Source organism: Rhipicephalus microplus, chromosome 1, assembly GCF_043290135.1.
Source record: "Rhipicephalus microplus isolate Deutch F79 chromosome 1, USDA_Rmic, whole genome shotgun sequence".
Lineage (NCBI taxonomy): Eukaryota > Metazoa > Arthropoda > Arachnida > Ixodida > Ixodidae > Rhipicephalus > Rhipicephalus microplus.
This window is the reverse complement of record NC_134700.1, coordinates 165,595,577-165,667,665: the sequence shown is the minus strand read 5'-3', so window position 1 is coordinate 165,667,665 and position 72,089 is coordinate 165,595,577. Positions and strand designations below refer to the sequence as shown.

Below are 72,089 nucleotides of genomic sequence, written 5' to 3'. Positions count from 1 at the left end.
GGTTGGAACTTGGCCGAGAGGATGGCGTGGCGCTGATACCTCAGCAGAACAACTACAGGTCCGGCATGCTATTGCAGATTGCGTCACTGACACTGGTGCCTCCTTGAGCGTCATGCACAAACTTCGCTACGGGAAGTGGGAAGTGGCTTACGCCGCAGAAACCACGTGATCACCCATCGCTCCGAAGAGCGTCACCCAGGACGCAGAAGAGCGTACTTTAGCGGTCACTTCTGACACTTCGACGATAGGCATGCAGTCCAACTTTGATAAGACAAACTGGTAGACGTATATGGATCAGACGCCTTCGTATCCAAGAGAACTGAGCCTAGCATGTGCCTGCTGGAGACAGTACATGGAACTACTTTTTTTCTAACTTGTCGACAGAGAATTCTGTCAAACTTGTGCCTGCCTCGTGCGTCAGAGATCCTATGGAAGGTGGACGAGGACCGGAAGAAGGTGAGGATGGTCTGTGCGAGGGAGTCAGGCCTCACAATGTCAACGTACGCTACTGTTGAGGACCCGCTTGTGCGAGAACGATGGTAAATCTCCCAAAATATAACCTTCAAGCCTCCGCGATAACATTATATTATCGGATGCATGGTTCTGAAATTATGGGCCCTTGACCAATCACGCCTAAGTAGCTTTACAGCGAAGGCTGTTATGAGGTCACGGGTCACGTGCGGCGCCGTAGTTGGCCGCAGCCGCCATCGGTGTACGTAACCGCAATCGCGAAAAATAAGCAACAACTCAGTAAATAAAAAGTCACAGCTTTGCCGCAAAGGCGAATCAATGCACGCTTTAGCAACAAATTGGAAGGTCACGCACGCGCAGAATGGCAAGCAGATCGAAACGTGCCCTGTGTTGCTCACGCACAAATCACGCACGAAACGTACTCACAGGTAGAGATGAACACGAGTAAGTGCCTTAGTTGTTACTTCGTGGAGTCTGAAAAAAAATGGCAGCATATCCACGGAGTGAATGATGGAGAGTGGGGCGAAGCATTCGTCCGTCCATGCGTCCGTCTGTGTGACCGTCCATGCGCCTGTTTGTGCGCCCGTTCCTGCGTTCTTTCATGCATCCGCCCCTGCGTCCGTTCATGCGTCCATCCATGCATCTGTTTGTGTGTCCGTTCGTTCATCTATTCAACACTCCAAGTCCCACCATCTCGCATCTTTTTATCATATATTCCCCATATAGAAGCACCGCCATCCAGCGGACATTCCAAGGACTAAACGAGAGGTGGCACACGCACACTTTCTTACGGCCTGCGCTTTGGGTCCACTTCCCATCTTTAACCACCTCGAGTTCATGGTATATTCTAGTTCACTGTATTCATGGCACTGCGACCAAACGCTCGCTAAACCTTTCGAAAACCAAGGAGGTTACGCCCAGCGAGTATAACGTAGCAACCTTTCCCTGTCAGATAGGGCTCAATTTACATGCCAATGGCTGCTAATGAGAAATGAGAGACAGGAGAATTCGGCTTTTAATTTCTTACGGCTTGCGCTTCGTATCTACTTCTCATTTTTAACCACCTTGAGTTCATTCATGGTATATACAAGTTCATTGTATTCATCTCACTGCGGCTCAACGCTCGCTAAACCTTTCTAAAGCTAAGGAGGTTATACCCAGCGAGTATAATGTAGCATCCCTTTCTTGTCCGATAGTGCTCAATGTACATGCCAATGGCTGCTAATGGGGATCGCAGCGTGCGCGTTGACTAAAAGCCGAATGCTCATATCTCTCCTTCTCCATTAGCAGCCATTGGCATGTACATTGAGCACTATTTTTTATTGTTAAACAACGCACAGAAGAAATCTCTCACTGGCACCACCTTGGAGGTCAAGTGCTATACCTATTTCGGGTATGTGCCACTGGTGGTTACATACGAGGGACGCCCAAGCAACATCACCTAAATGAGTTCAGGCCTCTTCACTCCAGCGCGCCTTCGTGTGACGTCATTCAACTTTGCCCGAGCCTCTCACGCCAACACCACCTAGCTCACGCCGTACCAGCAGCGTTTCGGCGTGTCCGGGCATGTTGACAGGCAAGGAGGAGGGCGACCTCTCTCGAGAGAGCGAGCACCGTGGTAGCCCGTAGCTTTGCGGCAGAGCCGTAAGTTGTCCGAGTCTCCGACAGGTGGCGGCAGCCGTGACAATTATTTCACTCTGTCGTTGAACGAGACCACGCGGCCACGCCGTGCGCGCTGTTCCGTGTTGCAGTTACCGCTTCCGCCGAATTTATTTTGTTGACGAATGTATCCTGAGACATGGGGTGGTGTTGTGTACCCAACTGTCGAGGGAACTATGACAATGGTCCGAAAGTCCGCTTGTTTTCTTTTCCGAGAGACGCTAAGCGAAGAGCGGAATGGCAGCGGGCTGTGCGACGGAGCGACGTCGACGTGAGGCTGTTGAAGGACCCCAAGGTAAGCTGCATCGAGCGTACCCCTTCAGAATTAACGAGATTTCTCGTAATTATCCCAGGAGATTCTAATTGGTGTTTTTTTTGTTCCGGTCACGCGCAGGTTTGCGAGCGTCACTTCAAGTCGGAACACCTGCGCACAACGTCAACTTATACGGACTGCGATGGACGAACCATTGAAGCTCCTATGAAGTTGACACGGCTGACTCCAGACGCCTTCCCAGCCATTTTTCCAGACTGCCCTTCGTATATCTCGGATTCGCGCACGTCGCGAGAAGAGCCTGAACTGAAAAGGAAGCGGACTGAAAATGAGCTACTCCAGAAAGCCATACACGAGTCCCAAGCAGCGTTTGAAAAAGAAGAAAAACAGTACAAAGTTTGTAATCTGGGTGAACTGATTTCTCGGGTTAACGAGCGTCCAAATAAGAAGTTTTGGTGTACAACAGCCTGCGAGACGTGCCTCATCGTCGCCCACATCGAGCCGGCGTTGCAAGCTCCGGAGATGCTTGTATCTGTGGTGGTTACAGAGGATCTGTCCGTTTCCGTGTATTTTAAGTGCGCTCCGTTGGTGTCGGATGATGTGTGCATTCCTGACGAAGTCCGTGATGTCCGTGTGCTGGACAACCTTCTAGACAGCGTGGAGCGATATTGTGAAAAGAAGGCCCATCACCAGGAGGACAAGGTGGGGGGAGTGCTTAGGCTTGTTTTATCTTTGCTGGATGACATTTGTGATGATGAGCTGCATGATGATGAGAGGGCTGATGCACTAATCTTCCTGAAGGAGCAGTGCAAGCTGCTGACAAAGAAGAGTAATGGCGTGCGGTATTCTGCAGTGCTTTTAGTTTTTAGCAGTATATTGCACACAATTTCTCCACATGCTTACAAGTTTTTTCGCCACAGCAACAAGCTTGTCTTGCCGCATGACACTACCATCAAGCGAGTTTGTGCTGCACATGATGTGAGCTCATCGAAAGAGCAGTGCGAAGAAGGTTTTCTGAGGTACATTAAGCGCAGAGCAACCATTCTGAAGCCTCATGAAAAAAATGTGACTGTCATGCTTGATGAAATACACCTGCAACAGTTTTTTGAATATAAAGGTGGCTGCCTAACAGGGTTTGCTGCGCATTGTGCGGAACCAGCAAAGACAGCGCACGTGTTCATGGTACAGTCTTTGCTTTCATCTTATAAAGATGTTGCTCATATCCTTCCGGTAACTCGTATCACAGCAACGGAGCTGCATGATGTTCTAAAGACACTAATCATGAGGCTTGAAAGTGCTGGTCTGCATGTTGTTGCGGTCGTAACAGACAACAATGCCATAAACAGGAAAATGATGTCTCTGTTTAGCGAGCAAAATGAGCCAGGGATTGTTTTTCCTCATCCTGCCAACCCGCAGCAGCCATTGTTTCATGTTGTGGACACTGTTCACTTGCTCAAGTGTATACGCAACAATTGGCTCAATCAGAAGGATGATGACAAGTCGTTTTTGTATCCTCATTTTGAAAGCTGTGGAAGTGGTGAGGACCAAAAAGCTTCGTTTACTTTTTTGAGGAAGCTGTACCAGAGTGAACAAAGCAAGCTTGCAAAGGTTGCCTATGGTCTGAGCTATAAAGCACTTTATCCAAGCCACCTAGAGCGTCAAAATGTGAAATTGGTGTTGAAAGTTTTTAACAGCTTTGTGTCATCAGCTTTGTCACTTGAAGCGCAGAAATTGCATTTGGCTGCACTGCAGGAAACGGCCACCTTTATTGATTTGATTGTCAGGTGGTGGAGCATTGTAAATGTTAAGACTCCAGAAAAGGGGCACAGACTACGTGATGTTTATCAGCAGCCTGTGAAGGATATATCTTGTTTGCAAGTTCAGTACCTTGATCAGTTCATTACCTGGCTTGACAGGTGGAGCCGGAGGGGAACCACGGCTGGAGGTTCGACAACGGAGACCCACTTTGCTCTCCGGCTAAGCACGTATTCATTGATTGAGCTGTCATGGTATTGCCTTGATGAGCTGGGCTTTAGGTACGTCCTTTTGGGGAAGTTTCAAACAGATTGCCTTGAGGCCAGGTTCGGGAAGTACCGCCAAATGTGTGGATCTCACTACAATGTGTCAATCACAGAAGTATTCGAAGCGGAGACAAAGATTCGCTTGCAGGACACTTTAAAGCTGGAAGACATGCCGCTGTCATTGGCACCTAAGGAACAGGAGCTTGATGCCGAGATGCTAATAGCAAAGTATGCCATCAAACTCACCCAAAGTGACCTGAAGGCATCACAAACTGACGTGCCTGCGTTGACATACATTGCAGGCTATTGTGCGCATGCTGCAATTAAACGTCAGCCATGTGAGGATTGTCAGTCACAGCTCATGATCACTGACCGAGAGCTGCAGCAAAGTGAGCACGTACTCATTGACAGCATGAGCAGAGGCGGCTTGAAGTTTCCGCAGCCTTTTGTTGTTAATGTTGTTCTTGGCACTAAGATAGTATTAGAGCACCTTGTCAGTAAGGAACAGGAGCAGCGGTTTCATGCAGAAGCCAACCAAAGGATGGTCCTCTTGAGCATCATGCAGTTCCTACTAAGCGACGGCGAGGAGTTGGACATGTGTGCAAGTGGCCACCATCCAGATACCGTACTCAAGAACATTCTAAAACCAGCTGTCAACACGCTTCTAAAAAACTATGTCGCTTGCAGGAATGGCAGTGTCATGAAAGAAAAAGCCTGTACAAAGCAAAGAAAGTTGCTAACGCTACAGTAAACTTTGCTAGTGGCCCCTTCGCTAAAATATTAAGCAAGCTTTACTAATGGCTAGTTTTTTTTAAGCTGGCCGGTTCGTATTTTCTTTTTGTCCCACAATGTGAATATGGCTTCGAATATGACTGTTCCAAATGCTAAATGTTTGTTCCTTGTGATACACTTTATACATTGTAATAAATACTCCAGTAGCTAGTTTCTTTCGTTCTAAGAGCAGTTGTGTTTTTCTGTTTGCCCCATAATGTGATTACGGCTGTGAATATGACTGTACCAGATGCTAAAAGTTTTTCACTGTGATAAATTTTGAAACATTATAACGAATAATCTAGTGCCTTGTTTTTTTTTGCTCAATCTTGTCAGTTTCGGTTTTTGTGTTGCACAATGTAGTCATAGATGTCAATATGGCTGCTAAAAGCTGGAAGTTCGTATGTTCCTTGTGATACATGGTACACACATTGTAATAAATATTTTGCCAGGTGCCCGGGACTTGTGTACGTTTCTTTTAAGTGCAATCTGAAGCAGTTACGTCCGCCAAGATGGAGCGGAACAGCACTATTTCATCTTGATGTGAAATAACGTTCGTTCAGAAATTTTATATTCTGTGCCTATATCGCAGCAATGCAGAAATTAATGTTTTACTCATCTGTAGTGGCCGCCGCGCGGGAAGCGTCCGCGCCGCAGCGGCTCGCGCGCGCGCGCGTCGACGGGCCAGGTGCGTGACGTCACGGCGGCAGTGAAGACGCCTGCTTATCTAGGTGGTGTTGGCCCAAGCCACGCCATAAGCGTCTTAGCGTCTCACGTCGTTGTTAGCGTCTCACGGCGTCTCTGGGCTGGCGGACGCCCGTCATGGCAAGCCAGCCCCCGAAGAAGGCGCTAGCCTTCGACGTAGTCGTCCCCGAGGGGACTAGTCCCGAAGACGTCGTTGACGCGACGTCTTCAATAGTAGGAATCGAAGAAGTGTACTGCGTTCAGCACTTTGGAGGCCGGAACTACCAAGTTACCGTCAACAGTGAGGCCGCACTGGCCCAAATCGTAGACGCGTCGCACCTCATCATCCGAGGAGAGCGCGTCGCCATCGTACCCCTGGGACCCCAAGTGACCCAAGTGACCGTCCTGTTCCTGCCGTGCCGCGTACCCAGCGAAGTCCTCGCACAAGTACTCTCTCCCTACGGGAAGGTGCTGCACATCACCAGAGGACTCATGGGATCGCGCCCAACCGTGACCACTGGGACGCGATACGTCCGCATGGAAATGAAGGCTTCGTCACCGGTGCCCAACTACCTCAAGGTCGCGGGCCATCGAGTGACTTGTGACTATAAAGGCATCCAGCGAGTGTGTCGTCGATGTGGAGACAGTGGGCACTTCCGCATGAACTGCACAGCTCCGTTTTGTGGAAGGTGCGGCGTTTATGGCCACGACGGGAAAGGCTGCTCGCTGCCGTGTCGCCGTTGTGGGGACCCGCATGCCACCGTGGCCTGCACCATCAGGCCATCGTATTCCGAGGCGGCATCCAAGGATTTCCCTCCACTTCATCCAGGAACGCCATCTAAGAACAAGTGAGACGATTCGTCGGCGCGAGCCGTGGTGGCCGACCACGACCAAGGTGTGCCAATCGCGGCGCTGCACCAGACGCCCACTGCGTTCCCAACGATTCCGGGCCTGGTAATCCCTCCAGGTACTGAAAACTTAAGTTCCCCGCGTCCCGTGGCCATTTCTGAGGAATCGCAGGCCAAGCCCTCGTCAGACGAAGCGCCTCGTGAGGACGGCGTCTCGGATGGGAATATTGCATCTGAGGCTCCTCGCGTTGCTGCTCTGTCGACAACAAGTTCAGGTGTCATCGAGGAGTCTACATCTCAAGACGACGACGCCTGCATCTACGAGGACTCCAACAGCGCCGCGAGTGAGGCGCCCCTACAAATTGACGAAGACACCAGCCCCAGTGACATAAGCCAGGACAGTGGAGACGTCTTTGTACCATCCTCGCTCAAACACCCGGACACCAAACGCCCCCGGATCACTACTCGTGACTTAGAAGCCCCCATCAGAGACAGAAGTCCCCTGCGGACTTCGACGCGATGCCGGAAGCCCCGAGCCTAGGGTGGATCGCCTGGCCGGAAAAAATGACTCAGCCACTTGCGGGGCATTGGCTCCCGCACCTGATAAAGGTACCCCTGCATTTGCGTGATCCGATAGTATGTTTTCATTTTCCCCATGGCTCTTACTCTAAAAGTTATTACTTTTAACGTTCAAGGTTTCCGAAATCCACAAAAACAGGATGAGGTATTGGCTTTTGCACGTTCAGTGCACTGTGATTTGCTGTTCGTGCAAGAAACAAATTTTTTTCAAGCTTTCTGATGTACTCGCTTTCAAGCGCGCGTTCAATTTTGATTGTTTCTTTTCGTACGCCAGCACGTATTTGACTGGCGTCGGAGTCGTTATTTTTAACCGAGGTCTTTTACGTGACCATCATGTTTACTTCGATGCCTTCGGACGCGTGCTGGCGTTCGACTGCACCTTTTTTTCGTTAAGAATAAGATTTGTTGCCGTGTATGCCCCAGCGGCACGCGAGAACTCAAACGCGTTCTTCCAATCTCTTGATGCGTTCCTTTTAAATTCCCGACATGTGGTACTTTTAGGGGATTTCAATTGTGTCTTAGACTCACACGCAGATGTTCGAGGTCCGGGTCGCGGCCGGTCAAACTGGAATGCCAGAGAACTCGAACGTCTAGTGCAGCAATTGGCATTGAGTGACATTCATCAAATTGTGCATGGCAGTAATTATGCCTATACTTGGCGTCGAGCAGCGTCGAGCAGCCGAATTGATCGCGTGTATGCATCCCCCAGTCTCATTACCTACGTTCACGACACCGGGGTAATGTCATTGCCATCGACACTGGTGTACATTAGCGACCATCGGCCGGTTATGTTATCTCTCCGCCTGCCAGCGGGGACGCCAACGGTTCACAGACCATGGCGTCTCGATTGCCGCGCCCTCCAGGACTCTCAGGCTACAGAGAAATTATCCCGAGCGTTACGCGCATCGCTTGTTGGGGCCGATGTAGCTGATTGGGATCGCCTCAAAGAACAGTGGCGGCATCATTGCAGTGCGTCGGGCAGAGGACTTTGCACCCGTATATCGAAAGATGCGTCATTGTTAATCCAGAAGATACGCATTGCCAATCGAGATCCCAGTCCTTCCACTGTAATGCGGGCATGGCAAGAGGAGCTCGTTGAACGGTACCAGCGTATTATGCGCGCTTCTTCACTATCGGCTGCAGCTTGGCGCTGTAGACGTGCACCCTGTGCGCACCCTGAGGTGCTAAGGTATGCACGCAGAGCTCTGCTTTGTCCACCAGGCTCGCCTGCCCACTCGCTGAACTCTATCACCCCAGCTTCTGCGGGTACGCGCGACTTTCAGGAATTCACCCAACACTTTGAGTCAATAGCTAAATCTGGTACTAATGTCTGTTACCCAGGATCCGTTTCTTCGCATCCTCTACTAACAGATTTACCTCATGATTCCAACATGTCAAATGACGTCCTCCTATCACCGCCATCCGATGACGAAATCAAAGGCGCATTAGACGCAATGAAAAAGGGATCGGCCCCAGGGCCTGACGGACTTCCTGCAGAGTTTTATGTACAGTTCTGGCCTATCATTGGTCCAACTATGTCACGCGTCATTCGCAAGTGTTTCCGAAATATTACACTTCCAACTTCTTTCCACAAAGGCCGTATAACACTAGTTCCCAAGAAAGACCCAATGTCCACGCGACCAGAAGATTGGCGCCCTATTACCCTGCTCAATGTAGATTACAAGCTCTTGGCTAACATTTTGGTGCGCCGAATCAGTCCATTTCTTGCAACATTAACCGCTCCCCACCAGGTCTGTTCTGTTCCGGGCAGAGAAATACACACCCATACGTGGTTAACGCGTGACATCATTCAATACACCATTAGCCGATGTGCGCAAGGACTGTTGGTTTCATTAGATCAAGAGAAAGCTTTCGATTTCATAGAACATGGCTACATACTAAATGTTTTACATGCATATGGATTCCCGGATAAGTTCATTGACCTTATCAACGCGATGTACACTAATTTAGAAAGTACCCTTTACTTAGATTCCCGTGAGAGTCACGCATTTAGAGCCACGCGTGGGGTCCGTCAAGGGTGTCCCCTCTCCCCAGTGTTATTTATCCTTGCATTAGAGCCCTTCTTAAGGGCCGTTGAACATCACCCGCAGATTCGTGGCTTACCTCTACCCGGTAACACTCAAGTAAAAGTCGCTGCATATGCAGATGATATCACTCTATATGTACATAATGAACAGTCGCTGCAGCATGCTCTTGATACATTCCATGATTTCGGTATTATCTCCGGTGCAAGGTTAAACTTTTCTAAAAGCCAGTATTTTTTCATTGGCAACCCCAGCGGTCGTATCAACATCACGTCGCCTTTACAGTGGTCTCCTGAGATTTCAATGCTCGGAGTTACTTTCACTGTATTTGGTATACAGGATAGCATCTGGTCATCCGTTGTACAAACTCTTCTAAATGATATCAAAGCAGCCAGGTACTTCGAATTCCCCCTCTTGGAACGCCGATACTTAACACAAACGGTGTACCTAGGAAAATTTTGGTACCTTTGCCATTCTGTTAAACCACCGCTCCACGTCTGCAGGAAAGTGCAAAGCTGCATCAGTTCATTTTTTTGGTCTGGTGGCACAGAATTGTTATCGCGTCCAGCGTTAGCTCAACCGCGAGATCAAGGCGGTTTTGCATTCCCCGACGTTTCCGTCACGGCTTCTACATTGTGCCTCCGCACTCTATTGCGAATACTAAGCAATGATGACGTGCCCACTCAGACACTGGCTCGTTACCATCTGGGGCCATCACTACGTGTCTTCTTGCCGGATAGCCAAATAAACAAAGGTCCCCAATCAACTCAATTACCATCTTTGTATCGAGCCCTTCTGGCATTTCACCGACGTTTGGAAGCTACGTGCCCAGAGATAGAGGTGGCCGATTCTAAAGTTGTGGACACAATGGCCGCCCTTCTACGGCCCTTGGTGCCCCAGCATCGTCTATCTGTATTGAACCGTGCTTGGAAACCAATAACTGCCGCAGTGTTGCCAGGGCATCTCAGAGACTTTGTCTGGAGGTTGGGCTGGGGCCTGCTCCCCACGCGAGATCGGTTGCAGCGATGGCAGGTGGTTCGCACTTCCACTTGCCCCAACTGCGCCATGGTAGAGACCAATCGACATGCGACATTTGAATGTGTGGTTTCCCGCCTTTTTGGCGTGTAGTTAATGCTGGTTTTCGGGGACAGAGTGTGCGAACTTTCGTGTCCAACGGCCGATTTCCGCGTAGCCGCTTCTCCGCTCTCTTAATAGTTGCGGGGCTGTTCAGCCTTTGGAGAAACCGATGTGAGGCCGTAGCTGCCAATTGCCGCCGGCGTGCCTTGTGGCCGATACTGGGGAGATTGAGACGAGAGATCCTCGCGTTCCTCTCCGAAGAGCTTTTCTTCCTCGGGGAGCAAGAGTTTCTGTGGCATTGGTCGTGCCCTTTCGTCAAAGTGGAACACGAAAGGATACAACTCATTTTTCGACCAACTTGGTGCTAAGCAGCGCCCGTTGAGTTGTATATGTTTTCATTTGTTACAAATTGTGTTTCATTTGGATCTATTGTATCGTTATACCCTTGTATCGTTATATCACATTGAATTTTTGTGTAAATGTATGCCAACATAATCATGTATATTAGAGCAAATGTCTTCACTGTAACGTAGTGATGTTAGTCGTGAAATATAGATGTGCAGAAGTGTATGTGCCCTGTTACTGGAGTGGTATGAAGCCTTTGTGTTCTGTACATGCTGTAAATAAACTTTTTCTAAACAAGGAGCTTCTTAGCGTCTCCCGTTGTCGTTAGCGTCGCACGGCGTCTCTGGGCTGGCGGACGCCCGTCATGGCAAGCCAGCCCCCGAAGAAAGCGCTAGCCTTCGACGTAGTCGTCCCCGAGGGGACTAGTCGCGAAGACGTCGTTGACGCGACGTCTTCAATAGTAGGAATCGAAGAAGTATACTGCGTTCAGCACTTTGGAGGCCGGAACTACCAAGTTACCGTCAACAGTGAGGCCGCACTGGCCCAAATCGTAGACGCGTCGCACCTCATCATCCGAGGAGAGCGCGTCGCCATCGTACCCCTGGGACCCCAAGTGACCCAAGTGACCGTCCTGTTCCTGCCATGCCGCGTACCCAGCGAAGTCCTCGCACAAGCACTCTCTCCCTACGGGAAGGTGCTGCACATCACCAGAGGACTCATGGGATCGCGCCCAACCGTGACCACTGGGACGCGATACGTCCGCATGGAAATGAAGGCTTCGTCACCGGTGCCCAACTACCTCAAGGTCGCGGGCCATCGAGTAACCTGTGACTATAAAGGCATCCAGCGAGTGTGTCGTCGATGTGGAGACAGTGGGCACTTCCGCATGAACTGCACAGCTCCGTTTTGTGGAAGGTGCGGCGTTTATGGCCACGACGGGAAAGGCTGCTCGCTGCCGTGTCGCCTTTGTGGGGACCCGCATGCCACCGTGGCCTGCACCATCAGGCCATCGTATTCCGAGGCGGCATCAAAGGATTTCCCCCCACTTCAACCAGGAACGCCATCTAAGAACAAGTGCGACGATTCGTCAACGCGAGCCGTGGTAACCGACCACGACCAAGGCGTGCCAATCGCGACGCTGCACCAGACGCCCACTGCGTTTCCAACGATTCCGGGCCTGGTAATCCCTCCAGGTACTGAAAACTTAAGTTCCCCGCGTCCCGTGGCCATTTCTGAGGAATCACAGGCCAAGCCCTCGTCAGACGAAGCGCCTCGTGAGGACGGCGTCTCGGATGGGAATATTGCATCTGAGGCTCCTCGCGTTGCTGCTCTGTCGACAACAATTTCAGGCGTCATCGAGGAGTCTACATCTCAAGACGACGACGCCTGCATCTACGAGGACTCCAACAGCACCACGAGTGAGGCGCCCCTACAAATTGACGAAGACACCAGCTCCAGTGACATAAGCCAGGACAGTGGAGACGTCTTTGTACCATCCTCGCTCAAAAACCCGGACACCAAATGCCACCGGACAACTACTCGTGACTTAGAAGCCCCCACCAGAGACAGAAGTCCCCTGCGGACTTCGACGCGATCCCATAAGCCCCGAGCCTCCGGTGGATCGCCTGGCCGGTAAAAATGACTCAGCCACTTGCGGGGCATTGGCTCCCACACCTGATAAAGGTACCCTTGCATTTGCGTGATCCTATAGTATGTTTTCATTTTCCCCATGGCTCTTACTCTAAAAGTTATTACTTTTAACGTTCAAGGTTTCCGAAATACACAAAAACAGGCATAGGTATTGGCTTTTTTTGCACGTTCAGTGCACTGTGATTTGCTGTTCGTGCAAGAAACAAATTTTTTCAAGCTTTCTGATGTACTCGCTTTCAAGCGCGCGTTCAACATTGATTGTTTCTTTTCGTACGCCAGCACGCATTCGACTGGCGTTGGAGTCGTTATTTTTAACCGAGGTCTTTTACGTGACCATCATGTTTCCTTCGATGCCTTCGGACGCGTGCTGGCGTTCGACTGCACCTTTTTCTCGTTAAGAATAAGATTTGTTGCCGTGTATGCCCCAGCGGCACGCGAGAAATCAAACGCGTTCTTCCAATCTCTTGATGCGTTTCTTTTAAATTCCCGACATGTGGTACTTTTAGGGGATTTCAATTGTGTCTTAGACTCACACGCAGACGTTCGAGGTCCGGGTCGTGGCCGGTCAAACTGGAATGCTAGAGAACTCGAACGTCTAGTGCAGCAATTGGCATTGAGTGACATTCATCAAAGTGTGCATGGCAGTAATTATGCCTATACTTGGCGTCGAGCAGCGTCGAGCAGCCGAATTGATCGCGTGTATGCATCCCCCAGTCTCATTACCTACGTTCACGACACCGGGGTAATGTCATGCCACCGACACCGGTGTACATTAGCGACCATCGGCCGGTTATGTTATCTCTCCGCCTGCCAGCGGGGACGCCAACGGTTCACAGACCATGGCGTCTCGATTGCCGCGTCCTCCAGGACTCTCAGGCTACGGAGAAATTATCCCGAGCGTTACGCACATCGCTCATTGGGGCGGATGTAGCTGATTGGGATCGCCTCAAAGAACAGTGGCGGCATCATTGCAGTGCATCGGGTAGAGGACTTTGCACCCGTATGTCAAAAGATGCGTCATTGTTAATCCAGAAGATACGCATTGCCAATCGAGATCCCAGTCCTTCCACTGTAATGCGGGCATGGCAAGAGGAGCTCGTTGAACGGTACCAGCGTATTATGCGCGTTTCTTCACTCTCGGCGGCAGCTTGCCGCTGTAGACGTGCACCCTGTGCGCACCCTGAGGTGCTAAGGTATGCACGCAGAGCTCTGCTTTGTCCACCAGGCTCGCCTGCCCACTCGCTGAACTCTATCACCCCAGCTGCTGCGGGTACGCGCGACTTTCAGGAATTCACTCAACACATTAAGTCAATGGCTAAATCTGGTGCTAATGTCTGTTACCCAGGATCCGTTTCTTCGCATCCTCTGCTAACAGATTTACCTCACGATTTCAACATGTCAAATGACGTCCTCCTATCACCGCCATCCGATGACGAAATCAAAGGCGCATTAGACGCAATGAAAAAGGGATCGGCCCCAGGGCCTGACGGACTTCCTGCAGAGTTTTATCTACAGTTCTGGCCTATCATTGGTCCAACTATGTCACGCGTCATTCGCAAGTGTTTTCAAGATAATACACTTCCAACTTCTTTCCACAAAGGCCGTATAACACTAGTTCCCAAGAAAGACCCAATGTCCACGCGACCAGAAGATTGGCGCCCTATTACCCTGCTCAATGTAGATTACAAGCTCTTGGCTAACATTTTGGTGCGCCGAATCAGTCCATTTCTTGCAACATTAATCGCTCCCCACCAGGTCTGTTCTGTTCCGGGCCGAGAAATACACACCCATAGGTGGTTAACGCGGGACATCATTCAATACACTATTAGCCGATGTGCGCAAGGACTGTTGGTTTCATTAGATAAAGAGAAAGCTTTTGATTTCATAGAACATGGCTACATACTAAATGTTTTACATGCATACGGATTCCCGGATAAGTTCATTGACCTTATCAGCGCGATGTACACTAATTTAGAAAGTACCCTTTACGTAGATTCCCGTGAGAGTCACGCATTTAGAGTCACGCGTGGGGTCCGTCAAGGGTGTCCCCTCTCCCCAGTGTTATTTATCCTTGCATTAGAGCCCTTCTTAAGGGCCGTTGAACATCACCCGCAGATTCGTGGCTTACCTCTACCCGGTAACACTCAAGTGAAGGTCGCTGCATATGCAGATGATATCACTGTATATGTACATAATGAACAGTCGCTGCAGCATGCTCTTGATACATTCCATGATTTTGGTATTATCTCCGGTGCAAAGTTAAACTTTTCTAACAGCCAGAATTTTTTCATTGGCAACCCCAGCGGTCGTATCAACATCACGTCGCCTTTACAGTGGTCTCCTGAGATTTCAATACTCGGAGTTACTTTCACTGTATTTGGTATACAGGATAGCATGTGGTCATCCGTTGTACAAACTCTTCTAAATGATATCAAAGCAGCCAGGCACTTCGAATTCCCCCTCTTGGAACGCCGATACTTAACTCAAACGGTGTACCTAGGAAAATTTTGATACCTTTGCCATTCTGTTAAACCACCGCTCCACGTCTGCAGGAAAGTCCAAAGCTGCATCAGTTCATTTTTTTGGTCTGGTGGTACAGAATTGTTATCGCGTCCAGCGTTAGCTCAGCCGCGAGATCAAGGCGGTTTTGCATTCCTTGACGTTTCCGTCGCGGCTTCTACATTGTGCCTCCGCACTCTATTGCGAATACTAAGCAATGATGACATGCCCGTTCAGACACTGGCTCGCTACCATCTGGGGCCATCACTACGTGTCTTCTTGCCGGATATCCAAATAAACAAAGGTCCCCAATCAACTGAATTACCATCTTTGTATCGAGCCCTTCTGGCATTTCACCGACGTTTGGAAGCTACGTGCCCAGAGATAGAGGTGGCCGATTCTAAAGTGGTGGACACAATGGCCGCCCTTCTACGGCCCTTGGTGCCCCAGCATCGTCAATCTGTATTGAACCGCGCTTGGAAACCAATAACTGCCGCAGTGTTGCCAGGGCATCTCAGAGACTTTGTCTGGAGGTTGGGCTGGGGCTTGCTCCCCACGCGAGATCGGTTGCAGCGATGGCAGGTAGTTCGCACTTCCACTTGCCCCAACTGCGGCGTCATGGTAGAGACCAATCGACATGCGACGTTTGAATGTGTGGTTTCCCGCCTTTTTTGGCGTGCGGTTAATGCTGGTTTTCGGGGACAGGGTGTGCGAACTTTCGTGTCCAACGGCCGATTTCCGCGTAGCCGCTTCTCCGCTCTCTTAATAGTTGCGGGGATGTTCAGCCTCTGGAGAAAACGATGTGAGGCCGTAGCTGCCAATTGCCACCGGCGTGCCTTGTGGCCGATACTGGGGAGAATGAGACGAGAGATCCTCGCTTTCCTCTCCGAGGAGCTTTTCTTTCTCGGGGAGCACGAGTTTTTGCGGAATTGGTCATGCCCTTTCGTCAAGGTGGAACACGAAAGGATACAACTCATTTTTCGACCGACTTGGTGCTAAGCAGCGCCCGTTGAGTTGTTATATATAATTTCATTTGTTACAAATTGTGTTTCATTTAGATTTTTCATTCGTCGTGCGACGAGTGTTCGTTTGTTGTGTGTTACTATCGATGATAAGTTACTATGGTGACGAGCGGTTGATGGTATTGTGGCCACATCCGCGCAGAGACTCAACGCTCTTCATTGCGTCGCAGGTGTATGCGCTGGGGCAATAATCCTATGTCGATGCTTAAGCTGAATGCTGCGCTTATAACAAGCTGCATTCTTTACCAGCTGCCACTGATATCGCCGTCACCAAGCCAGTTTGAACGCTTAGAGGCAGTGCACAGGAAGGGTCTTCGTTTGCCACGGGAGTCCCTAAGGCAGCGTCAAACAAGGACGGTAACGAAGCCGAGTTTCTAGCACTCCGCCTACAGACGTTTCATGTTGACGCAGCTATCAAGACTGGGCGAGGCAGGCACGGCCCCTCACCGGCGGCTAAGAGCAAGAACTGACTCACGTTTTCACGCGGCGCTGAACACATTTCGACATTTAGGATTTAAATCACCTCAACAGAGTCCTATCGACCCGCCATGGTCCTTTGTGGATGTTGCGTGTAACTTCATAATCCCTAAACTGCCGAGGAAACGCACTGTTTCACCTGGGGAAGAAAAGTTTCTGGTGTTGGACCATTTCATCACCATGTACCGTGGTCACTTACGAGTTTACACAGTCGCATTGGTGATCACACAGATGGATAGCTACGCAGCGGGCTTCTGCATACCATCTCTGGGCATGTCATGGTCGGGCAGCCTAGATCGTGTTGTGTCACTGCGGCTTTGCGAAAATTGCAAACGCTTTCGGCACGAGGCGTGGTAGTACTAACGCCTTTGCAGTCATCGTTACAGTGACTGCATCGAGGGCTACCTCAAAAAAAAATCACAGGACAATCTCTGGCGCTCATTAAACAACTCATTGGTAAGAGCTTCAATGAAAATTTTAGTGGATTCCATCCCTCGCTGGAATTGAAGATGATGAAAAAGCTGATTCCCTTGCATGCGAAGCACGAACTTGCGTTCCAAAAATAAGAACTCCTAAATCTTACCAGAACAACAAGGATGTAGTACGCAATCACTTCAGGGCGATCCCCAAGTTTCCCGAGAAGTCATGCGTATTCCAGAGAATTTTTAGAGAACGTTGCTTGACCAGATAAGAACTGACTGTGCATACACGCCTTCTTTGTCATTCAAGACCGGTCACCCTGCTCGGACGAAATTGACGAGCCATGTCCTTAACAAGCACGGAAGGGGGTTCTCTCGGCTGCTTGATGCCAGATTAGAGAATTGTGGATGGCGTCACTTGTGCTTTGGAACGCCCTTTGCTTCATCCTTGAGCTGTACCTGGCTCTACTTCCCTTCTCCCACCTTCTTAGTTTTAGCTTCTATTCATCTCCACTGCCTTCTACGTTCGCTATGTCTCCCACTCCACTCTGTGGCAGTAGATCATTCACTTAGTTACGTCAACTTTTAGGAACACACTAACGCCACTTGGGAGCTGGTAGCCGAGTTCTAACCCAGTGTGTGTGTTTGTGTGCGTTTGTGTGTGCCTGTGTGCGTTTATCCTGGCACATTGACGCGTGTTCATTACGGGATGTCAATGCCGTTTGTTTTTTAATTTGATAGTTTCTGGGTAATCTGCCGAACGGTCGTACATGACGTGCACAATAGCAGACGACTATAGTTTATGAATAAAGAAAGTTTAATTAAACTTCGCAAACGTCGCTGACTGATAGCACTAATTGCTTTGAGGAAGATGCATGCTGGTGATTCGCATATCTATACATATATATACGAGTCAACGTATCTCCTCGTACCTGGGCCCACTCCGAATGATATACACAGTTACAGGAGAACGCACCGGTGTACATCTAAAATGGCGCCAGTTTCACAAGTGATCCTTAATTTTTTTACCATTATTTGCTTGATTTCAGTGCCACTTTCTACCGGAAAAGCCAAACACCAGTTGAAACATGAAATCGCGGACGTTAAAAAGGTATGTGCTTTCCCGTTTCACATGGTCTACGTTCCGACACTGCCTAATACGTCTTACTCATAAGGGTTTCTCTGTGCATTCCCGAAAACTGCAGCAAATTGTACTTGTACTTGTTTTGTTGCATCGACAAAATGTTGCTTCTAAAAAAACATTAGAGCCTCATAAGGTATATGTTAGCATGGAAATAACTATTCATTTACAGGTGAAAATATTTAGAATTTTCTCGAAGTGAAACTAGCAGAGCTTTTTCTTGGGAAAATTACACAGATAACAACTGTCTGCCGAAATTAGAATTTGTATAGGCATTCCCATGATCTCCTGCTAACCATCTTTAAACTGCTTCTGATTCTTTGGAATACACTTTTATCCCATTCATTATGAGGACCACATTTGGAGACATGGAGACTTGATTTTCTGTAAAAATACTGGGTTTTGTGATGACCCGTGCAGACCTTATAATTAAAAAAAATGCGACAATTAGGGTAATCCGCTCAAAGTTCCGTCAGACAGTAGAGTTTAAAACACTGAGAGCAAGAATACGCAGTCATTGGACGAACTGATGTGTCTACGTGGGTCGGCCGACATCAGTCACAAATTTGCGATTTGAACACGGCGAGCACTTCACCGATAACGCTATATACTTGAGTGAAATAGAGCACAGTACTATATGTGAGCTCTCAAGTGACGAGTGTATAAGTTCGAAAGTGGTTGCACCCCAAGCACAAGCCATTCTCAAGCATATAATAGTGTCCACTTGTTCGCAGTTCATGCCCATTTAATGGTCAGCAGTTGTACTTAATTAAGAAACACGTGCCACCAGCTCACGAAAATTCGATCAATTCCTTTGAAATAAAAGCAACCTGTAAATCCGGAAATGTTTAATATTCGTACCGAAAAACCAGCATAAGTGCGCAATTCTGCAAGATTAGCATCAGCTAACTATTTTCAGCGTGTACAGTTTTAGTGTTCTTGGACCACAAAAAGCCGGCTGTCTCGGCAAGGCAGCCTCTTAAACTAAGTAGAATATCTGTGTACTTAGAGATCAGAGTGTCTGCGGAATCAATTATACAGAACAGCAACAGGATGGCTGTGGGAAAATTGGGAATTCACAGACAGAATATATATGAAAGTTGCTCATGCAGATAGGTTATATGAGCCTAACTGTCTGTTGGATTCATTTAGCTGCCTGATAAAGAAGTGAGCCCATCTGAAACACAATGCCCCATAGTTGAGTACGAAGAACTCGAAATGGTCGGGCACTCTCTTCCTTCAGCTCTTTGAGAAGTATTATGTTTCTTTTTACTCATAGTTTCGTATCAGCGCCCAGTGTTTTATTGAAGTCTGTCTAAAATTGCGTCTATAGCGTATACGCATAATTTACATTGACTCAATTTTGAAGTTTTTAGTGTGGAAGTGTCTCTATTACTTTGCTGAAGATCGAACTGAACGTTTCCGAGAGCTACTTCTGCGCGCCTTTTAATGATAGAGCTGAATAGCTCGGTCCGCCCCGCCGCAGTGGTCTAGTGGCGAAGGTACTCGGTTGCTGACCCGCATTTCGCGGGATCTATCTATCTATCTATCTATCTATCTATCTATCTATCTATCTATCTATCTATCTATCTATCTATCTATCTATCTATCTATCTATCTATCTATCTATCTATCTATCTATCTATCTATCTATCTATCTATCTATCTATCTATCTATCTATCTATCTATCTATCTATCTATCTGTCTATCTGTCTGTCTGTCTGTCTATCTGTCTATCTATCTATCTATCTATCTATCTATCTATCTATCTATCTATCTATCTATCTATCTATCTATCTATCTATCTATCTATCTATCTATCTATCTATCTATCTATCTATCTACGACTTTTAGCTCTCCTGGCTGTTTTGATAATGGTATCGATACCAAACTTTGTATGGCATAACATGACTGTATGAAGAACATATTTGACTAGTCATGACATGAAAAGCATGACATGTATGTCATAAATGTCATGATTTACATTTCATGATCCTGCAGCTTTTCCGGTGCTTTCGTTCACATGACATGTTGCAAAACTGGTATGGTATGACATGATTTCATGGAGAATTCAAGTGACAGACTCTAACATGAAAATAATGAAATGCGTGTCTTGTAACAACATGACTACATTCCACACTCATGATGCGCTCACGGCCGTTTCGCTAGCGTCACATAAACCAAATTTGGTATTACAGTACGTGAATTGATGGCGAAGGTATGTGACTGGTGCAAACATGAAAATCATGAAGTGTGTGTTTTGTAACAACATGACTACATGCCACGCTCATGACGCGCTGGTGGCCGTTTTACTACCTTCAGTTATACCAAATTTGGTATTACGGGACCTGAATGGATGAGGAAAGTATGATACCGGTGATAACATGATAAACATAAGATGCGTGCCATGAAACAACATGACTGCATGCTACGCTCATGAGGCGCTCGCAGGTGTTTTGCTAGCTTCACATGTACAAAACTCGGTATTACGTGACGCGAACGGACGCCATAGGTAAATGACACAAACAAGATAATCACGACATGCGTGTCATTACGTGAAGCCAATGGATGACGAAGGTATGTTATTGGTGCAGATATGATAATCATGAGATGCGTGTCATGTGAGAACATGACCACATGCTACAGTCAAGGCGCAAATACATTTCGACGTGACGTGGGGCGCGTCCTCGCCGGCGTTCATTTCGTCGCGTCACGCCGGCGTTGTCACGCCAGGCGCCGGTGCTGCAATATACTCTCAGGCGTGCGCTGCGTTGCTTTGACGCATGCGCGTTTCATCGCGTCCGGCGCCCCTCCGTCACGAAAACAGGGAGACGCAGTGTTGTCTGGGTAACGCATCGGCGCAAAATGCAGCATGCCGCATTCAGCACCGGTTGCCGTCGGACCGCGCTGACGGACGCTGGTCACGCCTGGAGTCAGACTATAAAGTGCTCGCGTTTTGATAACATAGCATCGCGGTGCCCAGCGTGCGCGCTCGTCAACGCTACATTGGGATATATTGGGCTCTTCATGATGCAGTCGCGACCGTTTTGCTAGCTCCCCATATACCAAATCTGGTGGTACGTGATGTCAATGAATGACGAAACGTATGACTGGTGCAAACATGATAATCCTGACACACGTGTCATATAAGAACATGACAACATGCCACGCTCATAGCGTGCTCGCGGCCGTTTCGCTAGCTGAAAATATACTAAATTTGGTATTACGTGACGTGAATAGATAACGAAGGTAAGCGACACATAAACATAATAATCATGACACGGAAGTCATGTACGGCATCATTTACCTCCACCTCGTAACGTTGTGCTTATTTTAATGTGACATATAAACAATTCTCCTTCGTGCTTCACATATAATTGATTCCCACTGTACGTGGGATCTGCCCATTTTTTTGCCAAGGCTTAGGCTGTCAACGAGAGGTGACCAGTTAAACTATTCAGCACTCACACCGCTTTCCGAAGCCTCTCCATCAAGGCGATGCAGTGCGCTGAAGTAACGCCTCATGCACCCCTCATTCACAAAACGCTCTAGACATATTACACCAAGGCGATGATATGTACTGGACGTGGAGGGTGATTGATGTAACATATTGAGACTTCTCGACACTGGGTGTCGCATTCCTGTTTGAGCCCCGAGCTTGGCTGCACCCGAAGAACTTATCAAACTTTGGTACTCTATCCCGTAGTGCTCGAGTTGCGGAACAGATTATTTGTCATCCTTGCAATGTATACTACTCATGTCACCATAGCCAGGCACGCAACATCTATGCGATTTGCAGTTTTTGAGCAACATATCAAGGGTTTCATCAATATTACTTTTAGTTTGGACAATACATAAACGAGTTTTGTTTACTGACTGTGCAACCGGCCTCTTACAGCTACAGGCCCCGCCGCGGTGGTCTAGTGGCTAAGGTACTCGGCTGCTGATTCGCAGGTCGCGGGTTCGGGTTCCGGCTGCGGCAGCTGCATTTCCGATGGAGGCGGAAATGTTGTAGGCCCGTGTGCTCAGATTTGGGTGCACGTTAAAGAACCCCAGGTGGTCTAAATTTCTGGAGCCCTCCACTACGGCGTCTCTCATAATCATATTGTGGTTTTGGGACGTTAAACCCGACAAATCAATCAATCTTACAGCTACAGTTACGTAGCACCACCTGATACGACACCGCACCTTCGTCATGTTTTTCATCACCAGAACACGTACCAGTGCTATTTCAAGCCACCAGATGTGTATAGTAGGTCGTACTTTCATACTGGCCACTGTCTGATGAAAAAATGCCTGCTGGTTCACTTAATAGACGTTATGTTCGGTACTGATGTAGCAGGTCCTTATGGGCTCGTAGATGTAAATGCAATTAGTGTAATAATGTACGCTGTCTGCTAACTATCGAACAATCTAGATTTACTATTCTATTGCCGTCAATCTGTCAACGTAGCACATGTGGTTAACGCATGTCCTGTAGTGCGAGATATAGGGCAAAGAACTGGTAAGTCTAGATTGTTAAATTGCCGGATGACGAGTTCAGTTTAGTGGTACGCAGACATTGCCTGCTGGTGATGCCATGCATGATAAAGGAGTGTCAGTGTTTAGAGGAATACAAAAACGGCTGTAATGAACGATAACTAGCCTGCATTCTTTCACGCCACGTCCACTCTCTCACCAGCGACTGTCATGCATCCAATCGCTGGGCATTCTTTGAGTACCATTGTTTACAGTCTACAAATTTGCTGCTTCAATCAGTAATACAACTATTAGAAACTCACCTCTTGTTCATTGTTTTTTCTATTCCCATACACAATATGCGAGATTCTTCAAACAGTAACTTTTATTTATTTAGATGTCATAAAATGTATGACAAAATACTACCAGTGTTTAATGGAGCTGAAACATGAAATGTCATCTCCATTTAAAATAAAACTGCACGCAATTTCAACTTAGTGTGCAATTATTTTTTCTATCACCTCTTAAATACATGTAAACCTATGCCTACTTTAGAACTTGTTTGAGCTTATCCGTATTGTCTACTTTTTATTGTTTAATGAGCACCTATGTATTTTAGCTATATAAGTTGCGAACTAATTAGTACCAATTTATTAGAAGGGTAATTGTATAGTTGAGTATGAATGTATATATATGTTAATTTTCGTTTTTCTTCCTCTTAGTGGACCTCTACTTATTTTATCGTATACTGCATTGAAACGACCACTATAGCTACTTTATACTACTGGTATAAAAAACCCTCGCATATGAAATTTTTCGTTTAGGAAAAAAATATCAAAGCATATCCACGGAGTGCATGATGATGAGTGGGGCGAAGCGTCCGTCCGTCCGTTCGTTCTTGCTTCCATCCCTCCGTGCGTCCGTATATGTGACAGTCAGTGCACCCATCCGTCCGTGCATTCGCCTGTGTGTCCATGCGTCCGTCCTGCGTCTATTCATCCATGCGTCCGTCCGTGCATCTGTCCATCCATCTAGTGAAAACTTCAAGTACCACCATCTCGTATCTTTCCATCATATATTCAGCACACAAAACTACCGCCACCCAGCGGACATTCCAAGAACTAAATGAGAGGTGGCACTCACACACTTTCTTACGGCCTGCACTTCGTGTCTACTTCCCACCTTTCACCGCCTCTAGTTCATGGCTCTACACTAGTTCACTATATTCATGGCACTGTGGTCCAACCCTCGCTAAACATTGCTAAAACCAAGGAGGTTGCGCTCAGCGAGTTTAACGTGACAACTATTTCTGGTCAGATAGCGCTGAAAGTGTGTCCTTCTGATACTAGTTGTTTTTTTTTGTAAACATTAAGTTCAAGGCAAACTTTATTAGAGAATAAGTCACTGATACTTGTCTCTGTAGGTTATTTCATCAGAAAGAACTATTTTTGTGTATGACTAACGTGCGTGCGTTTTCACATTAATTGAAAAGGGTGCGCGTGTGCCGCTCCTCTAGTCAGGTCATGGAGGTGGCTACGTATTACTACTACTACTACTACTACTACTACTACTACTACTACGGCTACTACTACATACATTGCGGACGCACGACCCACAGCATAGGGAGCTTCGTCCCCCAAATCTATGGACCATCTCCCCGAAGGGAACCCTGTTGGGATGCGAAGTAACAGCAGTGCGCACGGCGTTGACCCAGTTGAAATGGGCGTCGACGCGGGTTCTGGAAGAACGGTTTGAAGCGAAACTTCGTGTAGCATTTACTCCTGTAGTAGAAGCTGTAGTAAACCTTTATTAAAAAACAGAAATTGCCAGGAAGACCAGCCTCTAGTGGGTCAGCCTCCCTGCAGTACTAGGAGGAGTACCTTGTCAGGGGCCCCATTGGTCGTGGCCGCTGTCCTGGCACGCTGGACCATGGCTCGTTGGGCCGCAAGGTCCTGGCAACCGAGCAGGGCTGCCTCCCAGTCCTCTCTTGATGGATGTGGTTTCGCGGGTAAAGAAGGATTGAACTGTCATGCCCATATCATTTGGTAGTTGTCAGGCTCCTTCGCACAGTACTGGCAGTGGCCGTAAAAGGAAGATTCAAAGTGTTTAAGCACTGCCGGGCACAGTAAAGTATTGGTAAGTAACCAGAAAGAAATCTCTCGCCCACCTTCCTGAGTCCTTTTCAGTGTGGAGGAAAACGGTGGTGGGAGTCCCGGTAATGAGTAATTATCTCTCTATAAGTTAGGACAGGAACGTTGTCTTGTGGAACACAGAGGTCATCGGTGGGCGAGGCAGTGGCCCGGGGAACGAGTGCGTGGGCTGCAGCGTGCGCCGCTTCATTGCCTGCGAGGCCCTGATGGCCAGGAGTCCAAATTATTGAACGCGGAGAGGGGTAACCTACTCGCGGACAATATTTAAGAATTTTGGCAGCTAGAGGTGTTATACAGCTTCGTTGAAAATTTCGGCAAGCTCCTTTGGAGTCTGATGATATAATTTGATAACTGTCGTGTAATATAGTCACAGCTATGGCCACCTCTTCAGCACGGGAGAGTTGGTTGCGCGGAAGGACAGACCATCCACCTGCCTGTCTTGGTGGACCACGGCGGCCGTATACCAACCCCCGCGGTAAGGGCCGGCGATGCCCGTGTAAAATACGTTTTGTTTACAGCCGAATTGGCGCCGGAGAGCAAGAGCCCGCGCCTCTCGACGGCCAGCGTGCGACTCACGTGATATATTGGTGGGGAGGGGTCGAACATGAATCACGTATTTCCATTGTTCGGCACTCGTTCCCGCTCCTCTGTGTGGAATTCATGCCGAATGTGTAGGCGATCTAGGAGTCGTCTGCCTGACGGGGTCTGCGCCAGGCGCGTATATTGATTTGTTCGGTGAGCCTCGCGGAGTTCCTGGCAGGTGTTTACCGCTCCGAAGGCAAGAAGCTTTGGATTACTCGAGCAAACGTTTGTTTGAAATGCAAAGACATGGGAGGTGGGACGCGTTAAAGGTATTTTCGCTCAGCTTTCTTGGCTGGCGTCTCGTCGGTGTTACCAGCGCGCCGTCTCTATTCTCGAACGCGATAGGTGTTCTTGATTGGCACCTCGTCGACGTCGCTGGTCTTCCACTGCCGAAGCTTGCGTTTGGCTTTTCTGGCTCGCGCCTCGTCGTTGTTGACGCCGCCATTCGCGAACGTGATCAGCTTTGCTAACCCTCGCAACACCGGCGACAGCCAGGAAAAGCACGCGCACACTAGCATGAAGCATGCCGCGACGGCGTCCCGCCCGTCAGCATGATCGCACGGCAAGCAGTGGCGCGCTGTCCACATTGTTTTGCCGCCTAGAAGATGTTGGCTCATTGTCAGCGCTGCGAGATTCTCGAGGCGCGCACCACCGGCCCGCGGCTTCTCACCGACAGATGGAGAGAGGTGACGCGGGTGAGATGATGTCCACGTGAAGGTGGGCTCGAGCGTTGAGAGAGGTGGAGAGGGTGAAGGGAGAAAGAGCTGACACGCGGCGAGCGCATGGCAGGCGAGGGAGAGAGGTCACCACGCACTGCTAGGTGGGCGTGAGCTACTTGGCACCTCTACAACACTGCCACGCCAAGGGCCTCTGTCCCTCCCCGGCCTGCAGCCATTGCCGAGACCCAGAGACCCTCGAACACCTCCTCTGTACCTGCCCTAGCTTAGCACAGGAACGCTTGAGGGCCTACACGGCCTACTGGAGACAGGGTCTGGCCGTCTCCACCCTGGAAGACCTACTGTTCCCGTCTCGTCCACATCCAGCAGCACTCCGCAGCCTCGTGGAGTTCGTGGAGGAGTCAGGAATTGCTGCCTACCGCTGATCCCAGGAGCCTTGGGGCCCTTGCCCTTGCCGACGGCCTGCTTCTCGCGCTGAAGTGGACCGGACATCCCTCCTTACACACCACACACTATTTCTCCTATCCTCTTTCATCCCCGTCCACCCCGCCCCAAAGGCACTGCGCCGTGTCGCCTGCAGGCAGACAGAAATTAGGTGCCTTCTTCCTTTTCCTCATGAACCACTAACAACAACAACAACAACAACAACACCTGTGGCGATGGGAGTGGCGTGGACTCAAGGACAGCGTTACACAGGCTAGTCAAAGAGCTGCTTCGCACCTAATATACTTTTGTTGTTTGTTTGAACAATTGACTGATCGATTGATTGATTCCCAATACCGTCACCGTTCCTTCAAGCGATGTACACCCTCCGTATGACCTTGATTGATTGATATGTGGGGTTTAACGTCACAAAACCACCACATGATTATAAGAGATGCCGTATTGGAGGGCTCTGGAGATTTCGACTAGCTGGGTTTCTTTCTCAGTATGACCTTTCGCCAACGTTGGCGAAAAGTGGTCGCTAGAAGCAAGCAATGGCTCCTGCTACAGTGTTTCCACGAATCTCAGCGTCGATGACTGTGAAGAAGCAGGCGTTCTCTACATAAAAGCCATCTAGCGGAACGAGGTCGCAACTCATTGTGCATCCACTACGAGAACTTTAACTCCTAGCTCAACGCAACCAGATTGAACATAGCCACATCTATTTTAAATGTCACCATGTTGGCATATTGCCAGTTACGGTGGAAACTGCGGGTCATCCACATCATTACATCGTTTGCCCATATCAATCATTTCTCCAAAATAGCCGCCAAGCTTCCTTTCAAGTCTCTCCTAGTCCTCTGGAATGCGCCTCGTTGTTTCGCTCTATTCGTTAAGTTTTCGTCATGTTCCTCAGAACTTCACAAGGTGAAATGGACTCTTCGTAACTTCCGCTAATGGCTCCTGCCACAGGCCAATTCTTGAACATCTGCCTTCACAGCTCCTGACGTGATGCATGTACTGGGAAAGGAAGCATGCTTTCCTGTAATCTGCTTGTACAAAAACTTTTGCCAAGACATCAGCCTACGGGGATATTTTTATGTCACCAGCAGTTTTCTTAACTCCATTAAGAAGGGCGCAACTTGAAAGAGCACCAAGCCATAGTACTATATTGTTGAACTCTTAACAACTTCAAGACTACAACGGGGTCATTTACTGATTTAAATTGAACTTAGTTTGTGTTACCATTGACCAGCACCTCAGCTTAGCGACAGCTGTCACCAACGCTGAGAGAAACAGCATGCTGTTTTTCTTTTCATTTCAACCATATAACCTTCTCTAGTAAGTTAAAAGAACGCCAAATCACCCAAAGAAGTTGACCCTTATTTGAAACTACAGCATTATATCGTGTCGTGCCACGTCTTCGTTGTTACGGCAATATTAACTGAAGTCGTCCCAAAGCAGTGCTTTTCATTTTTACATGATACCCCGCTGGCTTCTGCTCACTGCTTCTAATTAAAGCACGCCTACTCCATCCTCTGACATATCTATCGACTGCCTAATAATTTGCGCGGAAATTGTTAAAAACAAACTTAAGTGGGTACCTTATATATTTGGCGAATATTCAAGATGTTGAAATGCACAAAAATGCTGAGAGTGAGTGAGACAGTGTGTCCACTAAGAATTTCTGTCTGAAACATGGTACATAACGGCCATATAGATACCGATAAAATATTAGATCTTCATCAATAATTAGTTGTTTGTGCAATATTATTTGTATGTGACTGCTTAGTGCATATTATGATTTAGGATGACATTACGAATTATTTGCCAAGAGATAATAAACGTTTTATTAAGAGTGCATATATGGGGAGCAGAGGTTGAGTGGGGCCCCGAGTCCAGAGCTCTACTGCTTTGTGCGACCCTACGAGCCCGCTGGAACAGCTGCTACTGTTCCTGCTGGCGTAATCTGAGCATTGTAGACTCCCAAGAGGAAGGAATAGGTTTGTGAATGAGAGGAACACCCCGCGGAGCACAGCATTCCCGCGTAGAGTGGTACACTTCCATCCCTGGCACTTAAAAGCGAAGGCAGGTAGCTGAAGCCTCGTTCCGAGTGCTCGGGCTTTGGTGTCAGCAGCCGTGTTCGGACGAGAACACCCAAACGTAAGCGGCCAGTTAGATAGATACTGTTAAAATCACCAAAGTTCGCAAAGAAATGCTGCAGATTTAATACAAAGTACCTATAATGCTGTCTTGGTTGTCCTTGACTTAAAGACTTTTTTTTCTTTTTAATTGTGATAACACACAAAAAAAGCTCAATTTTACAAGCTTTCTCGAATCGCACTATCTTCTAAACCAAGTCTATCTTTCAACTGCACCCCGAGTGTGCTGTGACGCCCAAATTTTCTCTTCACACGCTTACAAGATATCATGACGTCAGCAGCAATGCCCGCTCCACACTTTGAGACAGCGGCGGTGCTGAAAGGACCCTAGCTTGTGGGCACTAGCGGTTGATACGGCCCCAGGATGTAATCACTTGCTCAACCCTGTTGCGAAACGCACCTCCGACGACGTTACGAAGGGCGCCTCGAAATCTCACCGCTGCAACCACTGTTGAACTTCGAACTCCGCAGGGAAGGTCACCAGCCGTTTGGTAGCGTAGGTTTCTCAGCTCGCGACTGCTTCTGCGCAGAGCTGATAGACGAGCGGACGAGACGACGGTGAGTTCAACAAGGTTTATGTACAGCATATATACAGAGGTGTTACAAATTCGGCACTGGGGCCGACAGAGACTCGAAGAGCCGAGCTCTCCTCTCTAACACATAGGTCTGCTCTCAATCGGGTCCGGTCTGACACACATGTCAGCTTTCACCTAGGACCGCCGATCGCGACGCGCCGCAGGGCTTCTTTTAGATGCACCGGGTCCAACCCAAACGTCTAACCAGAAGCGCCGCTGGTCGTCAGGGCAGGCTCCTCCAATGGGGGTCGCCGCTGGGCCGCGTCCTTCTTTCTCATCGAATCTGGAGAGGCTGCGCTGCAGGTGGCTGCACCCAAAGACGAGTGACGTCGCAAGGCATTGCGTCAGACCCGCCAGACAGGAAGACGCCAATTGTTTTCGACGGCTCGCTTGCGGTGACTCACTGCACGTGGTCGACAGAAAGGCGCCGTGGCGTGCTGACGCCGTTGAGTTGTTGATCGCGTAAGGCGGGCTCGCGGCTGGCCTTGACACAGATTGCCTTTTTCAGAGGCACGGACGTTCGCCGTCGACTCGCAGGCATAACACCCCCCCCCCCCACCTATCCTATTGAAGAAATCCTGGAGGCTCATCTATTGGTTGGCGACACACAAGCGCCCTCTTTGAATGTTTTGGTGACGCACAAGCGCCTATTTCAGAAATTTTGTTACCTGACATTTCAATAGCCAGGCTGCCGCTTCAAGTCGCTAGTATTGGTACTGTAGTGGCCTAACATCAATCAAGCGTTGATGTCGGTAGGTGCAGAACACGGAAATGAATTTTAATATCAAAATAACATACCTTGTCAGTAGACGTTCATGCTTTAAGTGTTTTAGAATGTTTCAGTTTGGAACCTCCTATAATGTTTGCTTTTTTTCTTTTGTAGCTGTCTAACACTACCCGCAATTCATTTTCGAGTGTGTTCAACGTTTTCAAGCGATTTCACTTTCGTTTCTAAAATTTTAGCTCGTGTGATATCTACCATCAATGCATACAACAACAATTTCTCATTCCACCACCAAGATTCTTGATTGATATGTGGGGTTTAACGACCAAGATTCTTAACCTAAGCAAGGACTGCGATGCAATTCCCGCTAACGCAACACTTGTACCGAGTACCTTGGACGCGCGTTTCGGTCTAATTAGATCGGAAATAGTAGTCGTGGCCATTGAAGGATTGCCGCTGTCACCCTGTTTGAGAGCCACAAGAAAAGACGCTGAAAAGTTTTCATGAGAGGGTTCAACAATGAAGAGAGCTTGCTTGCTGCTGCTTCAGCGTTCAGCGCCTCAGTTCGTCACTTCGATTTATGCACAGTTACTAGATAACTTTATGGGCTGCTGCGAAATTTAGACTTGCAGAAGACCTCCTTTGCCCAGTTCAAACCAATGCGTTCGAAAACGATGTGCGAATATGAAAGCGCACAGTGTCTTCAAACTGCCTGAGCTTTCACATGACAGTTTATTATACACAGCTGAGTCTTTAAAATCGTATTGGCTTTCACCCATGAAGTTTTTTTTCCCCAAGACAAAGGTACCATAAGCACGAGAGGACGGGTGCGTTTTAACTCGCTACTTGCTTTCCATAAAAAAATACCTTCGAATAACAAAAATAGGGGTCTATCAAAATGTACGAATATGCAAAACATCCCTTCCCGAATCGCAGAAAAAAACAATTAGTAGATCGCACGTATCTTCGCAGTCGATGTTATGCGAAACCTGCACATGAAAAGTGACTATGCTGTAATTTCTTTATTGACTGGAATGTCATGATGTGGAGCTTAACATGCATGCAAAAGTGCATGAACATGAATAGCCTTGGATAAAACGTGCGCCCTCTGTTAATTGACCGCAGCGCTAGCGCCTCTAGCGGCGCAAAGACGATTCATGCTTGTTGCGCTAAAACTGCTATTATATTTGATCAAACCTTAGCTTTTTTTAATCACCAATCAGAGGTACGTTCAATTTTATTTAACAGGTCGATGCATATTAGTGAGCCATTAGTGTTTCTTCAAATGGCTCCTCAAAATATACAAGAAGCAAACAGTCATCTTCGACCGTCGTCTGCACCTCACCAGAATGACCTAAGGCGTCGCGATGGGTGCTGACCGAGTGCGACCCGTTGTCTGGCATCTATTGATATGGGGGGTTTAACGTCTCAAAACCACCATGCTGAACCGTGCCTGTGTATTCAGGCATGTGGGACGGCTTTAAGCTCTCCCCTAGTAGAGTACCCTGTGCTCTAAATCGTTACCCCCTTTTTCTAACCCCCCCTGACCCCTGCCACCACCCCAAACTGGGGTAGAGGGGGCTTGCAATTTTTGTAGTGGGGGACTGCGTTCGCGCTCTCCCCCTAATTTACAATCTAAAGGAAGATCTGCACACCCGTTGAAACACTTGCGCGGCGGAGGATAGTGCAAGCTATTGAGAACCGGGTTCTCCGTGTGGGCTTTCGTCGTGTCGCTTTCTTGTGTTAAGTGAGAGTTGCTCAGAGCCCTTAAAATATACCTGCTGTTATGCCAGCGAGTCCTCGTCAAACGTCCGTGCCTCTGAAAAAGGCAATCTGGGTCAAGGCCAGCCCGCAGTCTGCCTGGCGCGATCGACTCGACGGCGTGAACACGCGCGGCGCCCTCTGGCCCACGTGCATTGAGTCAGCTGTGCATGTGACAGCGAGCCGGCGTTCTCGTGTCTGGTGGTCTGACGCCTGGCGCGGCGACCCCATTGGCGGAACCTGCCTTGACGACCAGCGGCGCTTCTGATTGGACCTTTTGGTTGGACCCGGTGTAAATAAAAGAAGCCTTGCGGCGCGTCGCGATCGGTGGTCCTATGGGAGAGGAGGCCCCGTGTCGGAGAGCCGACATGTGTGTGAGTCGGCGGTTTTAGGCGAAAAGCTGACCTATGTGTTAGAGAGGAGAGCTCGGCTCTTCGAGTCTCTGTCGGCCCCAGTGCCGAAATTGTAACGCTTCTGTATATATGCTGTACATAAACCTTGTTTAACTCACCGTCGTCTCGTCCGCTCGTCTTATCAGCTCTGCGCAGAAGCAGTCGCGAGCTGAGAAACACGCTACCAAACGGCTGGTGACCTTCCCGGCGGAGTTGAAAGCAGTGGCGCCTGTGGGACCGAGTTGGCGTCGCCGTCTTTCGCAACAGTGGTGGCTTCGGCGGGATCGGCCCGTCGTTCTCAACACTGCCCAAGGCTGCATCTGGAGAGAAAATTGCAATATTTGAAGTTTTTGTGCAATCTCTATTTGTATTATGTTTTCACATTGTGGGTGAAGAAGATGAAGAAATATGCCTGAGGTAGGTAAGGGACTCTATTGATCCTCGGAAGAATCATTTGAGGGCAGGTGTGGCAGGGAAAGTGGAAGCAGGGTGACGACGGGCCCTCGGGCCGCTCTAGATGGCCGCACATTGCTGTGCTTCGGCGACCCTTCTGGCCCAGCTCACTATCCCGAACTTTATTTCCGGTTGCGAGCTGCGAAGAGTGCCTACCATCGCTCCTGGTGGGCGGAAAATTAGGTAAAATAATGTAAAATCGAGATAGCTGACGATTCAATCCCTGGCACCTAAAAGCGAAGGCAGGTAGCTGGAGCCTCGTTCCGAGTGCTCGGGTTTTGGTGTCAGCAGCCGTGCTCGGACGAGAACACCCAAACGTAAGCGGCCAGGTAGATAGATACCCTTAAAATCACCAAAGTTCGCAAAGAAATGCTGCAGATTTCATACAAAGTACCTATACGGCTGTCTTGGTTGTCCTTGACTTAAAGACTTTTTTTTCTCTTTAATTGTGATAACACACAAAAAAGCTCAATTTTACAAGCTTTCTCGAATCGTACTATCTGCTAAACCAAGTCTATCTTTCAACTGCGCCCCGAGTGTGCTGTGACGTCCAAATTTTCTCTTCACATGCTTACAAAATATCGTGACGTCAGCAGCAATGCCCGCTCCACACTTTGAGACAGCGGCGGTGCTGAAAGGACCCTAGCTTGTGGGCACTAGCGGTTGATACGGCCCCAGGATGTACTCACTTGCTCACCCCCCCCCCCCCACCTATCCTATATAAGAAATCCTGGCGGCTCATCTATTGGTTGGTCACACACAAGCGCCCTCTTTGAATGCTTTGGTGACGCACAAGCGCCTATTTCAGAAATTTTGTTACCTGACATTTCAATAGCCAGGCTGCCACTTCAAGTCGCTAGTATTGGTACTGTAGTAGCCTAACATCAATCAAGTGTTGATGTTGGTAGGTGCAGCATACGCAAATGAATTTTAATATCAAAATAACATACCTTGTCAGTAGACGTTCATGCTTTAAGTGTTTTAGAATGTTTCAGTTTGGAACCTCCTATAATGTTTGCTTTTCTGTTTTTGTAGCTGTCGAACACTACCCGCAATTCATTTTCGAGTGTGTTCAATGTTTTCAAGCGATTTCACTTTCGTTTCTAAAATTTTAGCTCGTTTGATATCTACCGTCAATGCATAAAACAACAATTTCTCATTCCACCACCAAGATTCTTAACCTAAGCAAAGACTGCGATGCAATTCCCGCTAACGCAACACTTGAACCGAGTACCTTGGACGCGCGTTTTGGTCTAATTAGATCGGAAATAGTAGTCGTGGCCATTTGAGGATTCCCGCTGTCACACTGTTTGAGATCCACAACAAAAGACGCTGAAAAGTTTTCATGAGAGGGTTCAACAATGAACAGAGCTTGCTTGCTGCTGCTTCAGCGTTCAGCGCCTCAGTTCGTCACTTCTATTTAAGCACATTGACTAGATAATAGTGTGGGCTGCTGCGAAATTTAGACTTGCAGAAGACCTCCTTTGCCAAGTTCAAACCAATGCGTTCGAAAACGATGTGTGAATATGAAAGCGCACAGTGTCTTCAAACTGCCTGAGCTTTCACATGACAGTGTTTTATACACAGCTGAGTCTTTAAAATCGTATTGGCTTTCGCCCATGAATTTTTTTTCCCAAGACAAAGGTACCATAAGCACGAGAGGACGGGTGTGTTTTAACTCGCTACTTGCTTTCCATAAAAAAAATACCTTCGAATAACAAAAAAATGGGTCTATCAAAATGTAAGAATATGCAAAACATCCCATCCCGAATCGCAGAAAAAAAACAATTAGTAGATCGCACGTATCTTCGAAGTCGATGTTATGCGAAACCTGCACATGGAAAGTGACTGTGCTGTAATTTCTTTATTGACTGGAACGTCATGATGTGGAGCTTAACATGCATGCAAAAGTGCATGAACATGAATAGCCTTGGATAAAACGTGCGCCCTCTGTTAATTGACCGCAGCGCTAGCGCCTCTAGCGGCGTAAAGATGATTCATGCTTGTTGCGCTAAAACTGCTATTATATTTGATCAAACTTTAGCTTTTTTTAATCATCAATCAGAGCTACGTTTAATTTTATTTAACAGGTCAATGCATAGTAGTGGGCCGTTAGTGTTTCTTCAAATGGCTCCTTAAAATATACAAGAAGCAAACAGTCATCTTCGAACGTCGTCTGCACCTCACCAGAATGACACAAGGCGTCGCGTTGGGTGCTGACCGAGTGCGACCCGTTGTCTGATACATGGTGCGCTCGTGCTGACCCCTGCCACTACCCCAAACTGGGGCATATGGGGTATGTAATTTTTGGTAGTGGGTGACTGCGTTCGCGCTCTCCCCCTATTTTACAATCCAAAGGAAGATCTACACCGTTGAAACACTTGCGCGGCGGAGGATAGTGCAAGCTATTGAGACCCGGGTTCTCCGATATGGCTTTCGACGTGTCGTTTTCTTGTGTTAAGTGAGAGTTGCTCAGGGCCCTTAAAATATACCTGCCCAATGCTGCATCTGTAGAGAAAATTGCAATATTTGAAGTTTTTGTGCAATCTCTATTCGTATTATGTTTTCACATTGTGGGTGAAGAAGATGAAGAAATATGCCTGAGGTAGGTAAGGGACTTTATTGATCCTCGGAAGAATCATTTGAGGGCAGGTGTGGCAGGGAAAGTGGAAGCAGGGTGACGACGGGCCCTCGGGCCGCTCTAGATGGCCGCACATTGCTGTGCTTCGGCGACCATTCTGGCCCAGCTCACTATCCCGAACTTTATTTCCGGTTGCGAGCTGCGAAGAGTGCCTACCATCGCTCCTGGTGGGCGGAAAATTAGGTAAAATAATGTAAAATCGAGATAGCTGACGATTCAATCCCTGGCACCTAAAAGCGAAGGCAGGTAGCTGGAGCCTCGTTCCGAGTGCTCGGGTTTTGGTGTCAGCAGCCGTGCTCGGACGAGAACACCCAAACGTAAGCGGCCAGGTAGATAGATACCCTTAAAATTACCAAAGTTCGCAAAAAATGCTGCATATTTAATACAAAGTACCTATAATGCTGTCTTGGTTGTCCTTGACTTAAATACTTTTTTTCTCTTTAATTGTGATAACACACAAAAAAAGCTCAATTTTACAAGCTTTCTCGAATTGCACTACCTTCTAATCCAAGTCTATCTTTCAACTGCACCCCGAGTGTGCTGTGACGTCCAAATTTTCTCTTCACATGCTTACAAGATATCGTGACGTCAGCAACAATGCCCGCTCCACACTTTTAATGCAGCGGCGGTGCTGAAAGGACCCTAGCTTGTGGGCACTAGCGGTTGATACGGCCCCAGGATGTACTCACTTGCTCACCCCCCCCCCCCCCCCCCCGCCACACCTATCCTATTGAAGAAATCCTGGCGGCTCATCTATGGGTTGGCGACACACAAGCGCCCTCTTTGAATGTTTTGGTGACGCACAAGCGCCTATTTAGGAATTTTGTTACCTGACATTTCAATAGCCAGGCGGCCACTTCAAGTCGCTAGTATTGGTGCTGTAGTGGCCTAACATCAATCAAGTGTTGATGTCGGTAGGTGCAGCATACAGAAATGAATTTTAGTATCAAAATAATATACCTCGTCAGTAGACGTTCATGTTTTAAGTGTTTTAGAATGTTTCAGTTCGGAACCTCCTATAATGTTTGCTTTTCTTCTTTTGTAGCTGTCTAACACTACCCGCAATTCATTTTCGAGTGTGTTCAATGTTTTCAAGCGATTTCACTTTCGTTTCTAAAATTTTAGCTCGTGTGATATCTACCATCAATGCATACAACAACAATTTATCATTCCACCACCAAGATTCTTAACCTAAGCAAAGACTGCGATGCAATTCCCGCTAACGCAACACTTGTACCGAGTACCTTGGACGCGCTTTTCGGTCTAATTAGATCGGAAATAGTAGTCGTGGCCATTTGAGGATTCCCGCTGTCACCCTGCTTGTTTTCATGAGAGGGTTCAACAATGAAGAGAGCTTGCTTGCTGTTGCTTCAGCGTTCAGCGCCTCAGTTCGTCACTTCGATTTATGCACATTTACTAGATAATTGTATGGGCTGCTGCGAAATTTAGGCTCTCAGAAGACCTCCTCTGCTGCCGGTACAGATCCATAGAAAGGGCTGTTGCTGAGCTGGATGAAAGCGATTTAGCATATATAGGCAAGGAAATCAATTGGTCTGCAGTTGCCGCCAAGCGGCACCATCTGCTCTGTGAAGGGAAGGATGTGGAGTAGGATATTGTCAGGGGGTCGTGACGTGGCCAAAGACAGGAGACTTCGTGTTGGGATTTAACTGTTTATTTGGGTGAACCTGTGCCCGGTAAACGGAAAGTCCAATTACAGCAGCAGTCTCGCACAGATAGCAGTCTCGGACTGATAGCGGCGAACGGAGCGTCGGCCTTCGATCAACAACTGACAAGCGGCGAAGCGCGTCGGCATTTATACTCTTGCCGTCGAATGTACTAGCGTTATCGCTGGTGGTGGCGTAGGTTCCAGAACAATCTGTACCGTTCGCACAGTGGGCGTGATCTTATCGAAATAATCTACTACAGTCCGGAACCTTCTCGAAAACTGCAGGTGCGGTTTGCGCTGAGAATCGTGTGGTGTTTTGGGACGATAACAAAAACTTGGGAAATGGAACGTGGCATTATGTATAACCAAGTCAGTGCGAAGAGCAGGACAATAAAATCGGTAACATAAAATACAGCTTCTCATACGAATAGACAGTGTAAACCAAGAAACAGATAACTTAAAAAAAACCATGTGACCTGAAGGAAGTTATGTGTGCCTAGCACCCAAGATCAATAAATTTTGTAATTTTACCCATAAAAAAAATTCTAAAGAACCATAACTGTGATTTTTCTCACGGACGCACAACAACAACAACAACAACAACAACAACAACAACAACAACAACAACAACAACAACAACAACAAAGGCACAAACAAACGTACAAACAAGCAAACAGCGTGTTTAAATAATACTATGTATACAAATACACTTTTCATGGTGTAGTCCTGTCTCCTTTCAATAATAACTACATGCATATCATAACGCTTCTTTTACGTGAGTCAGAAATAGCAGGGTAATTATTGTTGTACTTTAATCTTTATATTTAGTGAGCCTGGAAAATGAAAGATACATTGACCTACGAAAGGAAGGTTATATGTCGGCATCTTTTTTTTTTCACAAGGCCCAACTTATTGAGCAGTTACTTTTTAAGCAAAACACGCCCCAAAACTGCATTGGCCATCTACCTGAGGTCGTCTAGAAAAAATGAAAGTAAATACGTAGGTTCGTAATAGAGTTAGTTCCTCTCGAATGAACTATTCTGAAAAACAACTGCTCTGGGCTATTTTAGAGGACGAAATTTTGTAACAGCAACAGTTAGCGGGAGTTTGCTCGTACAAACAGCACGTGTTTCACTGATAACAGTAACATGACCTCACAAACATCGCACCCCACTGTGTTGTTATTACAACCTGCCGGCTTCAGTGACGCCGTTGCAATCCATCTCGTCTCTCCGGATAAACCTCTCGGAAGTAAGCGCGCGTGTACGTGCACAAGCGCTTACGCCAGTGCACCCATTACAAAAGGCCTGAGCCATTTGAGGATGATTTTAATTGGGCCATTTACATTGTGTGGTGCCCGGTGTTATTCTTTTACGTCGCGCCATGTTGGATCTGTTAAGACGATTCCTTGCCCGACATGAACCCTGTATAACGCTTTTTTGCGAAAGGGTTCAGGCCTGGTATGGCAAAGTGGTTAAGTTTGATTGGCTTTCGGTCCTTGATATATTTATCTCATTGTGCGCTATGGCAGTTACGGAAAGCGGCCGCGGTGGCGGACCTCTACACCACCAAAATGTGTTGTTGTGACCTCTAAACTGCTTTCACTGTCAAAATAAAATAACGTAATCTCTACTTTTCATCATGAAGGTGAAACGTTGACACCCTGCCCTTGACAAAACCCCTTGGTGTATCTTTTCAGGTGTTTGATAATTTTGACAGCGTCGTCGCCATCTTTGATATAGACAAGGACGGGGATCTCGATTGTTTGAGTGGTGCACGCACATACTACGACAAGAATTCGTCAACCGCTACCTACGTCTGGTTTCTTAAAAGTTTAAATGGCCACGAAGCGTGAGTGATTGCAGTATTTTGCAATTTTGATTCGCTTTTTAATGCATAAAAAGTTGTGGTTAACTACGATGGTATGACATTGGAAATCATCTTATCGGCTAGTGACCATATCATACTTGGCCCTTCTGCTCCGGATGACGTATAAGGTCGTCAAAAGGTAGTTCACGAGATTCTCAGCTATGTTGTATAAATAGAAATCAACTACCGCAAAAATGGCACCCTGTCTTCTAAGCAGCACCCATTTAAAATTTTGTTTAAAATATATGGCGTAGTTAAAAAAAACTACGCAATATCCCACTAAAGATAACTATGAGTAGCAGGCGAAGCAGCGGATGGGTCGACTTAAAGTTCCGTTCATCACAGGCACCTTGCCCGATGTTAACCAAAGTGGACGATTGGGCCAGTTGGTGAAACATGATCTAAGAGTACTACGCGGTTGAAAACACGGACGGGAAAAAGACAAGGACAAGTGCAGACTTTTCCCCGTCCGTGTTTTTTACCGCGTAGTACTCTTAAACCGATGTTAACGCGTCCTTTCAAGTGGAGCACACCATGAATTCACTGTAGTTTCTGTTGCCGTTACTCGTCCTGAACTCTTGTTGGAGTACATCACGGGGGTTCGCTAGATTCCGTGCCGACCGGTTGTGCCCTCGTGATCTCCGACGACAGCGCAGCTCTGGCCGACTAGATTGGTCCTACGCCACCTCCTGCCACCGGTCCCCTACGACGACGACAGCGCAGCTCGGGCCGACTAGATTAGCCCTACGCCATCTCCTGTCGCGTGATAGCATATCTTGCGTCATAGCATATCGTAAACTTGTTCTTCAAAGAGTTTCGTTTCCGATTGCGGGACACGGTAGGGCCGACGGCGTATAACACCAGAACCATCGGTTTCAATGTGGTGTACAGCCACAGGAGTCTGGCTAAGCGTCATGACACAGCTGTCGAAGCAGGCCTTATGCTTAGCTAAAAGCGCCAGTAACGCTGTGGACTGGGCAGGTGTTAGATTAGAGCCGATTATTGCGCGGAAAGAGGAAGAACTCGCACCTGACGTGGGCAGTGACAATGGAGACGGGAAAAGTGCTGCGATGGAGGTCAGTGGAGAGGCGTCCATCATCGCTACAGTCATTCTCTTGGGTAACACCATTGATTTTGCAGTTGTGTTGAAAATGGGCAGAAGAGCGCGGTCATGAGACAACCGGAGCAGGCAGGAGGTGTCGAGAATTCCACGATGAGTGCAGCGCGGAGCAGGGACAACTAGGGCGTCACCATCGGCTACTTGGCTAGATGCAACAGCTACCATGTGTTCATGACCAGGGTGCAAAACACAGCCTTCTGCGACTTCAGCGACTTCAGCGTTTTCAGTTGAAGACCAATGAAGGCGTATCTGACAGAGATGCTTTCGATGTATCCCCGATGTGAATGATGTGTTCTTTACTTGATATGACAGCGGAGGCGGAATGCAGGGAGTCCCATCCCAGAATAAGTTCATGAACGTACGTGTGTTGCACAATTATTTCGATGTGGTGACGTAAGCCGTTGATGAAAACGTCAGCCGTACACTGTCCATCAGGTTGGATGAGTGCGTTATTTGTGCCACGCGACACAGGTCCTACATAAGGGGTTCTTACTTTGCGCAGCCGCGAGCACAAGACACTACGTATAACAGAAATAGCGGCACCGGTATCAACAAACGCTTGCACAGGAACACCTTCAGTAGTCACTAACAACAGGTTAGCCGGAGAACCAGGAGGTAGTTTTGATCATAAACTGGACGCAGTTTTCCCTCCAAGAACTGCAATCCTTAGTTTTCCGAGTGTTGTTCAACAGTGCGGAAGAGGGGGCGATGCCGAGCGTCGGTAGGGCGTTGGAGAGCGCCGTCTGGAGGAGCGGTAGTCCTGATGCTGACGCGGGGACGCTGTAGGAGACAGAGACTTGTACTATGTGAAAGAGTAGAAGTCTGGAACATAATATTCGGGCCGTCGATAGTAGTCTTACTCAAACTCAGCGTAGCCTCATCGTTCATCCTGCTGGCGGCGACGGCAGTAACCAGATATGTGGCCTCGGATACCACAGTAAAAACAAGCAAGACGGGATGAACGCCACTGAGGATAAGAAGTTGGAGCAGGTACGCCACATCGCACAGAAGCCGAATGGCCACAAGTAATCGCAGCAGGGCCAGATGTGATCGCAGAAGGTGGAATTGTAGCTATATCCGCATATGTGGGCATCAGTGGTTGATCAACTGATGCTGTCGGTGTCGTCATGGAGGCCACATCAACGTATGTGGGCAGCGGGCGTGCTGGTGGAGAGACCGATGCTGTCGATGTTATCATGGCCGCTAACTCCTGCTTCACAAGATTCCGCAAGTCGAATGGTGGGGATAGAGTTGAGGGCAGTGGACCGCAGCTGTTCCAGGTCTCGAAGTTCTTCACGGATGATGGCACGGATTAGCGATTTCAAATCTGACGGAGGCAGAAGGCGGGGATCACTGTCTTGTTGAAGGCGGAGCGATTGCGACTGATCAAGGCGTTGACATGTCGAAACGATGCTTTCAACTGTATTCAGATTGTTTGCCAAGGCGTTGAATGCAGTCTTGCCGATTCTTTTGAGGAAGTGGCGAACGCGCTCGGCTTCCGTCGTATCGCTGTTTGCATGGTGACAGAGGGCCAAAACAACCTCAATATACGAAGTGTATGCCTCGTGTGGGTGTTGAACCCACGTTGCAAGCCTCTGTTTTGTGGTTTTGGAACGACCTGAAGAGCATACGAAGATCTGTCGCAGCTTCGTGGCAAAGGCCAACCAACCAACGAAGTCAGTTTTGTGGTTGAAATACCGCGTTTTGGCTACACCGGTCAAATAGAATGGGAGATAACTCACTTTCTCCGCTTCGGTCCACTAATTGCCTGAACTCACACGGTTGTAAAGGTCGAGCCATTCTCCGACGTCGTCACCGCGGAGGCCCGCGAACATGGGTGGTTCGCACTGAGGGCTGGTGACAGTGGACGAAGAAGGGCGGCCGTAAGCATCTGTGCGTTGTTGGCTAGGTGTTGGTTCCGTTATCGGCATAGTTGTGGGGGTTGCCGGGCGCAATCGGTGACTGGATCGTTGCTCCAGGTAGGACACGAGCGTAGGATGACGTTGGGACCTTTTCCCAGCACCTCCACCACTCTCCATGACCAGACAGGACCAGCAGGGGCGTTTATTCCGTGATGATTGCCTTGGCTCAAAACAGCCCATTACGAATGAGCCCAATCACTATTGTGGTTATGTACAAGTGAGAAATGTGCTTGCAGTATATATATATATATATATATATATATATATATATATATCGGGCAGGTTGTATTTTCAAGCTTAAGAATTATTTTGTCATGTATAGGACTGCACAGAATGGTCTAAGGTAGCCTATGAAACAATGAGGCACGTCGCTATACTTATCATAAATGTTTTATTCGAATTTCAGGCGAAACATCACCTACGAAGTTCGTCCAGGACCTAAAACTAACCACTTTCTCATCAAAAACCAAGATAGTAAGTACTAATTCACTCACTTCAAAGGATCAATACTATTGCGATAGCAATTAGACTGACATTCTCGGCTGGATTTTGCCACCGGCGTCACCGTCCCTCACCGTATATGTATACGTAAATATATATATGAAAATGCATGGAAGAAAAAAAAACCCGGACATTCACTCCGATGCGCGGAATTGAACGTGGGACCTCTTCGTCGTGAAAGCGAGGCGTTAACCACTCAGCCACCCCGGAGCACATCCTTCACCGCCCAAACGGCAAGCTATTAAAGACGATATCTTTCTTGGGGACGTCCGACGCCAAAATTTTGGTCTGTCTGTCTGTCTGTCTGTCTGTCTGTCTGTGGATCTCCTTAAAGGCACCAATTGATTGATATGTGGGGTTCAACGTCCCAAAACCACCATATGATTATGAGAGACGCCCCTTAAAGGCACCAAACGGTACCTTAAATGGTCAAACCCATCCGCAGCGCCCATCAATATTGCTCAAGTTTCAGCGTTCATACTTGTGTGATTGTCAATTAAAAAGCAATTATTGCGCATATCTGAGGCACCATAACAACACGTCGATGTTTTATATGTGTGCCTTTAAACTAGAGAAGGCACACACAGGTAATTCTAAGGACTGTAGTGTTTATCACGCTGCGCTGACAGCGCAATGCGATGCTTAAAAAGGCAAGTGTTTCCAACGCTTTGCTAGGATGACAGGGTGGTGGCACCTGCCCGTCACTTTGCGTTCTACTCCTTATTGCCTCCGAGACAGGCGCGCATCTTTCTCTGCAGGCGCTCCCACCTTCCTTCGTTTTCGAATATAACTGTCAGATGGCGCTTTTGCCTAACGTGCCTTAGGGAGCCTTCATGTGCGCGCGTCTCCGTGTTTTAGGGTGGTGATAAATCCGATCATGGTTGCTTACAACTGGCTAAAACGGCCCCATACTTGACGGGCCGCCATGTTGGTTCTGAGTGGTCGCTCATTTACATTGACGGCAGCGTGGGTTTCAACGAGAAGAGTTTTTTTTTTGTATATATCAAGCGCTGAAGGCTGAGAGGTTCTTTTCTGAGGTTAGCCGTGGTTTTGTAGAACAGGAAAGACATGTTCGTGACTTGAGTTTGTATAAAATACTGTAAAACAGTTCTTTTCTACCACTTTGTAGACCCACCGCATTGGCGGAGTGAGGTTATTTAGGGAGCCTATATTTGCGAGGGAGAGAACCTCGATGTCACTATGGATGGACTTCAATGTCTGCGCGCCATTCAAGAAGCATATTCACCTTAACACCGCAAATACCTCAAAGGCCTCTTAGTGCAAGGCTCGAAACCGTGCTGTTTATATGATGGAACTCGTAACGACAGGGAAGGCAGAACAAACAACCGGGTAGCTCGCGATGTTCTCTGTAAACCGAATAGCTCAGCTAGCCTGTTTCTCATACCCTAAACATTGAGTTTCTCCGTAATATAATTTCCTACAGCAAGTCTAGTTCCTACGAACGAATCTGTACAATGACTGCTTAAAAACCTTACAAGCTGTAAGCATTGCCCGAAAAAGTAGGGCATTCAATCACATTACACCACCCTCCCCCTATCCCCATAAGGCTTTATATTAGGCTAGAAGAAAAGCAAAGGGGAGCAACGAGGGACAAATCAAGTTTTTTCAGGTCAGATTTTATTGCAAACAGCATCCAAACGCCATCTGTCCTTGTGTCTTCAACCATCCTGCCTCCTTTGCTGGAAGCTTGTGTCCTCGCAGTGGGCCTAGAGTAAAGCAATAAGACAAAAAATCATATACGGCTCCGACCACATATACGAAGTCCATACACATTTTCTCTACAAGCGCTAAATAAAAGCGGAGTTTACGATATCAAATCATCTGTGTGTCTGGTTATGTAACAAAAAGACGACACAAATAACGATGTACCACATAGGGCATATTTGAGTTATGGGCTGACAACCAACTTGCTTAGTGCACATATACTGCTCCGTGCAGGACCGACAGATAGACAGAAGGATGGACGGACACGAACAGTAAATCTGTCGCATTATATGTTATTAAAGAGAAGTCCTGTTTGCAATTATCGAGTGAGTTTCGGTGTGGTTGCGCATGTCATTGAAGCGAAGAACGAATACCCCATGGCAGCCACACAAAAAGTTAGTTGCGTTGCAACTGTGCAAGACAAGCGCCTACAGGGAACGAGTTCATCGACTCGTCTGTCTATCTCTCCAAATGTCCTTCCTCAGCAACCGAGGTAAAACTGCAGGAATGCGAACATCTGCCAGAAACGGAAGAAGTGAACGGGAGCGTCTGTAGGTGGTTTACGGGCCTGGCGTTTTCCGCGACGAATGCAGTGACGGCTTCGGAAACCGACAAAGTGCAGATAGTGAATGCATGCAGGACCACACATTCGACTAGTCATATCATTCGATTGAGGAACTGCGCTTCGACTATAAGGATAAACAAGCATACTCAACCATCTTCCGCTCGCTAAGCGTAGCCGAACGAAGCCTAATGCATTATTATACTGTACACGTTGTCATGCTTACTTTGCTCAAACTGCTTTTCGTTGCATGATTAAGTTGGCCATTTCACGAAATGTGCGATGATATACAAAACCCACTCGCAATACAACGGGTACTAACCTCACAAACACGGCGAGTAGTCGCCTCCAAGCAGTCTCATTTCACTTGTGTAGCCCAGCGTTTCCGTTGGCTAGAGCAAGTCGGGAAGCGGGAAGGTCTCCAGATGGTTTTGCATTGTGGCATGCAGCACCCCAGCATATAGACTTCAAAGTTATTTTATGTGTGGTTAGCACGAGGATGGTGTCGTAGCGGAAGCTACGTCTATGGGGTAATAAAAGGCAGCTCATACCGCAGCTTGCACACCCGCGCCAACATGCAGCTGGTGCAGTGCGACGGAGCAGGAACGTCTGGCCACAAGAACCAACATGGCGCCTGTTACCACGGAAACTGGGACTGGCAACATTGTGTTTTAGTGGGTGCCGGCAAGTGGTGGGTCAAAGGCTGACACCACCCAAAAACACGCATGAAGGCTCCCTAACGTGCCTCGATGCGCTCGTTTGCCTTCGCTGCACGGATCGAGAGTCTCTAATGCAGCGCTTGCAGAATACAATTAACCGCTTTTCTCACCCAGAATATTAAATATTCGTTTCGTTCCCTCTCTCCACACGCGTCTTTCGACGACATTTGCAGTGAAACATGCAGATACGGGGCTATTTTTTTATATATATATACCAACTCCCACTTCTCACGAGCATCTCGGGGATAATTATGCTTTCAGCATTACCAGCACAATGGCGCAGTGAGTGCGCGTTGCCACATCGCGTGGTGGCACCCACTTCTACGCGTAAATTGCTCGGCTTAGAGAAGGGGACCGACGCTCCCTCGTGCGTCCTTATCTCGTGGTGGTGAATAGGGGAGGATCGTACGCCTTCGCTGGCCTCTGCATTTACCTGGAACAATTCTGCTGTAGTTATCGGGTGCACAAAAGTCACTACAATCATTGCAGTCTCCGTTTGCGAGAAGCGCGTGCTTTTCAGACTCAGCGAAGTAACAAGTAATACGCTTATTCGCGTGCATACGTTCCTGTGAGTACGTTTCGTGCACTATTTGTGCGTCAGAAGCGCGGGGCACGTTTCGATCTGCTTTCCATTCTGCACGTCAGTTTGTTGCTATCGCGTTCATTGCTTCGTCTTTACGGCAAAGCTGAGACTTTTTCAATGTCTCAGTAAAATGCACCCACTAAAACGAATTCATAAGCCGGGCAAAGTTGGTAGCAGTATGGTGCCTCCTGAATCATCTATTGAGCTTTTGGCGCAAGGTGGTGAATATTCAGTGACATAAACACAAAATACAGAGAACTTCATGGAACGTTCAGGGCATTATTTCCGCTTTAATGCATGGGCCTTTAATCAAACTGGATACGGATGTCGGAAGCAAGGCATTATATATTTCAACGCCTGTAACGTGAGCCTCGAACGTATTGCCCGTCCCTCACCAGTTCTCTTTTAGTTATCGGTGCAGCGGCCAGTACCTCTCGCGGCATTCCTTTGTTACATAAGCAGCTCTTGCGGTTTCGTTTAATCACGTGGTTATGATATATTAGGTGACTAAGTGGTACGTTTTCTAGCGCTCTCTCACAGTGCCTGGTCACAGGAAACATGACCTCCACGGCTTGTTGAGGAAGGAAGCTTTATTAAAAAGAGAGCAACGGTCCAAGCGTATTGTGGGAGGAGACGTCGGCACAAATGGAACTTCTTCAAGAGAGTACGTTCAATAATAGAAGCTATTTCAGGCTCTTAATCACGAAAGACATATAAAAGCTTCCCTTCTTGCTGGCATGGCAGGTGAGTTTAGGTTTCATCCGCAAAGCCTGTCGGGAACGCTATAGGTACTAATGGTCCCGCTGTGTTTGAGGAGCTTGGACATTTTCAGAATAATGCTATTAAGTATACGCGCTGGACGCGAGTAGTAAAGTGTATTCGAGTGCTTACGAGAGTACCAGCGGTAAGGCTCCAATATTCGATGCTTCGTGTGTAAATGCCGACGCTCTTCCTAGCAGATAAAAGCACAAGCTGGCCGGCCCTGTTCTCGCCGCTATCAATGTACAACTTGAAGTTCTTATGATTCGAATCCTCCACTTTCCGGGCGCGAGTTAGCCCAAGCAAAAAAAAAAAAGGTTTCGTGACGTACACGCCAACTGCTGCTGCCTTCGTTAACGCATATTCATGCTGTCATCAATATTTCTCCTGCCACAAATGATGAGAAACTTTTTTCTTTACTTTTCAGCCGATGAACCTGTTCAAGAGGGCACTTACGACTACACAGACTACAAGAGTTGCGTCGTCATGGAAATGCCTTACAATGGCAATGAAGGTAAAAAATAGCGAGGCCTTCAAAAACTGAACAGCTTGCGTACACGTTTCCACCAATAAATAGTAACAAAGCTTCATTCGGGAATCATTCAAATAACACATTATAACAGAGAAACTCCTGAGTGTAAATCTAATGCAAGTTTACTGAAGTGACTCGATAATCACTACTGAGATCCACGTTTTTAGCAACATTGTAAGAGAAAACTTGTTTCAATAGCCCTCCGGTCTTCCCTGAATGAAGTTTCTGGATAGAGCTGATGGATAACTTGCCTATCCACAGACGATTATAAAAACTTGAACTACAGGCACAATGACGAATTGGGGCCTGCCCGCACCCCTCTCCCTTATACCCTTGTTCTGGTTGTAATCGATTAACTTTTGTTATCTTCAGCATGCAAGTCAGACTCTCTTAGCAGAAGCGAATGACGTTTTTATGCAGACTAATTTAAGTATGCAGTCTTTGCAGGTGTATGTGCATATATCAGTTAATACGTGGCAGTCGCACCCGACAGCCATCTCACCATGTAGAGTCAAAAGCGAAGTACTTCTTTGCCTCATAACTGATAAGTGCAACAAGAAGGGAAGAGAAATAAATAATGCCACTTGACCAAACCCGGGTGCCCGTTCAGTGGGGAGTCTTTATGAATAGGAACGTCGTTGTAAAATTATTCGAATTCCGCATTCTGATACAACACATCTAACGCACGAGTTCTCCGGGACATCTTCATCCAAGAATGCAGCAACATATCAAGATTAGCAGTGCTTTCATATCAGTTGGTGGAACGTTTGTACATGAATTTACTTTCCACATCCTGACTTCTCCGTAAGGACTTCCGAATTAGCATGACATGTTTCATGGCGATATTGCCGTCTATCGCGGTAATAGTACAGCAGAATGACAGAATTGTGGAAATAAATGAAGACTAATTTCCCAGCTAAATATACTTTAACACGTTATGATGAAGTGCAAACTTTATTTAAAAAGAGGTAAACAATTTTTCGGACATATCAAAGCAAGTCATTTTTAGGAAAGCCGACACAAACAATCAAAGACAGCCGTAGTGCTCTCCGCAACGCGTGTTTTATTTTTTATTTTTTTGAAAGCAGGAAGTAGGGTTTTGGGGGTAGGGGCAAGTGTAAGCTGTGTTATGCATTAAAATGGACCAAACAAAGTTTTGTTCACACCTCATGGTTTTGAAGTGTCAGATTTGTTGTAACTGAGCTAAGGCTGTTCTCGGTCATTTGTTTTTGCGCGCACACTGACAGCATCTCTCCTGGCGCAGAATGCGTCCTGTGGGTCACCTGGAATGTCGTCAACGACATTCCGAAAGATTGCCAAGATCAATACGAAGACAACTGCGACGATGCAAAACTGGCTTACGACCAAGAGTCCTGTGGTGCCTTCGAAAATATTAACTAAATAAATCTGCCATACTTGCCGCAACCAACATTGTTGCCTTCTTTCCGTCAGTTTCTACTGTCGATGTTTTTCTGGAGCAATGCCCAGACGTAACCCAAATGAGTGTGCACTGTCTTTGAAACTAGTGAGCGCATAACGGCTGAAAAAGTAAAAAAAAGGTGCAAGGTGAGTCGGCTTTTGTGACCCCTTATTATTTTTTTTGCCGATATTGTGCTACGTGGTCATAACTTTATGGCTCCCGCGCAGAACGATGCGGCTAGCCCAACAGCAAGTGCTTCTCAGTAGCCGCAAATAGGTAGAGTTTCTCTGTAGACACAATAGATACTGGCTGAATGGCTGCGACACGAAATAGTCTATGTAATAATTGAAAAAATCGCAGTGATTTGAAACAAAAGGAGACACGTGCGATAAGAAAATTTGTGACAGTTCCGGCACACGGCCGAAGCAATGAATGCGATAGCTACACATCGCGCTGCTATACGAACTAAGGCTCACGCGGACATACATATTCTCATAGAAAAGTGGCAGGTTTCCGGATATGGGAACAAAATTAAAGAAGTCAACGGACACGCACTCAAGCTACGCTCAACTGATTCCGCTGAAACAAGGACGGCCGTCTTTCTTCGTTTACTGGGACAGTGTGCGCCCACGTTCTATAACTTTTGGTGTCTCCTGGAGAAGTGCTCGTGAACACGAGCTCCCTTTTTAAGTCTCAAAACTACGAGACACCACAATGTGTGAATTTTAGATATTTTGATCGCCCGATGCCTACACACTGTGTACTCCATGCCAAAAAACATGTTTGAACTTCACAGACACATAATGAAGCTGAAGAGGTCAAACTAATTCGTTCATATCTGTACCGGAGTAGCTAACGTGTGCTCACTGCAAGGTAGTACTGAGACCTCTTAGAACAGAAATCACACAACAAAGCAAATTTTTAATAGCGTCTCCGAGCAGACAACAATTCTGATGACTTTTTACAGACCTGATTGTGTTAACGCGTATACCACGCAGATACTGCAACCTATAGCATATATCCTGTTTGCTATTTCTACTGCGCGTGTTTTGTTACATTAGCATGCACCCGCCAGAGCTCCTGCTTCAACGAATCCTGCCCACTTGCTACAGCTTCCGGTAATCCAAATCTTCAGTTACAAAAGAATAATGGTGTACTGAAGCAGTTTTATGGCACGCAGTAACGATTATAAACAGCCTTTGCTGCATTTCCTTCCCACAAACCGGCGCTGTAATACAATAGTACTATAAATATTGCTCTGAATACTTGTATTTCACTATTAAGACGCATTTGGAAAAGGTATTGGCACATTTGTAGCGAAACAGTTTCAAGATGTGTGCGTTACATCGTATTAGTGTGCCGGACAAGCGCATATAATTTTATTTCTTGTCGGCAAGGAGACGACGTGTTTCCAAGTGGGAAAAAACATTTGTTTCCGCTAAGTCAAGCAAGTGTGCGCCGCCACCCTGCAACACAGTGAGAGAGGTACAGGGATTCTCACATGTGAAGTGTGGTAATGTTATAGAGCGTCCAATGGCACAGGCAGGCGAATCGTGGAGGTAGTATGTCAGTTATTACGATGAAACTTGCCTTCTCGTTAGGCCTCTTTGATTCGATGTGTGGAGTTTAACGTCCCAAAACCACGACGTGATTATGATGGAAACCGTAGTGGAAGAGTCCGGAAATTTCGACCACCTTGGTTCTCGCTAGGCCGCTCAAAGGGACACTAAAGACAAATAATAAGCCGAAGTTTATTGTTGAAATAGTGCTCCAGAAATCTCGTAATGCTTGTTTTGTGCCAAGCAAGTGATTATTTTGAAACAAAATCCCGTTTTAATGGTCCAAACCATGTTAGTGCACTTCAAATCACCAGCTCCTGCAAGCGGTTTTTCGTACGTACCACTGTAAGCACTCCCAGCGTTGGCCGCTTTCACTACGGGGCCACCGACACCAGTAGCAGCAGAGCGAAAGTAGCTGGAGCCACCGTAGCAACAATGGCCATTCAACTGCAGTGTACTAGAGGTCTAGTACACTCTAACTAAACAATTTTCTGCAATCTCGACAACCATTATTCTGCTCGCTTGGTTCTACTGAGCCCCACTAGATGGCACTACCTATCCAGCCTTACCAACCAAAAAACTGAACTTCAGAATCACTCGCGCCATTTTCTATAGCAACGCTTGGTGCTTCTTCATTCTATATATCTAGCAGAAGCGGAGAAACAGCATTCCATTACATTTCTTGATGCAGGGAAAGTTATTTTTTGATTCGAGCTAGTTCGGCTACCAGTGATTAATTGTAGTTTGACACTTTCGCGTTATCGAGATCATTTCGCAATTGTCCCACCTGTGGCGCACATCGTGTGATACATTTAGCTTAATCTTATCATAAGTAAGGCACTGCTGTTAATAATATCTATTATATTTATAATAGATATTACTATAATAGTTATGTTTCTTTAAACACAGGATAACATCCGCAGTTTTTACAGTGATCTGCATGATGACTGTTGCCTAATGCCTTGAAAGATGCGCGATGTTCTCTAAGACGGTCTAAGTCTACATAGGCCAGTAAGGAAGATGCGTGTTGATGCCTGATGACTGTTAAGGCATCGGTCAACAGTCATCTTGCAGATCACTGTAAAAACTGCGAATGTTATCCCGTGTTTAAAGAAACATAAATATTATTTCGACACAAGGATCAGCTCACACGTGAGATAGTGGAATCTTAACACATCCGAAAGAGGGGACATGACTGTGTTTGCCAAGCTATACGATAGTGCTGCATGATAAAGAGTACGCTTATCTAGACACCTATAGTACTTGTAAAATATAACAAATGATACATAATATGTACAATTTTTGTAAATCTGACAAGAGTGGTTTCTATTGCACCATGTTCTGATGCACATGCGCTGAAGACCATGTATCCGCTTTAAATACCTTTTTTTCTGAATAATAAACCTTCAGCTGCGACAGCAAGTGCCGTCCTTGTCAGCGTCTTCTGTCCGTCCGTTTTTTAGTGCGCTTCAACAAAATTATCAATTATGAACGTAATCCAACTAGCCCAACTTGCCATTTTGTTGCTTTTATAGATCTGTATGATGCCTGCTAAGCTCATTTCTCACCCTCCACAAACACGTGTACGTGGTTGTTTTACGCAGGTTTTTAAGACCCTGCATTGCTGCGGTCGAAGACTCGACTTACACGCAGAGTGCCCGAATTCAAATCCTGCTCGACTCTTTCTCTCTCTATCTCTCTTATTGTGAGCGAGATCGGTTATGGACACTGCCACAGTTGCGGCGGACAACTACGCCACTATATGATCGCGTTTTGTGATTTCATAACGCATTTCGCACTCTAAAAGTAATGTTATGTCATTAAGAGGCTAACAAGAGATCCGACAAAAGAAATTCACTCTATTGCAGTGATCTGCACTGCTAAAAGCAACAAAGGAACTGCTTACAATTTCATGAATAAAATAGCTCAGAGTTGATGAGCTAGCGCCTCATCTGCATGCCCGGCTGTCGGTAACGGGAGCCTACACGAGAGATTTATTCTACTCGGACGAACTGCTCTGTTTCGAGTATTTAAGAGAACAGACATTTCTCCTGGTTTCGGAGGGAAATAAAGGTAATTGTTGGAGGCAAGTGAGTGCCGCCTCATTCGAAGCTAATTACTAGAAACGGTAAATGATCCACATGCCCGAAGCTTTCTCCGTGTTAAATTGAATTATGGAACAAGAGCCGCAAACTCCACCTTTCCAATATTGACGGCCACATGTGAGCGCCAGCATTTCTTTGTGCGAGGTGCAGCTGTGGTTGCTGGCTACTATACTGGAGTGAAATAATTATATGTCACAGCCCACATTTTGGACCAAAGGTAAACACGAATGAATAGATGAAAACACAAAAAAATGTTGGAGCAGCTTGCACCAGTAATGCAAGGCTGGAACCAAGAGCGGAGCTAGTGTTTGACCTAGCTTACAAAAAAATCATGTGCGCGCGTCTCACGGAGACGCGCGCACATCAGGGACTCCTAACCTAGCTTCGTCTGCAAGTTTGCGCATGCGGTTTATGCAAGTACTGTTCAGCTTTTGATAGAGATGCGAAGTTTTTGCTGATGAAACCACACTTGTTTCGAGTGCAAGGCCGGCCGCTTCAGCTTGCATTTTCTGCAGAAATATGCAAAGAACGACGCTGTAATGATACCTCACGTAGTAATACTGCATGCTAGGTCCTTGCGCTATTGTTAAAACATGAAGGGAAGGTTGTAGCTAACGGAGATAGCAGATGAAGACAACAACAGCATTTACAGGCACGTGCTCCAGTTCTTTAACAAGTGTCATTGCATCCGTGCTAAGTGTGACCAGGCTTGGTTAGTATGACAGATTTTCGTCAAATTCCCTACACCACGCACGTGTACGTGGTTTTAAACGAGAACATGTTACCATATTAACTGCTGCTGGCTGTAATGACTTCAGTCACGTAACCAGCTGTCACGATTGTTTTATTTATTTATTTATTAGAATACCCTCAGGGCCCGTAGGGCATTACAGAGGGGGTGAGTACAACATTTATAACACACAAGAAAAAAAAGACAAAATAAAGAAACAAGTGTCAGATGCGCAAATCAGGAAGGCAACATAAGTCAACTAAAAATGTATAAGTAAGAATTCAAGCACATACAAGACAAAGATAGATAATGGAAACTGCGTATAGTTACAAGCATTGCTGAGAAATTGCAGTCTTGAATAACAAAGGGTCTGTTATTGTTACAACGGAAGAGGGAAGGTGGTTCCAATCGGCGGCTGTTTTCGGTAAGAAGGCTGCTGAAAGGAATTTGGTGCGGCAAAACGGAATGGCAACCTTATGCTGGTGATCAATGCGCGATGAGTGGTATGACGGTTGTGAAATGAGGTCTCGCTTCATTGATGGATTGTGAAAAAATATCTTATGAAAAAAATGCAGTTGCGCCAGTTTCCTCCGGACGGTTAAATTGGGTAGGTCAAGGTTAGATTTAATTTCTGATATGCTAGCAGTACGGGAATAATTAGAACAAATGATCCGAACTGAGCGGTTCTGAACAGATTCTAACGCGTTGATTAAATTTTGCTGCACGGGATCCCATATAGCGGACGCGTACTCAAGCTTTGGGCGAATTAGTGATCGGTATAATAGAATTTTGAGGGACAGCGGAGTGCGAGAAAAGTTGCGGCGTAAGTATCTTAGCGTTCGGTTAGCGTTATTACAGATGTAGGTAACATGCGTGTGCCAAGATATATTGTTGGTAATGTAAACGCCGAGGTACTTATATGAAGAGACATGCTGGAGGGGAACGGCGTTAATTCTGTAGGTACAGGGGGGAGAAATAGATCGCCGGGTTATTGACATGCATTTAGATTTGTTAGAGTTGAGAGTCATAAGCCATTTATTGCACCAGGTTGAGACAGTGTCAAGGTATGACTGTAGAAATTGGTTATCAGATTCATTGTTTATTTCGCGGTAAATTACACAATCATCTGCAAATAACCTTATAGCGGAGTTAATGCTGTCTGGGAGATCATTAATATATATAAGGAAAAGTAAAGGGCCTAATACGGAACTTTGGGGTACGCCGGATGTTACTTACGGATGTTTTGGTGGGAACATGTCTCGTGACCAGTTGTTAGGCATGCCACGTGACTTTAACCACTTCGCTAGTTGTTGCATGACGTCACGTGTTTCAGCCATGGGGACTAGCTGTTACGTGATGTTAGGACATACCCGATGTTACCTCGTCTTTTAGCCTCGTGTCTTACGACTGTTACAAGGTTTTAGTCAAGTGACTGGACGGTACGCTACTTTAGTCGCGTGACCAGATGTTACGTGATGTTATGTGATTTTCTACCACGGGACGAGATTTCAGGTGATCCTACGTGATTTTTAGTGGCGTGAGTATACTTTGACGTGCTTTCGCGTAATTTTACAAAATTGACTGATGCTTAGTCACTTTATTCACGTGGGCAGTTGCCGCGTGATTTTAGTCTTGCGATTGATTGATTGATATGTGGGTTTAACGTCCCGAAACCACCATATGATTATGAGAGACGCCTTAGTGGAGGGCTCCGGAAATTTCGACCACCTGGGGTTCTTTAACATGCACCCAAATCTGAGTACACGGGTTGGCCCTGCGACCATCTGTTACGAGATGTTACGCGATTTGTATTTACTTGATCAGGCTCACCCATTAGAGTTATTGCATTTCACACAGGTGCATGAAGTGTAAGAGCAAAACAAGCACATACTGTTTTCTGGTGATGAAAATTTTTGCTAGCACTAGCTGGTGCAATATAAAGTTAAAGCAGCTCTGCTGTTCAATGTATCAAGGGAGGTACGGATACCTGGGTATTGCGTTCGAATCGAATAATAGCCAAAAGAGAATTTGATTTTACTTTCAACTTGCTAGTATTTAAAGTTCTGTAGAATTTAGTAGGACGGATATATAAAACGGCGAAGCTCCTTAAGCTATGCGTCATGCGTTCGCGATGTAGTAGTAGTAGTAGTAGTAGTAGTAGTAGTAGTAGTAGTAGTAGTAGCTGTTGTATAGTAATAGTAGGTAGCCACTTCTAGTTTAAATATTGAAATGTCCGCTGGGTGGCGCTACCTCTATATGTGAATATATGATGAAAAGATGTGATATGGTGGTACTTGGAGTGTTCATAGACGGCCGCTCAGACGGACAGATGCACGAACGGATGGTCGCACGGACGAACGGATGGACCAATGAATGGACGCACAGATGGATGCACGGACGAACGGATGGATGTACGGATGGAGGAACGGGTGTTCCCAGAGTGTTCTCATCGAGCCCAGCGAGCGCACGTTTTCAACTGTAAGAAACATTGTAACATCATGGTGAGTGAACCTAAAAGGCAGGTCATGGGGAACAGCTTGCGTTTCTGCGCGACTAGTTTTTCAGTAGCAGTGACTACCCGCGATATATACTCGAGAATACAATATTTAATTTTTTTGTGCTTTTAGGGGAGAAGCATCTTAAGCCGTGGTTCGTGAGTCATCGATGTATGTAGTTGTAAGTAGCTACCTGTCGTTTATTTCTTAGAATGTCTGATAGATGGCGGTACTTGTCTATGATGAATATGCGGTGAAAAGATGCTAGAGGGCGGTACATAAAATGTTCACTAGATGGACGGACGGATCAACGGACAGACAGACAGATGGATGGATGGACTTGTAAGAAGTTAATGCATTTGATCGACGTCAGGCAGTAGGAGCAGCAAGTGGCGTGGAGGCTCGGGTGTCCGTGCCCATTCACGCCGTAATTTTTGTCGACAGGACCTCATCATGTGTGAGGCTCAGGGGACGGCTTTATGCTCTCCCATAATAGATTAACAAGTACTCGAAATTGTTAACAATTTTTTCTAACACATCCTGTTAAATCAGATTGCTGTGAACTCGTTCATGGCGTAATGTTTGCCAACAGGGCCTAATCAAGTGTGAGGCACACAGGATGGCTTTATGCTCAACCCTAGTAGAGTACTAAGTACTCTAAGTCGTTACCACTTTTTCTAAACACACATTTATTCTACGGCTACTACACTGTGTGGAGCAACTCAACTTTTGTCGCCACGACCTCGTCAAGTGTGAGGCCCACGGGGCGGCATTATGCTCACCCATAGTAGTGAGCCTCGTAATCTAAATCGTCAACTTTTTTTAAACACAACACAGCACAACACATGGCAAGTCTTTCTGGGACGGCTTTCTGATCTCTCATACTAGAGTACCAAGTAGACTCAGTCATTAAACACTCTTTCTAAACGTACTAGAGAAATAGTCTTTTTTGTCATCATTGTTCATGTATGTTGTGGGAATTGAGGCTAACCCGCCGCTTTTGTGCGGGCTTTGCCGCCACTTTCTGCGTTCTCATGTCCCGACATGACTCCCCTCCTCCGCAGTCTGCCGCACTGGGGGAGCGGGGAATGACGTTTAACCCCTCTCATCCGGTAGCGGATGTCAACTGGGGCGCCGTGCGCGGAGTCTCTCAGGATGTTTCGCGCGCACGTCCCAGGAGCAGGGAACTAGCGCTGGAGTTTCTACGACCACCCTAGCGGTCAGAGCACGCACTTCTCAGTGGCTCCCGCAGGGAAGAGTAGCAGCTGGTAGAGGCGGTGCGGGCGCGCATCGCCGTAACAAAACCAAAGGGCGCTGGCGGTACTACTCCGTATTCAAGTGCAACAATGTATAAATAAAAAGGAGGGGGGCGTATAGAGTAAAGGGAAGACGTAGAAAGAGGAGGTGGCGTTGCATCCAAGCAAAAAAAAATAAAACGAGCGAAATTCTGCTCTCGCTCTTCTTTCTAGTGCTGTCGAGCTCGTTTCTAAACCGACTGGCACGTGTCCGCTATATTTATGCGGTAGTGAAGACAGCCACCAGGGAAAACCAGGACCAAACAGTTGAGTTTAAATGGCGTTTTGCCGGAAACAGAACGAGCGTATTGTGCAACATGTGGCATATGTAAAGTTTTTTTTTTGATCTGGCCGCAGAGCGTTGAGTCGTGCGCTTAAGGACTAACAAAGTTACTATGCATCCATTCATTTGACCACCACCATCAAACTTCACGTGATGCCCCGCGTGAAGGGAATGATACGATAGGCAGGTAGAGAGAGAGAGAGAAAACATTTATTGAATGAAGCTTGTGAGTGAATGTGAGAGGGTCCCTCATTCCAGGAACCCTTTGGCTAGGACAGCCCGTCGGGCTTGAGCGACGAGGTAGTAATTTTTTTTTGTAAAGAGTTGCGTGTAAAGGAAAGCTGCCTTGTCCCCAAAACTTGTGCGGGGCCACGTTCACCAACGCCTCTGAACTGTTAGAAAAAAAATACTCTAGCGGTGCTGAGATGCCTCTGTTTAAATTAATTTATGCAAAAGCAGCGGACTACTCGAAGCTTAGATTTTGGGAGTCTGGCGATGCGGTAAGCGTTTTTCTTACTGGCTGCCATGGCTATGTCACATCGAAATTTATGCCTTGCTAGAGAAGCATCAAATGAATTCAATTTTCACTCGTTGTTTAGTTCGCCTAACACACAGCTTCAGTTTTTCCGCTTGCCTGTGTCGGCCTAAAATGAAGGTGTCTGTTCAACATCGTTAATTGCTAGGCTTTCATGTGCCAAAAAAAGATATCATTTAGAGGTATGCTGTAGTGTGCGTATCAGGATTGTGACTGCTTGGGGTTCTTCCAATATATATCTTGGTTCACGGGTGTTCTTTCTATATTTCACCCCCATCACTGTGCGGCCGCCGTGGTCGCTAATCAATCCCGCGCCCTCAGCAGTGCGACATTACACGTGTTATGCTGCCACAGTGGTTTGCCTGATCTACGTCCCCCTGCGGACTGATACTGTGGACAGGGATTACAAACGATGCGAAAAAAAAAAATATTGACGCATCTACCATTTACTCTGCTTTTGTTTTTGTGTTGTTTTACTGCAGATATTGGTTGCGTGGTATCGTCGTAGCACGGACCTATAAAGGGGGGTATGTCACCCAGCACAAGCTAATATAAGCGCAAAACTCTGCACGCAACCAGAAAATGAGGACGAGGGAGTTGTCATCACGGCACAGCACTGTCCCTTCGATACTATATTTATAGGCGCCGTCCGCTTTGCCAGGTTTTTCTCCGTTATTTAGTGCTTTTTATGTGAGAGTAGCCTTCGGATCAAGTTATTTTTCGAAACCACAGTGCAGTAATACTGGCGCAACTGATTTCGTCTGCTCGTTCCAAAATGAAGCCCGGCAGCGGCGCACGCGCGTGCTCTTCGAGCAGTACGCTGCGGCCGACCGTCTTGGCGCGAGCAGCTGAGTTGTGCTGCGACTCTCCGCCAGGTGCTCTTTTTTGGCGCGCCACCTATCCAGTGCTGGTCACCTATAGGCGTGCCCGGAAACTCTCAACCATGGTGCTCTCAAGTTCTAGCGATGGGCGTAAAGGGCGAAAAAATCGACCACGGCGAGTTTCATCATGTGCGCGTATAGTGGAACTACTAAATCCTCTTTATGCGGTCGGATAAGTTAGTGTGCATTTAGGGGCGCTCAACGCGGCAAAAAATTTCATTTCAGGATGTATCAAAAGAGCATTAAAAGAGTAGTTACCACTTAGTTTTTTATAAAAATTTGAGAGAAATGGTTTCTTTCTTTTAATATCATTAAAAGAGCGGTGAGTGTTCAAATTTATGTATTAAGATTATCCTGATGCTCGATTGATTGATTGATATGTGAGGTTTAACGTCGCGAAACCACCATATGAATATGAGAGACTCCGTAGTGGAGAGCTCCGGAAATTGCGTCCACCTGGGGTTCTTTAACGTACACCCAAATCTGAGCACACGGGCCTACAGCATTTACGCCTCCATCGAAAATGCAGCCGCGGCAGCCGGGATTCAAGCCCGCGCCCTGCGGGTCAGCAGCCGAGTACCTTAGCCATTAGACCACCGCGGCGGGGCTGTCTTAATGCTCGCAACGCTGCAACCCATTTGCATGGAATGCGTTTCTGTCGGTTAATTTGTTCAAATTGTACCACGGTCAGCTGCGGTGCTTTTTATCGATCGGCATTACGAAGCTCCGTTTTGATTCAGATTTGATACATCAATGCGAGTTTGTGTGTCAGACTTTACGCGCTGCTACGATGAAGCGAACGCCTATAAAGGTAGTGAAACATGTCAGCTGCTGTGCTTCATCGACGTCCAGCTCAGCTGCGCAGCCCCCAGCGTGAAAATTCAACGCCGGCAAATCGCTCGGAGACTGCATACGAAAAAGGAATAGTCATGCACGATGTGAGCTTGCTCGCCGGGGAGTGAGAATTCATTGCTTTGCATCTAAACATGGTTCCTTTGTTTTGCATGCACAACTGTCCTTGTCATCTCATAAGGCTTTTCAACTTGTACATCTAATCAGATGCACACCTTATGAATGTTTGAGATTGTTTACTTCGTTGTCACAATCGCTGAAAATATTTTACTTCTAAAATTTGTAGCACGGATCACAGCATAAGTTCTACCTGTTTCTGCTCAAAATGAGTCTTCTGCAGTACATGCTCATAAATTCAATACATAGTAGAGCCAAGTGAACCTTTAGTACATATACGCGTTTGTACACTTTTCATAAGTTTACGATCAAGGTTATTACATTTGCATGAACCATATAGTTCATCCAGTTGGGCAATTACCTAGCTTTGTCCTCTGAAGAACGCCAATAAAACAAATTCATTAAAATGCCATCCATAAGACAAATTCACAAAAAAATAGCAGTGTTATGTCCACGCTACCTTTCTTTATGCAGTGTTCCCATATACATACTTCTTAGTCGTGCATCACGAATATGTTCACGCTTCTACCGGAGTAACCAGTACTGTTTTTTTTTACAACCGAACCGCAGCCTCCAAGGAACTGCTCACATCAGTGTACTCTAAAATTTGCATTTCGTACGCGTGAACTGCCGAGAGCTGCACGCTGGGGCTGCCGCGTCTTTTCAGCATTTCGACGAATACTTATTTCTGCAATTAAAATTTATGCGCATCATTTCGCTATATAGAGTGGTTTTTACTTATTTTCAGTTTTTTATGTGGAGTGGGTACTCTTACCCTTATTCAGCACCGCTCCGCTCTTCAAGAGAGCGCCGAAACGCGCACCAAGCTCTAGTATATATGATGTACACAAATTAGCGGCGGACAGGTAGGGCTCCCTCCAAACCATCTCTTTCGCGAACGTCCGCGAGCAGTTGGGGTCAAGAAATGGCGCAGAACGAACCTCAAAATCTTTGTTGTTACTCCATGCAGTTGTTCTTTAGAAAATGGGGGTTTTTATAGCTGGCACATTATCTCCACAGCAGCACTGGTTGTCTTGGTCGTGGTTCACTGTTGCAAATCCATGCTCGAATATGAGAACTTTACTGTATATTCAAAAGAGTGAGCGAATGTCAGTGACATACGCTCTCCTGCTGACTTCTGCCCCTGACTACTGACTTCTGTACTTGATGTTCATCATCAAATGGCGCAACCACTAATCAAAAATTGAACAATCGATTTTCAATTTTGATCTTTTTCTGTCTCACTGCTTTGGGTTTGTTTCTTTTTTTCCATGCTTTCCTAAAATCATCAGTTCAACTTGTTTGGTAGAACATGAGCATCGACATACAGAGGCCAGTGTTTCTGTAAGCTGTCGCGCATGCACTAGTACTCGTTTATTTAGTGCATGACCCAATGTCATACCTCGAAAACTGATAAACGAATAGTTGTTGGTACTCTTTTATTGATGTCAATAGAGTAACAATGGGACTGCACATCCCAGTGTTTGCCCAAATGCAGAGAGATGTATGATATCTTGAATAAGGTGTGTCGTATAGCAATGGAAAATATTTCCGTCCCAGACCATCTTGTAGAAAAACGACCCACAAGACAGCGGGACGAAACAGTGACGCACAATTGCCACGGCATGCAGGCGACGGTGAACGTGACAACGGCGCGGGTGCCAAGCTGACGTGGGGGCGGCTAGGGGGGGGGGAGCGTTTCTTTTTTTTTCCGTGCTCGCGCTTGCTGCTGATGCCTGCTCCTGGCGCCAGGCTGGCACGAGAGAGGGCGGCTCTCCCCATTTTTTGTTTTTTTTTCCTTCTTGCACCTGCTCTTACCAGCTGTATGCGTTACTTCCGCGGCGGGCGGCTGTCACGGGTATTTTTATTGCTGGGCTCTTTATAAACACGATTTTAGTCAGTACACAGGAACCCACCGCCTATATGCCGTTCGTAAACCGGCACCTGAGTGAGAGCGTAGCTTGCCCAAGGGCTACAGTTCAGCATCTGAAATCTCATCTGCCGAGAATCGCTGCTGTTCAGTTGTTTTCCGCCTCTAGTAAATTTAGTTTGGTTTGATTTTGCAAAATATTGTGATCCCTCAAGATAGACTTCTGCGAGGAGCAACGAAAACAAGGGGCTCCCAGTTTGAATTAACCGCAGTGGATACTAATATATTCAAATTATCGAGAGATATTCCCCATAGAAATACACATGGCTATGCGCTTTTACTTATTCGAGTTCAAATAACGACCTTTTACTGTAGTAAGATTTGTTCTATAAAAAACACGTTACACATGACAAGGAATTCTTACACGTCAAAGAATGTTTATTTTTAACAGGGTTGGCAGTGTTTGTACATGATGATTTGAAAGTGTACTAACAGCTATTTCCTTGATATTGGTGTTAAATATGAAGCCAAAAGGACTAGTTTTGTATGATACCCATGTTAAGAGTGAGGTAGACAGTTGCGATGTAGTGAAGAATGAAAATGTGAATTCAGATTGTGCTGTCGTCTATTGTTTGAGCAGTGTCTTTGATGATTATGCAACATTGACACAAAAAGAAAACTCATTTATTCATCTGTCAATGCAAAGCATAAAAAATTTAAAGGTCATTCAAAAAGTAATGGCCATTTGGTTCCAAACAACAAAATATTCCATAACAAAACTTTTATTGGTGGGCTTATTTTAGTGAAAACTTACTTCGCTTCTCTACAGGATCACTGCGAACTTCTTAGCACTTTTCGTACCATCGTAGTAATTTTTTTTGTCAATCTGCATATAAAAGTGCCGCCTGGTAATTGAACCTGTTGCTAACGGTGATCTTGAATTTATCACCGCCTTCAAATCGTACCCCGAGCTCCTATTTCAAGTGAAAGAAGAGAAAATAATCACATGGTGTTGGCTCAGGACAGTATGGCGTGCAATCTGCATTCTTAACCAAAATATTTGATCTTCCCATTGGTTCTGACTAGGGTGGAAGGATGCGTATTGTCATGTAGGAGGACGATTCTGGATTAGAATTTGTGACGTGATCAATGTTTATCCTACTTTTCACATTGGTGAGTGTTTCACAGTATACGTCAGCTGTAACTGCGGCCCACAGTTTATGAAAAGAAACACTAAACATGCCCTCTTGAACTTAAATGGTGGCCATCATTTTCTAAGTGGAGTTGGCTTAATTTTTTGAATTTTTCGGTATTTGTGAAAAAGAATGTTGCAGGGCCTTGTGCTTAGATTTGGGTGCACGTTAAAGAACCCCAGATGGTCCAAAATTCCGCAGCCCTCCACCATGGCGTCTCTCATAATCATATAGTGGTTTTGAGACGTCAAACCCCACCTATCAATCAACTTAAGGCCTGAAGGAAAGTCAGCAGTCAGGTACAAGCGAAGACGCCACTAAAGTGCAAACGATGTGCTCCTTGTAGTGCGGTAACAAGAGTATTGTACTGAAATTTCATTAGCATATTCACCCGGGGTCTAGCAAGTCTTGAATATAGCTTGCTGAATAATAACACAAATATATTGTTTGCTATAGACTGCTATGGAATCAGAGTCCACGCTAGAATTATAATTGTCGTCAACCCAGTCAGAAGCCTGTTTCATACGAAGACTTATGTAATGTTTATTGCTTGGTTATAAAATGAGATCACCTGAAATTTTGCCACAATTGACGTTGCACAGATATTACGGCTGCATAATACAAAGACGTGGCGTGTCTCTTTGGTAGAACATCTTGCTGCTTGTCCCGCTGAGTGCTAGGATTACATTCCTGTTCGATCCTTTTTTTTATTTTTTCGATTCATGGGGTCAGCGCTCCTGGTGTGGTTCCTTCTTAATGTTTTCTGATCTTGACGGATTGATGTTATCCCGTTCCTGAGTACATAACTGCGAATCACCAACACACCAGAGGCCGTGCTAAACGAGTATCTGCCACACGCGTTTCGAGGAGAGGGTTTGACGATGTATGTTACAAAATTTTCCCACTAAAACTGTTGCACACACAGCACGAAGAAGCAAATGAAAGGTTCACAAGGACCAGCGCAGAATATAAACTGACCTTTATTCAACAAGCGCAATATATACCCGTCACAGCAACTCTTGATAATTGCGCGTGAGCAGAACGTCATATTATGTTTGTTTACATATAAATAACCAGTATGCAGTCAAATAAGTATGCAGCTAAACCGAGAAGCCCATCTGTCCGCATTTTGAAGATTTCACCTGACTCAAATCAAGACTAGGGAGTCGTATTTGTGAAAACCTCTTACCCTCTCACAGAAAGTTTGGTCTACACCCCAAGACAAGGAGGTGATCACGAGTGCATCCAGACGTATAGGTATCTGGCCATACACAGACAGACAGACAGACAGACAGACAGACAGACAGACAGACAGACAGACAGACAGACAGACAGACAGACAGACAGACAGACAGACAGACAGACAGACAGACAGACAGACAGACAGACAGACAGACAGACAGACAGACAGACAGACAGACAGACAGACAGACAGACAGATCGACGGATAGATAGATAGATAAATTGAAGAAAAGGTGGTCACTTATTATAGTTAAAACAAAAATCAATTAGTGTGGCGTAAGGCAGGCAAAACAACGTCTGGAAATAGAAAAGAAAGAACACAGGGACAAAATAGGAAAAAAAAACTGAAAGAGCAAGAAAAAAGAAACAGGCGGGAAGAAATACATTAAATAAATACAGAAAAAACAGACAGTAAAAATGAAAAAGCAGAAAAAGACAAGCAACCAGAAAGAAAGGAGTCTACTCAGTTCTGCGCCTCCCTCAGGCTTGGGACGCCTGGTACGAAGCTGCCTTAATTTTTCATATATTCTTTCTCTTTCTCTTCTGCTTTTTTTGTCTATATCTACCTGCGAATCGCAGATGCCTTTTTCCTGGATCATCCACATATCCAATCAAAATGTAACTGCTATCGTTATGTAACCGAGAGAGAAGCTCGTGTTATTGGTGCCACAACGTGTCCGTGGAGTTAGTCACGCATTTCTAGCCTTCCATTCTACTTTCGCTACCTTTTGCGGCCCATTTCATATTCTTTAAGACGACGGGATTGGTGAAGAATCTGAGGGGAACAAAAATCTCTGGGCGCTGGTGTCATGAAGTTTAGGAGCGGCTGGTAGGCGACTGCTCGAAATATTAAATTGTATGCGACATTCTCATAGAACCAAACGCATTGCTTTGCTGCTTAGCCCAATTCCCGTTGTGTGGGTAATAGTGGGTAGTATGAAACTTGCGTTGCCCGTTCAGGCCCGCTGTTGAAACAGCCACGTAAATGAGTACGTAGGCGTTTATGTCAGTAGGCTTTCCCATTAAAAGTGCGAGAACCACAATAATGAAAGTTTGTCATGTGACACTTGTGCTAAAGCGATATCCTGGAAAAATTGTCATTTGAGGCACAGTTTTTCTAAGGGGACTCTTCGTAAACAGTTGTTTTGGTTTGACAGTCATGAAAATTTTAAAACAAAGTGATGTTGATCATTACTTGCAAAAATGAAGTTCTCTTATGCAGTTTACCATTTTTTTTGCTGTCAAATAGCTAGAAATGAAGCAGCTTTGAAAAGAACAAATTGATTTTTGTGGTGTGTTACACGACAGTGATTGACAAATAGTTCGGGTGTCTCACAACGCTATTTAGACGCAATGTGCGGCACCGCAGCAGACATTGCCACGGGTGTTACGCACCGATTGAGGACAGAACTTTTTCAAACTTGAACACTAATCTAGCTCTAAGCATGTTGCGAGTTTTGGAGGTAGCGAGCGTCGTTCTTGTAGTTCTTGCTTTGCCTCTTGTTCTGGGTAAAGCTAAGCATGAGCTTCAGCGCGAAATACCGGATGCAGCAAAGGTGAGCCACCAATAACATTAAGTCTTCTTATAAAAATTTTTCCGTGACAAAATTTGGTGCTTAACTAGCTAAGGGTTCGTAAAGGATAATATGTTTAAGAGGCTATAGGCTGGTTAAGGTCGGTCACTCTGAAAAAATTTAATACATTTCGCATATAAGCATTGCGTGGCTTCGCTAGCTATAATGCGTATTTAAGGATTTACGGTGGCAAGGAAAGGTAGCGTTGCTCAAAGATGAAGATACTCAGCAATAAAATTAAATGTAAGGAGAACTATGCCTTCAAACGGAGGAGCCGTGTTGTAGGGGTATGGTTGACCATAGCCCCAAATTGAAGTGTTTGGAAGCTGCGTAGATCGAACTAGCAGTAACCCAGATGACACCCCACTAGTAATGATAGAAGAAGTCAGAAATGCCTTGGAGGGCATGGGCATGCAAAGAGACAAAGCTGCTGGTGAGGATCAGGTAACATCAGATCTGCTGAAATATGGAGGACAGTTTGTGTTAGAAAAACTAGCCACCCTGTTTACGAGGTGTCTTCTGACGGGAAAAGTGCCAGAGTCTTGGAAGAACGCTAACATCATCTTAATACATAAGAAAGGAGATTACAAGGACTTGAAGAATTACAGGCTGATCAGCTTGCTCTCTGTAGTATACAAGCTATTTACAAAGGTAATTGCTAACAGAGTTAAGAACACATTAGAATTCTATCAACCAAAGGAAGAAGCAGGATTTCGGATAGGCTACTCAACAATCGACCGCATTCATACTATCAATCAGGTAATAGAGAAATGCTCAAAATATAGCCAACCACTATACGTAGCCTTCATAGATCACGAGAAGGCGTTTGATTAGGTAGAAATAGCAGTAGTCATGCAGACATTGCGGAATAAGGGCGTCGATGAAGCATAAATAAACATCCCTAAAGAAATCTACAGGGGATCAACTGCTACCATAGTGCTTCATAAAAAAGCAACAGAATACCAATCAAGAAGGGTGTAAGGCCGGGGGATACAACCTTCCCAATGCTATCTACCGCGTGTGCACATGAGGTTTTCAGAGGGCTAGAATGGGAACAGTTAGGGATAAAAGTTAATGGAGAGTACCTTAGTAACCTGCGCTTCGCCCAAGACATCGCATTGCTGAGTAACTCAGGGATGAATCGCAACTAATGATTACGGAGTTAGAAAAGGAGACCAAATGATGGGTCTTAAAATAATCTCCAGAAGACGAAAGTAATGTACAACAACCTCGGAAGAGAACAGCGCTTCGAGACAGGTAATAGTGCACTGGATGTTGTAAAAATACTATGTCTACTTAGGGCAGGTAATAACCGCGGAGCCGAACAACGAGATTGAAGTAAATAGAAGAATAAGAGTGGGGTGGAGCACATATTTGGCAAGCACTCTCAAATCATGACAGGTAGATTGCTACTATCCCTCAAGAAGATGGCATGTAACAGCTATATCTTGCCGGTACTTAGCTACGGAGCAGAAGCCTGGAGACTTACAAAGAGGGTTCAGTTTAAATTCAGGACGACGCAGTGAGCAATGGAAAGAAAATGGTAGGTGTAACCTTAAGAGACAAGAAAAGAGCAGAGTGGATTAGGGAATAAGCGGGGGTTAAGGATAATATAGTTGAAATCAAGAAGAAGAAATGGACGTGGGCCGGGCATATAGCGCGTAGACAAGATAACCGGTGGTCATTAAGGGTAACTAACTTGATTCCCAGAAGAGGCAAGCGGGTTAGGTGGCGACCGAAGGTTAGGTGGGCAGATGAGGTTAAGAAGTGTGCGGGTATGAATTGGCAGCAGCAAGCACAGGACCGAGTTAACTGGTGGAACATGGGAGAGGCCTTTGTCCAGCAGTGGACGTAGTCAGGCTGATGATGATGGTGATTATGATGATGATGATATAGATGGAAATCATGCCTGGTAAAGCACTATGCCAGGCGGTGGGTTTTCAGGTGTTATTCACCCTTATGGTGGCGTATAACATAGACTTCGACAATAACTCATTGAATAAAATCTGACAGCAACATTGAACCAAAGTTAATCAACTAGGAGAAATCATATTGGACCTCACAAAATAATTGTTGATATGCCTACCGGAACTGTCAATGCAATTACCGCCGTGAATAATCTCCGCAGCACCGCATACAGAAGATCGAATAGTTGCTTATTAGAATTACTAGAGCAGAAAATGACATCCACATTACGCATGTCGCATTTTCTGCATCAACGCGTAGTTATCAACACCGTGGTGAAGAGTAGCTGCTGATAATATATTGGAGAGATAAATCTGTAATGTTTATTAGTATGCCAGGTAAACAGCGCCATTTGAAACCGCTCAACGCTCACCATTCCACAATGCTGTTAGCACCATCACACCGTCATCTGGAATGGTCATGCCCCACTTTATCATGTAGTGTCACGAAAGAAGCAACACGAGTTGCAGCTGACATAATGTCTTGCAGGGTTTCGAGTTGTGGCGCCACGAAAGTGAAGTGACTTAGGTGAAGTAGTCTATATATAGACTGCTTCTCCTAAGGCATATCGGCGCTGCCATCTTGTTCTGTTAAACCAATGCTTTCGTTCTTTTTTACATTCCGATGGAAATTACCAAGACCGTGAAACAACTTAGAAACCCAATCCTCTTCATACGTATGCGTCTAGCATGACACTGTTCGCTTTGTTGTTAAAAGGCCAGTCATAAGGGTCCGTAACATATTTTAGTTAGACCATGGAAGGTGTTGCGTGTCTGATGAGGGGCATCATGCCATAAATATTTTTCAATTGGTTCATTACAAGCTGAGAAAACTGCTTTTTTGAAGCGGCGAGAAAGGAAGATGCGAAGGGGGCGAGCTCGAGACCCTTGCCACTCGCCCCGCGTAGCCTTCGCAAGCCAAATCTCTTCCCTACTATCTGCGGAATCCGACCAAAAGAACACCTGCGCATGACAAGCCTGAAAAAAGCCCAACCTCCGAGGACGCGAGTGGTGTTATTTTGTTGACCCGCGTTATGTTGTGGTTGGGGAGATCGTTTGGAAACGCTGGCTTGGACGTGGTAGAATAAATGAACATAACAAGTGCAGAAACACGCCACACCATTATTTCTTTTCCAGGACTGGCGTCTGCTTGATGCGCTAACCGCAGCGACACAAACGCATGTGAAACGCAGGCCCATTAGCCCCGCATCTCATTGCAACTCACGGGAAAAATAGAAAGGACACACAGGTTCTCTTAGTTCGTCTCATAATTTATCTCGTTTGATTCATTTATTCAAGCAACAAATTGCATAAACTATAAAAAAACCATATGTTAAATAACTTTCGCTTTGTCACGTCCATACTACTGTTGTCAACGTCAGAACGCAGTCGTCTACGTAGAGCGCCAACGTTACAGCAATGCCGTGTACGTCGGGAAATTCTTACGTGTACATCATGCCTTCATTCTCTGGCCGCGCACTCGCGAAAGGAAGGGAGAGCACAGTCCATCTTGAAATTTGACCCATTTCCGCATCGCGTACTGCGGAATTGCAAATTCTGGAAGATGTGATCGTGAACGTCCCCTGTACGCATCGCGTTTGTCAGCTCGAAATTGTCAAGCCTGGTGAGTGGCGCTTTAACGTATTTCTGTTTGCCGCCGTTCTTATGGGTACGTAACTGTCAATCGCCAATACACCACGGCCCGTGGTAAGCCTGTCTCTAGGAGAGGGTTTGTCGACGTACGTGACAAGATTTTACAGTCATCGTAGAAAGGTGCATTCGTAAAGTCTTCTGCCATCCCATATTATTATTAGTCTCCACCAATATAAGGAGGCGATCACGAGTGCAACAAGACGCAAGCTTCTGGGTGAATAGATAAACAGAGTTATTGAATCACGAGTCGCGAAACTTCCCATAGGCTTCATGTATTCAAATACCGACATGTTATTACCCCCCCCCCCCCCCTGTCGGGAGTGAACAGACTGTCGCGCCACCTGTTGATCCGCACGCCCACTATTAAACACAATATTTGTGTTTGTATTGCCGCTCCCAGGTGGCGCGACAGTCAGCTAACTTCCGAAAACTCGGGTCAACTGCGCGTCCGGACTTCGGAACGCAGTTTCACTAATGGTGTGAATAAATAACTATGATAGATAGATAGATAGATAGATATATAAATAGATAGAGAGATAGATAGATAGATCTTTTGCTAGAAACGCAGTGCCTATGGTGCGTAAAAAAACAATAATTCTCGTTGGAAAACTTGCGCAACCTTACTCGTCCATTCAAGTGCCTTTAATTGCGTTAGCTCCGTACATTTGGTTCATTTCCCTGGCTCACACTCGTATATCGCATGCGGCTGTAAGACAACTCACCTTTTTTTATAGTGGTGCACTTTAGGTTGCCGGACTGTGGCTGGTTGTCGCGTGCTGGCGTCATCGCTTGGCGTAACGCTATGTGCGGTTTCTTCCTCTTGTTCTTCGACCACCTTCATCATAATCTATTATCCTCATTAGCATGAAAAACAAGTATTGCGCTTGACCTAACGCATGCTAAACAACATAAAAATAGGAAAAAAGGAAGCAAGCACTAAACTGAAAAGATAGAAAAAGAGAGAAAATAGGAAGAAAATAGAAAGGAGAAAGAAAAACAGATACAGAGAGAGGGGAAAAATAAATGGAAATACCGAGTTTAAAATAGACAGAAAAGAGGAAAAGAAAACCGAAAGGCAACTAAGAAGACTGCCCAGTTCTACACTTTTTTTCAAGCTTGGCAGCCTTAGTACGAAGGTGCCTTAATATTTATTTTCTTCCTCGGTTATTTCTACCTGCGAATCACAAACGAATTCATCTGGTTAAAGGATACATCTAATAAGAATTCAACTGTTAATTGTCCCCTGAGCGAAGAGAACTTAGTTCTTATTGTTTCACAACCTGTGCGTCTTATTAGTCGCCCATTCCTACCCTTCCATTCCAGTTTCGGTACCTCGAGTGGCCCACTTCGTATTCCATAAGATGGCCCAATCAGTAGGGAATCTGACGTGAACAAGGAGCACCATATCCTGGAGTGCTGGGACCATGAAAGACAGGAGCGAATGATCACGAATGCTGCAAATATTGAATTGCATCCCACGTTCTCATACAACTGCACTCATTGCTTTGCTGCCTGGCCTGTATACGTTGTGTGTGCACTAGTAAATAGAACGGCGCTTGCGTTGCCTGTTCAAGCCCCGTTCCGCAACAGCTGCGCACATGAGTTAAATGCCTTCCCGTTCAGGATGCGAGAAAGGCAATGATGAAAGTTTGTCACATGACATTTATGCGTTACTGGCGTCGTGGAAAAATTGTATATTGAGGAACAGTTTTTTAATGGGTCTCTTCGTAAACAATTTTTTGCTTTCACATTGATAAATATTGTAGCACGAAGTGTTATTGACCGTTCCTTGCAATATTTAAGTGGTCCCTTGCAGTTGACCTATTTTTGTTTTAAGTTTCAAACAGCTCAAAATGAAGCGGCTTCGTGATGAACAGATAAATTTACGTGATATGTTATTTGACAGTGAAGGACTTGGAGGAAGTTAGAGTCTATCAAAAAAACTAATAATACGCAACATGTGGTGGCGCAGCAAACAGTGGAACGCGCAGTCCACATCGATTGAGAATAGAAGCTGTCCAAAGTTGAACATTACTGGAGCTCTAAACATGCTGCGAGTTTTTAAGGTAGCGATGGTCATTCTTGGAGTTCTAGCTTTGCCTCTTGTTCTGGGGAAAGCTAAACACCAGCTTCAGCGCGAGATACCAGATGCAGCAAAGGTGAGCCACCGTTAAGACAGTGTCCGTTTATCATATTTTTTTTTCGTTCGTAAGATGTAGTGCTTAACCTCGTTGTTCCCATTTTTCATGCTTATGGACGTACAATTTCTGGCAGATTTCCTTAGGCCATGTACTATGAGACCTTTTTGTGTACAAAAAAAATAGCCAGAAAAGTTAGCACACAGAGAGCACGCTGTTGAAAATAAGGCTGTTATATGTCATTTGAACATATGCACATAGATATGATTGGCATTACAATGATTATGTGAGTATTTGCAGAGTTAGAAACATAAGTCTAATTACCCTAACCTCACTAACAAAAACTTAGCAGCGGCTACTACAGTAACTGGTAACAATATGCACTATGTGTGCTTAACAATCGGAGGTTCCGTTAGCGACAACAGGCATAACAGGCTTAGCCGGCTAAACTCGGTCTTTCTGAAAAATGTCATACATTTCGTGGCTTCGCTTGCTGATGTGTCCTCATAAGATTTAAAAAGGCAAGAAAACAATGTCGCTGCAAGATGCAGGTACTCGCTAATGAAGTGAAATGTAGAGAGAACCATGTTCTTAACCGGAATAATTGTGTTGTAGGACTATGGTAGACCATGGCCCTAATTAAACTGCTTGGAAGCAGCAGGCAATGAGACTTTGCCGCCAAATCTCTGGGTAAAGCTCTCCGTCAGGCCGTCGGTTTCCAGGTGATAAGAACCCTTGTGGTGGTGTATAAAATAGCCTTCTACGACAAATTACTAAATAAAATCTGACAGGAACATACAGCCTGAGTTTCTCGTGAAATGGCGAGGAGGAATTACATTGGAGTTATCAAATTAATTCCTGATAACTTCACCAAAATTTTCAATGCAATTAACGCCACGAGAAAATATATATTTGCTTATAAAATAAATAGACCATAAAATACATCTGGGTATTGTAATGTGTTAAGGAGTAGTGATGGCCACTTTACGCTTGTCATATTTTCTGCATCAACGTGTAGCTTCGAACACCCTTATAATGATTAGCTGCTGATAATTCAACGGATGAACGAGTGAAGATCTGTAATATTGATTAGTATGCCGGGTAAAGAGCGCCGTTGAAAACAGATGAAAAGCCCGCCAATTTTCATTGCTTTCAGCGCCATCACAACGTCACTTAACACGGCCCCGCCCCATTTGATCGTGTAGACACACGAAACCCGTCACGGGACCTTGATGTGATATTTTGTT

At 46.3% G+C, this 72,089-nt stretch overlaps 1 protein-coding gene across 1 annotated transcript; it reads left to right on the top strand.

Moving 5' to 3' along the window:
* The first annotated feature begins 17,780 nt into the window (after positions 1-17,780).
* Positions 17,781-48,365, top strand: LOC119185301 (uncharacterized). Its single transcript, XM_075871596.1, has 5 exons — positions 17,781-17,949; positions 38,344-38,495; positions 41,962-42,029; positions 46,832-46,918; positions 48,201-48,365. Exons 1-5 carry the CDS (start codon positions 17,830-17,832, stop codon positions 48,335-48,337), a joined length of 564 nt encoding a protein of 187 aa, XP_075727711.1. The 5' UTR covers positions 17,781-17,829; the 3' UTR covers positions 48,338-48,365.
* The last annotated feature ends 23,724 nt before the right edge of the window (positions 48,366-72,089 follow it).

Bases quoted from the DNA above. Each gene is read 5' to 3' on its own strand.
- LOC119185301 (XM_075871596.1), top strand. From the start codon at position 17,830: ATGGCGCCAGTTTCACAAGTGATCCTTAATTTTTTTACCATTATTTGC. The intron at 17,950-38,343 runs GTATGTGCTTTC...GTATCTTTTCAG, and splicing joins AAATCGCGGACGTTAAAAAG to GTGTTTGATAATTTTGACAG. The intron at 38,496-41,961 runs GTGAGTGATTGC...TTCGAATTTCAG, and splicing joins AGTTTAAATGGCCACGAAGC to GCGAAACATCACCTACGAAG.